Below are 72,089 nucleotides of genomic sequence, written 5' to 3'. Positions count from 1 at the left end.
TGTGTCCGTTTTATAATTTTTTGGCCACCGAAAAAGATATGTCCAATCACAGACACAGTGAATATAACAGGTGGTAGTTTCAAGTGTTGACTTTTGGTCGGGTGTGGTGGCTCACACCTGTAATCCCAGCACTTTGGGAGGCTGAGGTGGGTGGATCACCTGAGGTAGGGAGTTCAAGACCAGCCTGGCCGACATGGTGAAACCTACAAAAATTAGCTGGGCGTGGTGGCGCATTTCTGTATCCCAGCTACTCGGGAGGCTGAGGGAGAAGAATCACTTGAACCCAGGAGGCCCAGGTTGCAGTGAGCCAAGATCACACCACTGCACTCCAGCCTGGGTGACAGAGTGAGACTCCCTCTCAAATAAATAAATAAATAAAATGTTGAATTTTTACAAGTTGTTGTTCCCATTCCAATTTTTGAATGCAACCGCAGCCTCTTACAAAACAGCCTTGTTAAACTAATTTGCTGATATTAAATTCTTAAGTAAAAGGGGAATTCCACAGGAATTTATATTGCTCTTTTATAAATCTCTTGAACCCAGGAGAAGGAGGTTGCAGTGAGCCAAGATCAGGCCATTGCACTCCAGCCTGGGTGACAGAGTGAGACTGTCTCAAACAAAAATAAAAATAAAAAAGAGGAAAAATCAGGCACAAGTATGCAGAGAAAGGTGAAGTGAGTAAAGGGTCTAACCCATAACTCGGAATTCCAAAGTTTGAGCTAATGCTCCAAAACACAGGAAATGGTATTTGCTTGTGAAATTATGCGTGCTTTTCATAAAAAGTAGAAAGTATTTGCACAGCTTTATGCAGTCCTGAGGGGCAGAGATGAATCTGTCATTTGCAGATATGAAGACAGCTCAAGGTAGTGATCCTGGACATTCAGGAGGGGAATTAGACACGAGATCCAGGGCTGGATGCTCACTCAGTTAGCCAGTCCCTGGGTCACTCAGGGGAAACCTATGCTGATTTCTGGAGCTCTTTCTTTGTATAGTTCGTTACTTTAAATTTGAGATGCTCACTTAGCCCTCCTAAAATAATATTTGTCTCTCTTCAATTCAGGGATTTCTCCAAGCTCTGTCTGGGTTCTGCTGCCAATGGTGTTGTCCAGTAAGTATCCCCAGGCAGAAATAAGGGGCTATTGTAGGGCTTACATTGTTTGTTTCTCTTCTCAACTGGAGAAAAACAGTCCTTAGTTGCTGATTGTCTAATGTTTGAAAATGATTGTTTTCTATAGTTTGTCTAATTTTCTAGTTGTTTATAGTGGAATCAGTCATTAGCCCCTGATTAGAGACAGAATCTCTCATCTACTCAACTTTTTACTTTAATTTAAAACTTTTAAAAATGTTATATTTTAATTTTGTTACAGAATATAGTAATACATTATCCTAGTGTAAAATTTAAAAGGTAAGTAATATTTAGTAAAAAAAAAATATTCCTCCCACTTTCACTCCCAGAAGTAACTGATGTTACAAAATCTTTCTGTCTTTTAGAGTTATTATATGTATCTACAAAATAAAACACAGGAAACTAGCCATAATAAAATAATGGGGTCTAAAGGAATTCAATCACATAAAATGTTAGGTCAAATTTATTGTGAGATTAATAAAAATTATACTTTTGTTAAACTATTACTCTCACAAAAAGCACAAAACGATTGTGAAACTTACAGCACACATTACTGACTAGTGAATTGAGTAACCGCCATTGATTGTGAGGCAGTGACTTCTATGTCCCCTTCCCCATCTCATTACTTACAAGTCATGTATAAGAGTCTCCTTTGTTCTGTAACTTCTCTGACAGTTGTGATTGAAATTTTAAATTTTTGTCAAGCTGGCTAATGTAAAACATCATCCTGTCCTATGTTTAATAGCATTTCCCTGATTACCAATATGGAGCATTATATATTGTCGGTTCATGTTTCATATTTTGTATAATGTCTATATCCTTTGTTCATTATTTGTTATTTGTATTATTCTTTATATATTATTCTTTAACACATTGCTGTTTATATGTTGGTTATATTTTACATTTTCTTCTAGTTTATGGGAAGTCTTTTTCTTTTCCTAAGACAATCTATTGATAAATATAAGCTGTGAATATTAAAGTTATAATTAAAGTTATCAAATGTTTTAGATAAGTTTATTCATTAGCTCTTTATGAGTTTTTGGTTTTTTTCAGGTTAAATGAAATAACTTCATTTTTTTGTTTTTTGATGTGAAGAACTTGGTGGAGAAATTAAAATTTCAGATGCAGAAAAAGAAGCAAGAAAATTGCTGGAATGACAGGCATGAGTAGATAACAGGTGTGATGGTTAATACTGAGTGTCACCTTGATTGGATTGAAGGATGCAAAGTATTGTTCCTGGGTGTGTCTGTGAGGGTGTCACCAAAGGAGATTAACAGTTGAGTCAGTGAACTGGGAGATGCAGACCCACCCTCAGTCTGGGTGGTCACCCTCTAATCAGCTGCCAGCACAGCTAGGATAAAAGCAGGCAGAGGAATATGGAAGGGCTCGACTGGCTCCACCTTTCTCCCGTGCTGGTTGCTTCCTGCCCTCAAACATCAAACTCCAAGTTCTTTCAGCTTTTGGACTCTTGGACCTACACCAGGGGTTTGCCAGGGGCTCTCAGGCCTTCGGCCACAGACTGAAGCCTGCACGGTTGGCTTCCCTACTTTTGGGATTTGGGGACTCAGACTGGCTTTCTTCCTCCTCAGCTTGCAGACAGCCTATCATGCAACTTCACCTTGTGATCGTGTGAGTCAATACTCTTTAATAACTCATTTTATATATACATTTATCCTATTAGTCCTGTCCCTCTAGAGAATCCTAATACAAGACACAGCACCTGGTCACAGTAAGAGGGGTGGACATTATTTAGAAGCAAAGACAGTTCACCCATATGAAAAGGAGAGATAACAGAAGGTAGCTATAGATATATAAAGATGAGCAGATGTAGAGACTGGAGATTTTGAAATTCTTGTCAAATGACCACTTTTTTTTACAAGTGAAATAGAAAATAAAGTCATCAGCAAAGAGCGAAGATGGGAAGGAGAGAAAATAAATATGAACTGTTACTCTGGGAAAGGATGAGAGTGAATGGAGCAGGGAATATTTTTTTCTGGGAAGCATAAAGACATGAGCTTTGTGATCATGAATTTCAGTTGAAACAAATCAACCTGATTCCCTCTTACTCTATTTTAAATTTCAGTTTTATTTAAAAATCTGAACATAATATCCATAATTATAGTATTATACAGAAGAGTTTCACTGCCCTAAAATTCCTCTGTACTCCATCTGCTCATCCCTCTGTCCCCCATAACTCCTGGCAACCACTGATTTTTTTTAACTGTCTCCATAGTTTTGCCTTTCCCAGAATGTCATGTAGCTGGAGTCATACAGTATGTGTAGCATTTCCTGATTGGCTTCACTCAGAAACATGTATTTGAGATTCCTTTATGTCTTTTTATGGCTTGATAGGTCATTTCTTTTTAATGCTGAATAATATTTCATGTATACAATACATGTATTACAGTTTATCCATTTACCTAATGAAGGACATCTTGGTTGCTTCCAAGTTTGGCAATTATGAATTAAGCTGCTGTAAACATTATTGTGCAGGTTTTTGTGTGGACAAGTTTTCAGTTTCTTTGGGTAAATACTAAGGAGCATTATTGCTAGATTATATGATAAGAGTTTGCTTAGTTTTGTAAAAAGCTGACCAACTGTCTTCGTAAGTGGTGTAACATTTGCATTCCTACCAGCATCACCAGCATTTGATGCTGTCTGCCTTTCACATTCATCAGGCTTAACCTTCATAATTTTGCTGCACTTACTTTTAAAATGAAAGTCTTCAATTCATCCCGTGCTTTGTTTCTTAAACAATCTTGAATGAGTTCTTTAAAGTCTAAAAATCTCCAGAAAATAAAAGTGTTAACTATATATTGAGAGCTGAAGGTTGCAGAGCAAAGGAGTGACACTAAATTGGTGATGATGTAAAACCTCAGCTGAAAAATTCTAATAGCTACAGAAGAGGTATGATATTTTCATATATAGTTCCTTCTCATTTACATGTGTAAACTTAAGAGAGTCAGGAGTATTGTATTCTTAGGAAAATCAGAGCACTTCAAAAAATTGTTGTTTATAATGTTTAGAAATTTAGACCTAACATTTCCATGGTATACACTAGAGTAGACTTAGCTAAACAGAACCATTTATTAGTCTGTTGTACATATTGTTTTAGACATATTTATTATATTATAAACTACAAAAGGAGAATAAAATAGTGTAAAACTACTTTGAGAAGGGATCTAATAAAAATAACATAATTATGGGATTTCTATTACCCACACTCAATTAAGACTAATATTTTTAATTAAAAAAAAAGTTTTTTAAAGAAGAATTCCTGAATGGTAATTGATAGTACATTAATTTGTTTTTTGATAAAAATCCTCAAAGAATAAAAATAATTTCTTCCTACCTCTATATTACAATCAGCATAATTGAAATAATATGCTTCAGTTGTTAGTAAAGTAACATTTATGTTTTGGGATCAATGAAGCTAAGCCAGCACTAAGAATTTTATTACTATTCCTCCACTACATTTCAGAGAGTTATTTCTTCATCCTTAAACATACCCCAATAATGAGTCTGCTAGGTCCATTTAGATTATCAACCCAACCCTAAAAGAAAGAAGATTTCTATTGGTTACACATTTCAGAAGATTGTTGTATCTTTGGAACATCTGCAGTCTCATCTTAATAAATTTCAAACAAGAGCACTGAGACTCCAGCCAATAGAACTATCTAATTCAGTCTTATTAAGATCCCAAAGATCAATGGCAAAGCATTGGCTATTTTCTGCACTTTGTGCAAGAATTAAAATTTGGCCAGGATTGTTGTTCATAGCAGGAGTCAGGAATGGTTTTGTGGTGTTTTATGACATCTTAAGGGCTACATTGAACCTTGTCCTTATATCATGATCTGCTAAGCAATTCACCAACCATACTTCTCCACCTCAGTCCTGACTTTAGCCTCCTTAGGAGAATATTGGAGACATGATTGGTAGTAATGGCCCATTTCTTGACATTTTTGACCAGCTACAGAGTCCATGCCAGATACACATATATATATGTGTGTGTATATATGTAGTGTGTGTGTGTGTGTGTGTATGTGTGTTGACTTGCTTAAAGACATTACAGGGAAGATTATGTTTAAGACCAGTTAGAGGAAAATGTCTTTTTGAGTTTGTTTCCTAAACCCTAAGCCATTCAGCTGACCTTATTATGTCTGTTTACCTCATAGTGTAAAAGTCAAAATGTGTGTGTATAATGGGAAAGGAGAGAGGCGGGAGGAGAAGATGAAGGGATTAATATCCATGAGCCTTGTAGTAAGGACCTGCCTTTTACTAGAGACTGAGCACTCCTCATACATTGTCTCATTAAACCAGCTCTCCAAAATAGTATCCCTCCTGTTTTATGGAAGGGACAACTCAAAAATTTTGCATTGCCAGTAAGTGGTGGAGCTGGAATTTATCTGCCCCAAAGCTTCACAGACTTGCTTTAAAGAAGATGGTATAATTCTATCTCACACCAGTTAGAATGGCGATCATTAAAAAGTCAGGAAACAACAGGTGCTGGAGAGGATGTGGAGAAATAGGAACGCTTTTACACTGTTGGTAGGAGTGTAAACTAGTTCAATCACTGTAGAAGACAGTGTGGCGATTCCTCAAGGATCTAGAACTAGAAATACCATTTGATCCAGCGATCCCATTAGTGGGTATATACCCAAAGGATTATAAATCATGCTACTATAAAGACACATGCACACGTATGTTTATTGCGGCACTATTCACAATAGCAACGACCTGGAACCAACTCAGATCTCTATCGATGATAGACTGGATTAAGAATATGTGGCACATATACACCATGGAGAACTATGCAGCCATAAAAAAGGATGAATTCATATCCTTTGTAGTGACATGGATGAAACTGGAAACCATCATTCTGAGCAAACTACCACAAGGACAGAAAACCAAATACCGCATGTTCTCACTTATAGTTGGGAATTGAACAATGAGAACACTTGGACACAAGGCAGGGAACATCACACACCAGGGCCTGTCATGGGGTGGGGGGATGGGGGAGGGATAGCATTAGGAGAAATACCTAATGTAAATGACGAGTTAATGGGTGCAGCAAACCAACACGGCACATGTATACATATGTAACAAACCTGCGCGTTGTGCACATGTACCCTAGAACTTAAAGTATAATAAAAAAAAGAAGATAGTATAATTCAAAGTACTTTCAAAAGGACATAGCGCTATACTGAGGTTAGAAAAAACAGTATTCCCAAGCTGAGATCCTTCTGTGCACTTTGTAACCCTTGTTTACCCTGGCAGTTGCAATACTACCAATGTGACCATTAAGAACATTCGGTATGTTTAAACTACAGTGGGAAAGCCAAGATATGAAACCATCACCCATGGGAATTTTGAGGCTAGAGTAATTAGAAGCTGATTTAAGATCTCCATTCAACTCTAGGACAGTCAATGTAACTGCCAGAGAAGCTGCATGCTGGGTAAATCCTGATCCCAAAGTGGAATTTTGCCCTAGTACAATGGGTTCATATATGATTGGCTGCACTTAGCTATAAATCCTGAGGAGGAGGAAGAGGAGGAGGAGGAGAAGGGGAAGGGGAAGAGGAAGAAGAAGAGGAAGAAAGAAGAAGAAGGAAGAGAAGGAGGAGGAGGGGGAGAAATGACATCAGAAAGTAATTGGGCTAGAAGAACTTTAATTTGGAAGCAAAATACAGAATCCAGGTGAGTGGGCTTACTGGGAAAGGGTCGTGCCACGTTGCTCCCACAATGGAGGGCCTTATGATGGCGATGGTTAGGTTTCTGCTCTCCTGCTGCACCACCATTTCTCCCAAGGCCTTGCTGTAGAATTGGGCAGATATCTGATCAGCTTGGGTGTGATCTCGTCAATAACAGCGTCATCTAACCACCTAAAAAGTAGTCAGAGTAAAAAGAATTCTAGCAGCATATGTTAGACAATAGACCAAAGGAAAATGTGACACACAAATAGTCAAAACAAAACTTCCACCTTTTAGCCTTGGTTCTGGAATTCAGAACAGTCACACGATACCAAGTTTGTGTGCGTACCTGTTCAAAGAATGCATGAGCTCTTTGCTCTCCACTGCTAAGCCCAATCTCATCAGCCAAATCCTACGCCCTCCCATCTAGAGAGATAGGTAGGTAGACAGACCAATAGAATCAATAGCAATACCACTTTATTGTTACTACTAGTATAGGGCTATTAGTACTACTTGATTAGTATGACTTTAGCACTACTATTACTTTATCAATATTATTACTTTGTCTGTAGTAGTGCTAATTTGAGGTAATTACATACAACCTCTTTACTTCCTCTCCAAGAAGCTCATAAATAAATTCATTGCATGCATTTTTGAGTCCCAGTCATTCTCTCAGTAGTGTGCTAGATGCTATATGTTCAGGGAATTTGAGGCTCTCATCCAAGGTGTTTCAGTGGCAGCCCCGTTCAGTGTTGTCCCATAGAAACCAGTGCAGTGATCCTGAAGAGTTTAGCTTTACATTTTAAAAATTTCATTCAATGCAAATCAAACCAAAGTGACTATGTTTGGCAGACTGACAATCTCTTTTAGCAAATCTATGTAATGCATTTTGAAGGTCTGTTTAGAGTCTGGGCTAATAACTTGCTAATTATTTCCAGAGATTTCCAGTGAATTCTGAAGTCTGTGAAGTGGGGTAATTATAGTACTCTGAAATTGCTTCAAAATCATGAATATTGAATTCTCCTACTTATAATATGACATGTATCATGAATAACTGAGTTACCATAGCATTTGCCTAATCTTTCTAAAAATATGTCAGAACTGGCCTGGCGGAGTGGCTCACACCTGTAATCCCAGCACTTTGGGAGGCCGAGGCGGGTGGATCTTGAGGTCAGGAAATTGAGACCATCCTGGCCAACATGGTGAAACCCCGTCTCTACTAAAAATACAAAAATTAGCTGGGTGTGGTGGCACATGCCTGTAATCCCAGCTACTTGAGAGGCTGAAGCAGGAGAATCGCTTGAACCCAGGAGTCAGAGGTTGTAATCAGCCAAGATCGCACCACTGCTCACCAGCCTGGTGACACAGAGAGACTCCATCTCAAAGAAAAAAAAAAGAACCATTTGATAAACCCAAAGTGTATCTACACGTCTCTAAGAGAGCAAAAAAATTATTGTCAATTAAATATGTAACATTTATTCTAACTGACAGATCTATGTGGTTAAATTATTGATATAGCGTTTTAAAAATTAAGCTGCCATTCTAGCTGCTGTGCAATGGTATCTCACTGTGGTTTTGATGTGCATTTCTCTGATGGCCAGTGATGGTGAGCATTTTTTCATGTGTCTGTTGGCTGCATAAATGTCTTCTTTTGAGAAGTGTCTGTTCATATCTTTTGCCCACTTTTTGTTGGGGTTGTTTGTTTTTTTCTGGTAAATTTGTTTAAGTTATTTGTAGATTCTGGATATTAGCCTTTTGTCAGATGGGTAGATTGCAAAAATGTTCTCCCATTCTGTAGGTTGCCTGTTCACTCTGACGGTAGTTTCTTTTGCTGTGCAGAAGCTCTTTAGTTTAATTAGATCCCATTTGTCTATTTTGGCTTTTGTTGCCATTGCTTGACATAGGAACGCTTTTACACTGTTGGTGGGAGTGTAAACTAGTTCAACCATTGTGGAAGACAGTGTGGCGATTCCTCAAGGATCTAGAACTAGAAATACCATTTGACGCAGCGATTCCATTACTGGGTATATACCCAAAGGATTATAAATCATGCTACTATAAAGACACATGCACACGTATGTTTATTGCGGCACTATTCACAATAGCAAAAACTTGGAACCAACGCAAATATCTATCAGCCATAGACTGGATTAAGAAAATGTGACACATGAGACCAGCGGCGGCGGCGGCGGCAGCGGTGCTGGGGGCGCAGAGGGCCGCGCAAGCGGAACCGGGCGAGCACGCGAGCTAGCGGAGAGCGGGCGGCCTTGCGGGAGGCGGCGGCGGCACCCCAGGCCAAGCCGGCGCGGGAGGAGTTCCAGGGCGATGGGGCCGCGGCCGGGCCTGATGCTTTGACAGCTGGAAAGAGCGCGGAGCCAGCGCCTGCTCGGGAGGGAGGGGAGCGCTGCTAGGAGAGCGCCAGCCAGCGAGAGAGGGAGGGAGCGCCTGGGAGGGGGCCGGGAGCGAGGGACAGCTCGGGAGAGCCGGAGCGGTGGCGGCTGTGGGGAGGCTGGGCGCCCTCTTCCCTGCAAACCATGTTTGCCAAAGGCAAAGGCTCCTTGGTGCCCTCGGACGGGCAGGCTGGGGAAAAGTTAGCTTTATACGTCTACGAATATTTACTGCAGGTAGGAGCACAGAAATCTGCACAGACCTTCTTATCGGAGATTCGCTGGGAAAAAAACATCACGTTGGGAGAACCGCCTGGGTTTTTGCACTCGTGGTGGTGTGTATTTTGGGACCTTTACTGTGCAGCTCCTAAAAGGAGAGATACTTGTGAACATTCAAGTGAAGCAAAAGCCTTTCCTGATTCTAGTGCAGCAGCTGCCCTGAGCCCCGTGCTTGGCAACATTCCCCCCAACAATAGGATGCGGGGAGGCCGAGTCCCGCCAGGTTTCTTTCAGGGTCCTCCGGGGTCACTGCCCTCGCCGCACGCACAGCCTGCACCTCACAATCCTAGCAGCATGATGGGACCCCACAGTCAGCCTTTCATGTCACCGCGATACGCAGGCGGCCCCAGCCCCCCGATCAGAATGGGAAACCAGCCTCCGGGAGGAGTTCCTGGGACACAGCCATTGCTGCCCAATTCCATGGATCCCGCACGACAACAAGGCCACCGCCACATGGGAGGATCAATGCAGAGAATGAACCCTCCCCGAGGCATGGGGCCCACGGGTCCCAGCCCACAGAATTACGGCAGCGGCATGAGACCACCACGCAATTCCCTCGGCCCCCCACGCCCGGGATTAACATGGGCCCGGGAGCCGGCAGACCCTGGCCCAATCCTAACAGTGCTAACTCAATTCCATACTCCTCCTCATCACCTGGTACCTATGTGGGACCCCCTGGTGGTGGCGGCCCTCCAGGAACACCCACTATGCCCAGTCCCTCAGATTCAACAAATTCCAGCGACATCTACACAATGATTAATCCGGTGCCGCCTGGAGGCAGCCGGTCCAACTTCCCGATGGGTCCCGGCTCGGACGGTCGGATGGGCAGCATGGGCGGCATGGAGCCACACCACATGAACGGATTGTTAGGGTCAGGCGACATAGATGGCTTCCAAAAACTTATCCTAACAACGTAAATAGTATTAGCAATCCTCCAGGCACCCCTCGAGATGACGGAGAGTTAGGAGGGAACTTCCTCCACTCCTTTCAGAATGACAATTATTCTCCAAGCATGACAATGAGTGTGTGATCCCCCCTTCTACAAGACGCTGAGAGAGCTGGCATTGCAGGCGGGAAGATGCCAGAAATCACGCAAGAAGTGAGGTGTCATTATCCAGGAGCTGGTAGGGAGGGCATCTCCTGCTCCCCTCAAACCCTCCCACCCCATTCACTCCCACCTTTCCCAATTTTAGTTTCATGCAATAAAAAGGCTGAACTTTTTATTCCATAAAAGAAAACAAAAAGAAAGAAAGAAAGAAAATGTGGCACATATACACCATGGAATACTATGCAGCCATAAAAAAGGATGAGTTTGTGTCCTTTGCAGGGACATGGATGAAGCTGGAAACCATCATTCTGAGCAAACTATCATAAGGACAGAAAACCAAACACCACATGTTCTCACTCATAGGTGGGAATTGAACAATGAGAACACTTGGTCACAGGGCGGGGAACATCACACACAGGGGCCTGTCCTAGCGTGGAGGCTAGGGGAGGGATAGCATTAGGAGAAATACCTAATGTAAATGACGAGTAAATGGGTGCAGCAAACCAACATGGCACATATATACCTATGTAACAAACCTGCACGTTGTGCACATGTGCCCTAGAACTTAAAGTATAATAAAAAAAATTAAGCTGCCAGAATATGCTAGTGTGATTTTTCTGACCAATGTGGTACATTTATTTCTATTTTATACAACAGAACATAACAATACTATTTTGATTGTAGAAAATCTTCACTGTTACCACCTTGCTGACATGACACATTTTTGAACAACTAAGATGTGCATGAGGTTAAGACTTATTCAGAATCACAACTCTCAGTATTAATGCCTTATTTCATCCTGGGGTAGAACATGGGCATTGACTATAATGTTTCCGTTTTTCTTGCTTTGCTTCTGAGTGCTGAGTGTGTTCTGGATACTCAAATGCCTTTTCATTTAAATTGAATGGAGAAAGATTGAGGGCTTCTAGAATTAAAAGCAACTTAAACTACATAGAAATATCAAGGATACTTTAATTATATGGTCACCTGGAGGCTGGGAAAAAGTGTAGGATGATGCAGACACCTCTCCGTCTTAATAATAATCCTACCTCATTTCATTTGTGGGTCAACAGCGGATTGACTGACCTGAGATCATTTTCCCTCAACTGCAAAAATATACAGTTTATAAAAACCAGGTCTTCAGAAAATAGAGCTTAATATCAATAAGGCTGTAAAGAAAAAATTCCTAGAAAACATCAGAGCCCAACAATGTGCTGGGATTGTATGTCACATGGCTAGTACCAGTTGCGGTCATTAATGTTGGGGTACCTGGAAAGGATAATACTTGGGGGAATGGGGGCCTTATAAAGCTTAGTAGGTTTGCTTGTCTTAGAAAATGTTGTTTTTGGTTGTTGTTGTTTTGGTTTGGTTTGGTTTATTTGGGTTTTTTTTTGTTGTTTTTTTTTTTTTTGAGACAGAATCTCGCTCTCGTCCCCCAGGCTGGAGTGCAATGGTGTGATCTCGGCTCACTGCAACCTCTGCCTCCCAGGTTCAAGCAATTCTCCTGCCTCAGCCTTCTGAGTAGCTGGGATTATAGGTGCCTGCCACCACGCCTGGATAATCTTTGTACTTTTAGTAGACACGGGGTTTCACCATGTTGGCCAGGCTAGTTTCAAACTACTGACCACAGGTGATCCACCCACCTCAGCCTCCCAAAGTGCTGGGATTTCAGGCATGAGAAAATGTTGGTAACATGCATGCAAGAAATTTTAATATTCTATAGATGGCTTGCCTCTGCTGTTCTTACTTACACCTGTATTCCACTGTTTTATCTTCTCATTCCAATTTTACTTGTGAAAATAGCAATAATTATATTCATTCTAAATTCTCAGGCTATTATGAGGGTAAACAAAAATATTCACAACTGCATTTAAGATCTTTGATAAAACAAAATGAGCCAAAAACCTAAGGCATTCCTATTTTGAAACAAAACAACAAGGGAGCATCATACATCTGTGTAGGTAATAGTTGGTTTTAAAATGTCATTTCTGGCCAGGTGTGGTGGCTCAAACCTATAATCCCAGCACTTTGAGAGGCCAAGGAAGGAGGATTGCTTGAGTCCAGGAGTTTGAGACCAGCCTGGGCAACATAATAAGACCCTGTCTCTACAAAAAAAGTTTTCAAAACTTAACTGGGCATGGTGGCATGCACCTGTAGTCCTACTCAGGAGGCTGAGGCAGGAGGATTGCTTGAGCCTTGGAGTTGAAGGCTGCAGTGAGCTGCGATTCTGCCACCCTACTCTAGCCTGGGTGAAAGAGCAAGACCCTGTCTCAAAATAAATGAATGAATGAATGAAGTAATTAATTAATAAAACAAATAAAAATAAATTATTATTTATAATACACCCAAAGAGACCATCTGCTAGCTCATTCAGCCAGTTCCTAGGTTCAGACAGGAGATTAGTGTAAACACGCACATGCATTGATTAGGAAAAGCCCTTCTCAGGACTTTCACTCAATTCAGGGTTGCTGCTGTTGTTTGTCCTCAGTATGTTTTTAAACAGTAAATAAGTTACCATGGATAAAAAACACTATATAAACCAAAATACATGTCTGAAATTAATCCAAATGTTCTTCAGTATACTCAAGAAGATGTTTTGACCCAGGGGTCTCAAATTCTAAACTCGAATTGCTTCAGAAGAAGCATAAAGGCATTGAAAATTTCAGAAAGCAATATGTATATGTCTATGTGTGTACATGCATAGACACATACACAATTTCTTCTAAAGATTACTATCAATTTTGGGGTTTCAAACTTATTGAATCAACATGATGATATCATTAATAGTTTCATTATTTATGTATTTGTGGAATGAAATACTAAGAAGCATATGTATTTCCCCTCCCCTGACCCTCCAATTTTCTTATTCAACAAGTTGGCAAGCCTAGTGGTTTATGAGGAAATCTGTTAGAGAGTAAGTAGTGGACACACTGTCTTATGACAACGTTTGTTATCTCTTTCTCCAGTCTAAATTATATAATTCACTTGATTGTTGTAGTTATCAAGTTGTATTTGTTCATCTATCTGTCTCCCCACTGGACGGTGAGTCCAGGAGAGCAGGGATTATGATTTTTATCTCTGTGTCCAATCACTTTTCTGCCCCGAGGAGCCAGCTGCCTTATTCAGTAAATGGATGCTCTTCCACATGGTAATCTTAATTGGTCAATTTCTGTTCTATATAAGGTTTTGGGAAACAAAGATGGACAATAATGAGACAGAGTGGAAGAAAGGAAGATGAGGTTATAGGGAGAATGTGAGAAAGGAAGGAAGGGGGTATCTTCGCAGAGCAGGAAGCAAAATTGGAAGTCAAAGTGTGCAGTTGCAGTGGTGGAAAGTGTTGACCAACCTCGGTTTGGTGAAGGTGGCGTCAAATCAATTTAAACTTTTCACGGGGAAGCAGGGTATTTCTGAGCCTAATGGTTATGGAGAATTGGCCTCTGTATTTCCCTCCAGACCTTCACGGACTACGCAGCCTAGCGCAAACATGAGCCAGATGCCGAATGGACTGCCAATGTGAAAACTATTCGATTTGATTAAGAAACAATTTAATCTTACTCTGGTTTGTATTTAAAGCCTGCTAATATCAAAGCACACAGAATTTTCATTTTTATATCAGCAACTTAGATGCCATTTAGAAGCTGTGCCATCCTGAAATTAAAAGCACAAGTTGTAGAGTCAGCTTTCCCCATTCCCCTAGAAGAGATCAGCTTTTTTGGTGTTAACAATGTGTTCTATAGCAGGAAGGCAAGACTACTGTCCAATGTCTGACCTCCTTTCATATCTCCTGGAGGACTGTGATGAGGGCCACTGCTGCTGGCTGTGGGGGTCTCCATTCCCCTGCCTGTCACCTCTGCACCCTCAGTGCACATGCAACCTTTCCTTTTTTACATGGCAGACTAGCTGTGTCTTCTGGTGGCCACGTAGCTTCAGAAGTGTGGGTTTTAGTAGGTACGGATCTACTAGGAACTTCCATTCAATTAAAGTTTCTAAGAACTGAAAGACAACAGGAGGTGAGGAAGGCAGGAGAAAGAGGAAGCATGGGGTATTAGAAGATAAGTGATCCTCATTTCAAATGAAGACTGCTTAATGAAAAATCTCTTTAAGGCACTATTTCCCAAACTTGCCTGTTCACCAATGTGAATTACACAAGGCCCCTGGGAAAAATCCAGACTCCTGGGTGCCATTTTAGAACCACTAAATACATCTGCAGAGGTAAGAGCCTGGATAATCTGTATTTTCAATATGCCCTGGAAATTCCAGCAGTCAGGCAACTTAGGGAATCCCTAATTTAAAGAAGTCCACTCCATCAACTTAAGTCATTAAGATTTGAATAGATCAGGATTAGCTCTCAAAAACGCATTGCTTCTTGAAGTAAACATTTCAACAGCATTGAATTTTAACAGAATTAAATCCCCTGAGGGTGGAGCCAAGATGGCCAAATACGAAGAGCTCCGGTCTACAGCTCCCAGCGTGAGCGATGCAGAAGACGGGTGATGTCTGCATTTCCATCTGAGGTACCGGGTTCATCTCACTAGGGAGTGCCAGACAGTGGGTGCAGGACAGTGGGTGCAGCACACTGTGCATGACCCAAAGCAGGGCGAGGGTTTGCCTCACTCAAGAAGTGCAAGGGGTCAGGGAGTTCCCTTTCCTAGTCAAAGAAAGGGGTGACAGATGGCACCTGGAAAATCGGGTCACTCCCACCCTAATACTGCGCTTTTCCAACAGGCTTAAAAAATGGCACACCAGGAGATTATATCCCGCACATGGCTCGGACGGTCCTACGCCCACAGAGTCTGGCTGATTGCTAGCACAGCAGTCTGAGATCAAACTGCAAGGCAGCAGTGAGGCTGGGGGAGAGGCGCCTGCCATTGCCCAGGCTTGATTAGGTAAACAAAGTGGCAGGGAAGCTCGAACTGGGTGGAGCCCACCACAGCTCAAGGAGGCATGCCTGCCTCTGTAGGCTCCACCTCTGGGGGCGGGGTACAGACAAACAAAAAGACAGCAGTAACCTCTGAAGACTTAAATGTCCCTGTCTGACAGCTTTGAAGAGAGTAGTGGTTCTCCCAGCACACAGCTGGAGATCTGAGAACAGGCAGACTGCCTCCTCAAGTGGGTCCTTGACCCCCAAGCAGCCTAACTGGGAGGCACCCCCCAGTAGGGGCAGACTGACACCTCACACGGCCGGGTACTCGTCTGAGATAAAACTTCCAGAGGAACAATCAGGCAGCAGCATTTGCGGTTCACCAAGATCCGCTGTTCTACAGCTACTGCTCTTCTACAGCCACCACTGTTCTGCAGTCACCGCTGCTGTTACCCAGGCAAACAGGGTCTGGAGTGGACTTCTAGCAAACTCCAATAGACCTGCAGCTGAGGGTCCTGTCTGTTAGAAGGAAAACTAACAAACAGAAAGGACATCCACACCAAAAACCCTTCTGTACATCACCATCATCAAGGACCAAAAGTAGATAAAACCACAAAGACAGGGAAAAAACAGCAGAAAAACTGGAAACTCTAAAAAGCAGAACGCCTCTCCTCCTCCAAAGGAATGCAGCTCCTCACCAGCAACGGAACAAAGCTGGATGGAGAATGACTTTGACGAGCTGAGAGAAGAAGGCTTCAGACAATCAAACTACTCCAAGCTACAGGAGGAAATTCAAACCAATGGCAAAGAAGTTAAAAACTGTGAAAAAAAAATTAGACGAATCAATAACTAGAATAACCAATGCAGAGAAGTCCTTAAAGGAGCTGATGGAGCTGAAAGTCAAGGCTCGAGAACTACGTGAAGAATGCAGAAGCCTCAGGAGCTGATGCGATCAACTGGAATAAAGGGTATCAGTGATGGAAGACAAAATGAATGAAATGAAGCGAGAAGGGAAGTTTAGAGAAAAAAGAATAAAAAGAAACAAACAAAGCCTCTAAGAAATACTGGACTATGTGAAAAGACCAAATCTACATCTGATTGGTGTACCTGAAAGTGACGGGGAGAATGGAACCAAGTTGGAAAACACTCTGCAGGATATTATCCAGGAGAACTTCCCCAATCTAGCAAGGCAGGCCAACATTCAGATTCAGGAAATACAGAGAATGCCACAAAGATACTCCTCGAGCAGAGCAACTCCAAGACACATAATTGTCAGATTCACCAAAGTTGAAATGAAGGAAAAAATGTTAAGGGCACCCAGAGAGAAAGGTTGGGTTACCCACAAAGGGAAGCCCATCAGACTAACAGTGGATCTCTTGGCAGAAACTCTACGAGTCAGAAGAGAGTGGGGGCCAATATTCAATATTCTTAAAGAATTTTCAACCCAGAATTTCATATCCAGCCAAACTAAGCTTCATAAGTGAAGGAGAAATAAAATACTTTACAGACAAGCAAATGCTGAGAGATTTTGTCACCACCAGGCCTGCCCTAAAAGAGCTCCTGAAGGAAGCACTAAACATGGAAAGGAAGAACTGGTACCAGCCACTGCAAAAACATTCCAAAATGGAAAGACCATCAAGGCTGGGAAGAAACTGCATCAACTAATGAGCAAAATAACCAGCTAACATCATAATGACAGGACCAAATACACATATAACAATATTAACTTTAAATGTAAATGGGCTAAATGCTCCAATTAAAAGACACAGACTGGCAAATTGGATAAAGAGTCAAGACCCATCAGTGTGCTGTATTCAGGAAACCCATCTCACATGCAGAGACACACATAGGCTCAAAATAAAGGGATGGAGGAAGATCTACCAAGCAAATGGAAAACAAAAATGGGCAGGAGTTGCAATCCTAGTCTTTGATAAAACAGACTTTAAACCAACAAAGATCAAAAGAGACAAAGAAGGCCATTACATAATGGTAAAGGGATCAATTCAACAAGAAGAGCTAACTATCCTAAATATATCTGCACTCAATACAGGAGCACCCAGATTCATAAAGCAAGTCCTTAGTGATCTACAAAGAGACGTAGAATCCCACACAATAATAATGGGAGACTTTAACACCCCACTGTCAACATTAGACAGATCAATGAGACAGAAAGTTAAGAAGGATACCCAGGAATTGAACTCAGCTCTGCACCAAGTGGATCTAATAGACATCTACAGAACTCTACACCCCAAATCAACAGAATATACATTTTTTTCAGCACCACACCACACCTATTCCAAAATTGACCACATAGTTAGAAGTAAAGCGCTCCTCAGCAAATGTAAAAGAACAGAAATTATAACAAACTGTCTCTCAGACCACAGTGCAATCAAACTAGAACTCAGCATTAAGAAACTCACTCAAAACCACTCAACTACATGGAAACTGAACAACCTGCTCCTGAATGACTACTGGGTACATAACGAAATGAAGGCAGAAATAAAGATGTTCTTGAAACCAAGGAGAACAAAGACACAACATACCAGAATCTCTGGGACACATTCAAAGCAGTGTGTAGAGGGAAATTTATAGCACTAAATGCCCACGAGAGAAAGCAGGAAAGATCCAAAATTGACACCCTAAAGTCACAATTAAAAGAACTAGATAAGCAAGAGCAAACACATTCAAAAGCTAGCAGAAGGCAAGAAATAACCAAAATCAGAGCAGAACTGAAGGAAATAGAGACACAAAAAACCCTTCAAAAAATTAATGAATCCAGGAGCTGGTTTTTCTAAAAGATCAACAAAATCGATAGCCCACTAGTAAGACTAATAAAGAAGAAAAGAGACAAGAATCAAATAGACACAATAAAAAATGATAAAGGGGATATCAGCACTGATCCCACAGAAATACAAACTACTATCAGAGAATACTACAAACACCTCTACATAAATAAACTAGAAAATCTAGAAGAAATGGATAAATTCCTCGACACATACACCCTCCCAAGACTAAACCAGGAAGAAGGTGAATCTCTGAAGAGACCAATAACAGGCTCTGAAATTGTGGCAATAATCAATAGCTTACCAACCAAAAAAAGTCTAAGACCAGATGGATTCACAGCCAAATTCTACCAGAGGTACAACGAGGAGCTGGTACCATTCCTTCTGAAACTATTCCAATCAATAGAAAAAGAGGGAATCCTCCCTAACTCATTTTATGAGGCCAGCATCATCCTGATACCAAAGCCTGGCAGAGACACAACCAAAAAAGAGAATTGTAGACCAATATCCTTGATGAACATTGATGCAAAAATCCTCAATAAAATACTGGCAAACCAAATCCAGCAGCACATCAAAAAGCTTATCCACCATGATCAAGTGGGCTTCATCCCTGGGATGCAAGGCTGGTTCAACATATGCAAATCAATAAATGTAATCCAGCATATAAACAGAACCAAAGACAAAAACCACATGATTATCTCAATAGATGCAGAAAAGGCCTTTGACAAAATTCAACAACACTTCATGCTAAAAACTCTTAATAAATTAGGTATTGATGGGACGTATCTCAAAATACTAAGAGCTATATATGACAAACCCACAGCCAATATCATACTGAATGGGCAAAAACTGGAAGCATTCCCTTTGAAAACTGGCACAAGACAGGGATGCCCTCTCTCACCACTCCTATTCAACATAGTGTTGGAAGTTCTGGCCAGGGCAATTAGTCAGGAGAAGGAAATAAAGGGTATTCAATTAGGAAAAGATGAAGTCAAATTGTCCCTGTTTGCAGATGACATGATTGTATATTTAGAAAACCCCATTGTCTCAGCCCAAAATCTCCTTAAGCTGATAAGCAACTTCAGCAAAGTCTCAGGATACAAAATCAATGTACAAAAATCATAATCATTCTTATACACCAATAACAGATAAACAGAGAGCCAAATCATGAGTGAACTGCTATTCACAATTGCTTCAAAGAGAATAACATACCTAGGAATCCAACTTACAAGGAATATGAAGGACCTCTTCAAGGAGAACTACAAACCACTGCCCAATGAAATAAAAGAGGATACAAACAAATGGAAGAACATTCTATGCTCATGGGTAGGAAGAATCAATATCATGAAAATGGCCATACTGCCCAAGGTAATTTATACATTCAATGTCATCCTCATCAAGCTACCAATGACTTTCTTCATAGAATTGGAAAAAACTACTTTAAAGTTCATAATGGAACCAAAAAAGAGCCCTCATCACCAAGTCAATCCTAAGCCAAAAGAATAAAGTCGGAGGCATCATGCTACCTGACTTCAAACTATACTACAGGGCTACAGTAACAAAAACAGCATGGTACTGGTACCAAAACAGAGATATAGATCAATGGAACAGAACAGAGCCCTCAGAAATAATGCCGCATATCTGCAACCATCTGATCTTTGACAAACCTGACAAAAACAAGCAATGGGGAAAGGATTCCCTATTTAATAAATGGTGCTGGGAAAACTGGCTAGCCATATGTAGAAAGCTGAAACTGGATCCCTTCCTTACACCTTATACAAAAATTAATTCAACATGGATTAAAGACTTACATGTTAGACCTAAAACCATAAAAACCCTAGAAGAAAACCTAGGCAATACCATTCAGGACATAGGCATGGGCAAGGTCTTCATGGCTAAAACACCAAAAGCAACGGAAACAAAAGCCAAAATTGACAAATGGGATCTAATTAAACTAAAGAGCTTCTGCACAGCAAAAGAAACTACCATCAGAGTGAACAGGCAACCTACAAAATGGGAGAAAATTTTCGCAACCTACTCATCTGACAAAGGGCTAATATCCAGAATCTACAAAGCACTCAAACAAATTTACAAGAAAAAAACAACCCCATCGAAAAGTGGGCAAAGGATATGAACAGACACTTCTCAAAAGAAGACATTTATGCAGCCAACAAATACATGAAAAAATGCTTATCATCACTGGCCATCAGAGAAATGCAAATCAAAACCACAATGAGATGCCATCTCACACCAGTTAGAATGGCCATCATTAAAAAGTCAGGAAACAACAGGTGCTGGAGAGGATGTGGAGAAATAGGAACACTTTTACACTGTTGGTGGTACTGTAAACTAGTTCAAACATTGTGGAAGTCAGTGTGGCGATTCCTCAGGGATCTAGAACTAGAAATACCATTTGACCCAGCCATCCCACTACTGGGTATATACCCAAAGGATTATAAATCATGCTGCTATAAAGACACGTGCACACATATGTTTATTGCAGCACTATTCACAATAGCAAAGACTTGGAACCAACCCAAATGTCCAACAACGATAGACTGGATTAAGAAAATGTGGTACATATACACCATGGAATACTATGCAGCCATAAAAAATGAAGAGTTCATGTCCTTTGTAGGGACATGGATGAAACTGGAAGCCATCATTCTCAGCAAACTATCGCAAGGATGAAAAACCAAACACTGCATGTTCTCACTCATAGGTGGGAATTGAACAATGACAACACATGGACACAGGAAGGGGAACATCACATTCCGGGGACTGTTGTGGGGTGGGGGAACTGGGAGGGATAGCATTAGGAGATATACCTAATGCTAAATGACGAGTTAATGGGTGCAGCACACCAACATGGCACATGTATACATATGTAACAAACCTGCACATTGTGCACATGTACCCTAAAACTTAAAGTATAATAATAAAAAAAAGAATTAAATCCCCTAATGCTATCCCTTCCCTAGCTCCCCACCGCTCAACCTGCCCCAGTGTGTGATGTTCCCCTCCCTGTATCCATGTGTTTTCATTGTTCAACTCCCACTTATGAGTGAGAACATGCGGTGTTTGGTTTTCTGTTCCTCTGTTTGCTGAAGATGATGGCTTCCAGCTTCATCCATGTCCCTGCAAAGTACATGAACTCATCCTTTTTTATGGCTGCAGAGTATTCCATGGAATATATGTGCCACATTTTTTTATCCAGTCTATCATTGATGGGCATTTGGGTTGGTTTCAAGTCTTTGCTATTGGGAACAGTGCTGCAATAAACATATGTGTGCATGTGTCTTTATAGTAGAATGATTTATAATCTTTGGGTATATACCCAGTAATGGGATTGTGAGGTCAATTGGTATTTCTGGTTCTAGATCCTGGAGGAATAGCCACACTGTCTTCCCCAATGGTTGAACTAATTTACACTCCCACCAACAGTGTAAAAGCGTTCCTATTTTTCTGCATCATTTCCAGCACCTAATGTAGATGAGAGGTTGATGGGTGCGGCAAACTACCATGTCATGTGTATACCTATGTAACAAACCTGCACATTCTCCACATGTATCCCAGAACTTAAAGTATAATAATAATAACAATTAAAAAGATTGAAAATTTAAAATTTTAATTTAAATTAGGCTTTAGTTACTTGCAAAATACATTGTATTTCCAAACAATATGCATTATCAATAAAGTTATATCACTTCTCATAAAAATAAAATTAAAGAAAAATAATTAAATCCATCTTAGGATAATTAAAAAATCTATCTCAATTTTAACATGAAAATTCTCTTACATTTATACATCCCACATTCTAGTAAGGACTAATTGATGCTGAATTATGAGCAGTAAAGAAATACATGTATGTGTGTCAGTATACTTACAGATGTATATCTGTTCCAGTGGAAATATCTATTTGGAGTCAGAAAATCTGTTTGGTCCCAGTTCTCACTAATAATATGATCTCACTAAAACTACTTAAACTCAATAAACTCTACTTTCTCATTTATTTAAAAAAAAAGAATTAAATCCCTGGTACTAGAAATGTAAAACATGGCAAGTATGCATGTTCTAATCTGGAGTTAATTTGGTATGTGTAATTCCATAAGCAAAGCAGTAGCCATGTCCTATTGTTTTTTTGTTTTCTTTCCCAAAACACATGCTAATCCACTGCCTCCCCCAGCCCCTGGCCATATCAATATTACTGAAGCCCACTTTCATCAGTGTCTTTCCATGATAAAAACAAATGAGCAAACAACTAAAAATTACACACAAAACCACATGCACACACATGGCCCTCCTTCAGTGGAGCTCCACTGCCTGGAGAATTAAATCCAATTCCTCTGCATGGTATGCAAAATCTCCACAGTACAGCCCAGCCTGCCTCTCCAGCTTGATCTCTAACTGCTTCCCTACACACATGTGCTGCCAAGAGGGACTTCTGGCTGTGTCCCAAACATGCCTGGGTTTCCCAGCTCCAGTTGCCCTGCCTGGCACGTGCGCACATCTCACCTACCCACACTCTTCCCACTCTTCCAAGTCACCTCATATGCCTCTCTCCACTCCACCAGGCTTAATATGTACTGTTTTCCCACCACCCCACGTGTATAATTCTGCCCTGTTCTATTTGTCTGGGATGTGAGATCCTTGGGAACACAGTCTATATCCTAAGAAAGCACCTTTTAATCTCTAACACTGCTGAGTATGTGAGTAGACTGGAAAGACCATGAGCTTCAGAATCAAGTGGCCATGGATACCTTTCTTGAAAGGTAAAGAAAGTCTTGAGAGACTTTCAAGGAGTTACTTGCCTTCCTGAGCTTTTTGCTCCTTAATTAGCATAGCAGTGATAATAAATCAACCCTATAATATTAAGTTATGGAAATAAATGTCTGTGAAAGTGTCTTGCTCACAGTGATTGCTCAATAATGATTCATCTCCTCCCTTCCTTTCTTAATTCAGATTTATTTACATATGTTCAATAAAGCAATAAGTATTTGTGATTCCATTTTTCTAGTTCCTAATTCTAGTTATTTCAGGTTTTTATACAGGCACAGAAGCCCTTTTCTTCTACACTGGTTCCCTTAAGAGGAGTTACCTTGACCTAAAACATAAGAAAAGCACCAACCATAAAACTCTGCCTTCCTTGGTCAGTTATGTGCATTTTTAAAAATAAACGTTCTACTTAAACTGTTATTCTGGAAAACCAGAATTTCACTGGCAATCCCTGATCCATTTATGCCCATAAATTTCCAAGGTAAATACACTAAATAGGCAGAAGCTGGTAATATGAAGATAGAGATGAGTCAGGATGGGAACTGGTGGCTGGGATGAGGGGCAGAAGACAACTACAGGTATAAGAGCCAGGAAAATTGTTGTTTAACACTGATTAATGGCCATGCTTGTCCTACTCATTAAAAACATTAACTTCTGATTTAAGTTATTTGAAAATATTTTTATGCTAACATGCTAAAGTTTTTGTGCTAACAAAATCAAATTTCATCTTTCTGGAATATTTCAGAGCCAAGGTAATTCTAAAGTTTTTAGATAGGTGCTAAAGAAAGGGAGCTCAGGCCCAACAGTCTCAGGATATAGGCCGGATAGAAAATCAGGGGAGCTGAACGAGGAGAGACGTTAGGCCTGCAAAGGTAGGGACCAGGATGTTAGCATGAGGTTGAAGTTCAGAGTCCCATTCACTTTATTAACAGCACTGAGCAGTATCACTGCTGCCCAAGCCATCAGAAAGGTCCTGGCCAAAAATGAAAATCCTTCTTTATCTTCCAGAACTGGAATTCCCATTCAACAGATTTTCTGGAAAAATAAAGTTTCCTTTTACATTGTCATGGCTATGTTTTTGAGATCACAATGCCCAGAGTACAGCTTCAAGATTATCTTGATGTCTAACTCCTGGTTCCTTAAGAACGGCTGAAATACTAAGAGCAAATGACAGCTGCTAGACCCCTTGAAGTTATTGTTTAAAAAAAAAAAAACTGTTCCCTAGGTATTTCTCTGTTTCACTGCAAGAAAAACAAACTCCCAGGGGAAATAGAAACCTAAAAACCTTTGAAAATAATTCTTTTTTAACACAGGCCAATTACTAAATAGAGAACTCATCAAAGAAAAAGTATTGTCTTAAAACAAAAAACTAAACCTGCATTTAGGTAAATTAATATTTATTCATAATGGTTTTTAATGTTATTTGTTATTCTAAAACTTCCAAAAATTCCGTCTGGTATAGGAGTTATTGAAATAGTCATAGATGATGGTATAGGTGGAGAGGGGTTGCTGGGCTTTATTTAAAGTGCTATTCAAAGCTTCACATATAGGTTTCATTCAAAGTTTAAGAAGAAAAAAATGAACAATCAGAAACGGGTAAGATGTGGGGATATAAATAGATATTTTGTACATAAGACTTCTGCATCCCCAAATATTAGCTTGCTATGGAATTCTGTCATCTATTCTTGTTCCAGTCAAAACAAGCAAACAAAAACAGTCAGAACAGTATGAACAACAATCATCTAGTTCCACCAAAAACTTTTCATTCATTCAGCAAGCATTGAGTCCCTAGCCGAAGATGCAAAGAGGAGCAAGAAATATTCTCTTCCATTGAGACAGTCATTGTCTAATGGAAAATGTAGATAAGCAACCAGACATTCAGAATGACCTGTGTTACAAGCAATAATAAAGCCGAGCACTGGGTACTTTGGGGCACTCGGGAAGGCTGCCTAAGCCAGAGAGCTTCACAGGGAGCCTTGATGTCTGAGTGAGAATCAACCAGGTGAAGCAGAAGGGGAAATAGGCTCTAGGAACAGAGAGCTTTGAGCGCAAAGGCAGGCAGAGTATGAGGAGAGGAGGCCTTACTTCCTTGTGACTGCAGCATGAAGGTAAGGGGAGGGCTGAGAGAAATGAGGCTCCACAGGTGCTCCTGGATGTCCTAATTAATTTTGAATTAACAAATAATAAGTATGACTTTTTCTCTGTTTTTTTTTTTAAAAAAACTTCATTCCTTAACTGCATGCAAAATGTATCTGTTGAGATAAAATAATTTCATTCCTAGTTCCAATTAGTTGCTCAAATAATTGTTATCTTTGGAGAGCAGTAAATGACAGATGAATATTAAAAATTTTGTAAAAATGTCAATTGCAGTTTGTTCATATATCATGTAGCAATTACCATACCAGGCTTGTCTGGCTGACATATACTTGAGGGAGTGTGGAAAGTGCTGAATGCCTGAAGATAAATCAACTCTTCCTCTGGGAGGTGAGTTTATTCTTCTTTGAAACCCATGGGTATTTAGTGTCTGGACATGGTGGTATGGAGTACATAGAGAAGCCCTTCGTTAGGAGTGAACTCTTTCTTCTTTTCTCTGATGAACTCTCAGACTCTTTTGCTGCCTCAAATTGCACTACAACCTGTCAGGTGTTAGAGAGATCAGCAGTGGAGAGAGTCCCAGGAAATGGTCTGGAAACAAAAGGAGTCTGCCCCTCTCCTTGGTGTATCAAATATGGAAGCATCACATTTGCCAAGAGACAACACCATAAGAGGGTAATTGACAGAAGTCAATTCTATCCTGAAAATGCTCTGAGGCTTTAAACATAGTTTATTGCCTTGACGTTGGGCCTCAGGGTACACCTGCCTTTTCTCCCACTATCCTGATAAATTCTGCACTCTAAAACGTTTCTCTGTATCAATGTAGCAAACCTCCATTTATTAGCAACTTTAAGTAACCTCCAGGTCCTTCAGATGACTTTCATTCTTCTTTGTCCTGGACATTTTTATGACAGACAAAAATATCTGTTCTCAGAACTGGAGGAGATAAAAATGTTTTCCCTGAAGGGAATGAACTCTTAATTAAGCTAAAACTTTTTAAAGAGTATATATTAAATGTAAATATAGGATTATAGAAAATCATAATGTAATAAATTTACTGTGAAAGAGTCCATTTTTCTGGTATAATACTTTTTATATAGAGTTTAAAAAAAAAGAAGAAAAAACAAAGTAAACTTAGTGAAATGGAGCAGAATAAAGAAACAGAAAACAAACTTATCCTGAGACCCGAGCTGTGTCTTAGGATGAAGGTGGTTTCTGCTGTTTGGCAAGAAGAGAAAAATCCTACACACTATTTCTCTTGGGTAGGAAAGGGTGTCTCAGCCAAAGAAGTCAAGAGACTGTCACCTTCTGCCAGATCTTGGAGCAATTCTTATTCTTCGTTAGTTCTTGTTTACTAATCATTTGATTAACTGATAATAAACACTCCCTACCACTGCAATAAGTGTTTTATATAACTTTATTCAACCTCACAACAATCAAATGGGCCCATTTTACAAATGACAGACCTGGGGTTCAGAGAGGCCAAGGGACTTTCTCAAAGTCACACAGCTAGTTAGTTGTGGAGCTATGCCAAACTCATGTCCGAATCAAAAATTTTTCTTCTGAACTTTTATACTATACATTCTACTTGCTTAGTGACAATGCTACGTTCATTAAGAGGTGAGAAACCGCTTCTATGTATAATATTCCCAAGTACCTCATGCAATCCTACACAATTCAGCAAAATGTTCCTTTAAGAATTTTCTATCCCCCTTCTCTTTCAGCAGTATATTCCCCACCAGGGGATGAAGGAGCTAGCAGGGACAAGGTAGCTAAGGCTAGCACCGTTTCAAAGCATTTTGCTGCAAAAGTGTTTCTCTTCATCATCTCATTAATAGATAGCTACAAAGAATCAAAGAGAGCAACATTCTACTCACACCTGGATCCCTTTATTTGACGAATTATTCAAGGGAATCACAGATTTTTTTTGGCTCCACAGGGCACGAATAAACAACTTCATCGATGTGCTTCAGGTTACCATTTGAAAAGGCAGTAGAGATATGTAAAAAGGCTTGCAGCTTTGGCATCTCACTAGCCATAAAAGCCGCTGGGTGGCAGTGATGTTAAGTTGCACAGCATGTCTACAGAAGATTAAGCAGAAGGAAATACAGTGAGGTAAGTCAGCATCATGCCTGTCTCTAACTGCACCTACTCCCGTAACCGGCATACCTATCAGATTTTGGTGGCTGCACCAAAACCCCAGGAAGAAAAGGATGGGGCACGGCTGCACAGTTATGTGATACTTGGAATGTCTTATGTATTGATGATGTGTCTGTGTACATAGACCCTATTCACTGATGCACCGTATGCATATTTAGATGTCACTTGGCTCTAATCAACTGGAAAAAGAATCACAATCCTCTGAATTTACAAAGGTGCTTCTATAAGCAGCCATTAAAAGAACAAAAACATATAAATTAAGCAGCTAACTGAAGAAATTGGAAAATATAAATAAACTGGAGGGGAACAACAGTGGATTTTTAAATGAGCAATATAAGTTGTTATCATAAAGGTCCAGGCCAGACATGAAAATTGATGTCAAAATCTGAAATTGCAACTACTGGAATACAAAGCTATATAAACAGTATGTGATAACAATGAAATACTTCATTCCAGGAATACATGGTTTATCGAATACCAGGAAACTTATTAATTTAATTTAACTCAAAAAGAGAAAAACTATATGATAATCTACATGTATTTTGAAAAGTTTAAGACAATGTTTAGTTTTCATTTCCAATTTAATTAAATGAATTCACTAGAATAGGAATAAAATGATTAAACAATATGTATTTAAATTTGCTAGCCAATGTCATTCTTAATGGTGAAAAGCTAGGAATACTGCTTGTAAAGCCAGGGCTAGAAATAATGCCTACAGTCACAACTACTATTTAACATTGTTCTGAGGTCCTAGCCATGTAAGTAATTAGAAAGAAAACTAAAATTAATGAAGAAATATAGATATTAAAAAGACAGTCACAAAAATTACTATAGGATTACATAATTGCATACCTGGAAAACAGAAGCAGCTTTTTTAAAAGCTGAAGTGGACTACAGTTCAGTAAGGTGTCCACTGATAAAAATTATATAAAAAATAATTAGCTTGCCTGTATATAAACAAAAATTAGAGAATACAATGGAAGAAATGTTCGAAATTGAACATTTAAAATATATCAAATTAATCATAAATGAATATATAATAACAAAAAATAGCAAAAACTGAATAAATGGGAAAACATATTGTTCTTAGATAGGAAGAATCAATATTTTAAATATGCTAAATGTTTCTAAAGTATTCTATATATACAAAGTAATTCTAATCAAACTCCCAAGATTTTTAAAAACCTGGCAAGATTATCTTAAATTTAATCAGAAGTTTATGCAATGAGAACAGTCAGGAAAACTCTATAAAATTGAGAGTGTGGCTGGGCACGGTGCCTCACGCCTGCAATCCCAGCATCTCGGGAGGCTGAGGTGGGTGGATTACCTGAGGTCAGGAGTTTGAGAACAGCCTGGCAATGATTGTGAAACCCTATATCTACTAAAAATACAAAAATTAGCCGGGTGTGGTGGCACATACCTATAATTGCAGCTACTCGGGAGGCTGAGGCAGGAGAATCACTTGAACCCGGGAGAAGGAGGTTGCTGTGCGCCAAGATCATGCCATTGCACTCCAGCCTGGGCAACAGAATGAGACTCTGTCTCAAAAAAAAAAAAAAAAGTACAGTGCCATGAGTATACTTGCCCTAATGTAATAAAAAAAAAACAGTAATTAAAATGATACAGTACAGTACTGGAAGTGAAAGTCTGATTTAATGTAACAAAATAGTTTAAAAACTGAAATTTATTTAAGAGCTTTATTTCAGATAAAGAGTAAAAGTAAATTATTTAATAAATATTGTTTAAAAACTAACCATATGGCAGAAAAAAATAAAGCTGGTTTACCTTCACATTTGCATCACTCTTCTTCTTATAGAATTTTCCTGTACTCCTTTCTAGGTAAATACATTATAAATGGATCAAAGATCTAAATGTTAAAATGAAACCTATAAAAATGCTAGAAGAAACTATAAATACTGCACAAATAATAGATTTGAAAGACATTTGATAAATTGTTAAAATATTTTTAGTCTTATAAAAAGATGAAGTTACTATACTGAAGCTTTCAAGAAGTCTTAATAATAAAAAATGCTTCAATAGAAAAATAGGCAAAGAACATGAATAGGCATTTCACAAAGAACAAAATGCCAATTAGCATTTAAAAATCATCAGCTTTTGTAATCATCAAAGAAATCAAAATCAGAACATGCACTACCATTTCCATTAACCTATTGACAACATTTAAAAGAATTAAATAATTATAATACCATTTTGTGACTGTAAAAATGAGCATTCATTTGCACAGAGACAGTGTAAGGGACATCAAATTGTTTTTGGAGAGCAATTAGCATTATGTGCAGAAATGCAAACTGTTCATAACCCAGGGACATTTGATATGTATCTGATAACTGTACTTCTAGGAATTTGTCTCAAGAAGAGCACACAAAGGGCTGAAAAATGTGCATGCACAGAGATGTTCACTGCAGGGTTGTTTATAATAGGGAAAAATTAAAACAATCCAAATGTCTACTGACATAGAACTCGTTGAGTATATTATATATATGTACAATAGAATGTCATGTAATCATTACATATTATAATAAAATATTTATTGACAATGATAGATATCCAAAAATATAATTGAGCAGGTTGCAAAACCTCATTCTCAATAGGATGCTATTTGCTTACAGTAAAATGGAACATACATCTATATAATCATGGATGTATAAAGAAAAATTGAAGCAAATGTTCTCCACAATAATAAATGGTTGTCTCTACATGGTGGGATTTTGGAGGAGTTTTGCATGGAGGAGTTTTACAAGCCATGAGAGGGCTTGTACACATGGGAGTGTGTACATGGGAATGTTCCTCTGAGGGTTGCCAAAGCGTACAGTGGCTGCACGGTGAAAGATAATGTTTGTACAGGAAAGAAGCTCCTGCATGTTCTCTTTGCTGATAGCAAAGTCATTCTGATTGAGATCTGCATAAATAGCTCTGATCTTCTCATGCACATATGGACAAATTTCTTTGACTTTCTCAAATAGCTGAAACATAAATATAGATCAATATACAAAGAATAGCATCATCATTATCACATTGTTCTCCTTTATAACAACCTGTTTAATTACACTCAAAAGCTGGTTTTAGTTGTAATATTACTTAAAGAAGACATCTGGCCGGGCATGGTGGCTCATGCCTATAATGCCAGCACTTTGGGAAGCCAAAGCAGGTGGATCACTTGAGCCCAAGGAGTTCGACACCAGCCTGGGCAACTTGGTGAAACTCTGTCTCTACTAAAAACACAAAAAAATTAACCAGGCATGGTGGTGTGTGTCTGTAGTCCCAGCTAGTTGGGAGGCTGAGATGGGAAGATCCCTTGAGCCAAGGAAGTCGAGGCTGCAATGAGCCTTGACTGCAACACTGCATTCCAGCTTGGGTGACAGAGCAAGGCCCTGTTTGAAAAAAAAAAAATCTACTCAAGAACCATCTGCTTTATTTCATACAATTAAGTCAGTTTAGTGTAATTCCTGCTATGTTTCACTTAAGAAACATTTGAAAAATCAGTTCCAATAATCAGTAAGGTGTGCGTTTTGAACTTTTCCTGCAGGGTGAAAAAGTGAGAGTAAGTCATCCACATCCTGCCTTTATCCTCTTTTCCCCTTTGAGCCACCTTTATATTTACATTATTACAGTGAAACATGTAAAAAATTTTTGTAATCTTATTCTAATATAAATGTCAATTATTGTCTAGTAAGTACATGGGCTCATGTATTTTTATAGGATACTAATTGATTTTTAAAATATTCTAATTTATTCATAAAGGGAAAAAGGAAGAGCACTGACCATTTTAGCTTTTATTACACTTATTCAGATAGAATATATTTGGTACTTTTCCCTCCACACAGATCCACACAGAGATTATTACATTAAATTGGCATTTCTCATATTCTCAAGAAATATAATTTTAATAAAATGATCTTGGTTCCAACTTATTTTGATTAAATGGAATTTTACTTAGTATTGGTGTGGTATATTAACAGTGAGAAAATGAAAAGTACAGCTAAATGTTTAGAAAAGTTAAGAGTAGAGAAAGTTAACCTGTGGTTTTAATCATAATATAGTAAGAGAGACAGTCCTCTTCTCTTCCTTAATCCCAAAACAGTGTTTTTACCTATTCCTTGATCCTTAGTCACAGGATTAACAGAGATCTACTCCAAGCTTTTTAAATTGGTAATAAAAAGTTGATCTCAGGTAGTCAGAGAAACCATGTCTTATTTGTATCAGGCAAGAACATGTTTAGAAACCATTCTGAGGATTTACTGAAAATGACTAGGAAAGGATTGAAATCCACATATTGATCTGGCAAGTTAACATACTTCTGTCTACCATTTTTCTGCACCATTGGGGCAGCCTTTTTAGTGGTGTGTCACTGCATTTCTGAAACTAATTTGGAAGTTAGGTCAATCCTCAGTACTTTTGACATCTGGGATTGATAAGGCTGATAAAGCGTCCTAGACATATTCTCAACAAAGAGGCCATTCTGACTCTTCCAGAAAGATCTTTAACAGGTTTTCTAATATCAATCAATCATAAACATGCTGGATGTTTGCTTCTAGAGTCAGATGTTTTCCCTCTTGATAGTTAATGTTAATTCTACAACAAACATATGTTGAATATTTTTGGATAAGCTTATCTAAAATTTGTACAATTTTCTCTTTTTTGATAATTGAATTTGGAGAAGGCTCTTTTTGAGTCTACATGACACATTTTATTCACTAGAAATTTACTTAGGGTTGTGTGGACTATTTTACTTTGGCCTGTGATAATTTCTGACTACCGGAGAACAAGAAGTAGGAGATGATTTCAGTATCCACCCTTCTCACAGTGGGGTTCCTTACATATGATGTAAGCTGTCATATACAGATTATCTTTTGCCTTTGGTTTTTATGACTTTAAAAGACAGAAGATACTGTCATTCCATATTATTCTTTCAGACAACCTGTGCAATGTTGAATGGCACCAAGATCACATATTTGCATTACTTTTTAGGAGATCATTACAACTTTAGGAAATAATGTTCCAATCTGTGTTCTATCTGTTGACTTGTATTTTCAATCAAGAATGCATATCTGAATGAACATAGTACAATTTTTAAAAAGTCTGAGTTTTCTGATTTAGATAGTAGTTGACACTGTTTCATTGAAATAAATCAATGAATTGGCTGCATCAATTCAAACCACAGTGTAAAAGAGGATTCCATTTTACCATATTAGGCTTTCTTAATAATATGACTTGCCCTGTCAGGAATCTCACCATAGTGCTATAGCTTCTAAAATAATACTCTTTAATGGTGCCGCAATAGAGTGCCAGAGATGGCAGCCAACTGCCATGCAACAGGTCAGTGGTTTTGGTCAGCACTTTTCATAATGCTGTCCACCACGTGAACTGCATTGGAATCACTAGTAGCATAATTAAAATGTACATTCCTGGGTCCTATCCCATACCCACTAAACAAGAAATTACTGGGGCACACCCAGCAATTTGTATTTCATGCCAGGTCCTCCCATTATTTTAATGCATGAAAATGACAAGAATTTCTCCAGTTAGAGTGCTAACACAGACAGATGCAGATGAATAACTGCGTTATGACTAACTTCCTTTTATAACTGCCCAGAGCAATGTTCACATCAGTAGCTTTCAAGCTGTAGGCATGAAAAAAAAGGAACCTGGTTAATAATTATTTCCTTATTCCACCTTCAGAGATCCTGGCTCGGTAGTTTGGTGCGTAACCCAGGAAATTGTATTTCTTAACCACCTCCACAGATGGATCTGATGGTCGAGGTACCATAATTGGAAAACGCTGACTGAAAAAATCATGTCTCTTCTTAAATTCAGGGCTTATATTTCCCATTCTAGTTTGTAAACTCCTTGATTCTTTTTTTTCTTTTGTAGGGAAACTCTACTTCATTTTTTTAAATTTTTGTGGGTACATACTAGGTATATATATTTATAGGATACACGAGATGTTTGATACAGGAATACAATGTGAAATAAACACATCATGGACAGTGGGGTATTCATCCCTTCAAGCACTTATCCTTTGAGTTACAAGCAATCCAATTATATTCTTTAAGTTATTTTAAAATGTACAATTATTGTTGACTATGGTCACCCTATTGTGCTATGAAATTGTAGGTCTTATTCTTTCTTTCTATTTTTTGTACCTCTTAACCATTCCCATCTCTCCCCTCAGCCTGCCACTTGCATTCCCAGCCTCTGATAACCATCCTTCTACTCTTTATGTCCATGAGTTCAATTGTTTTGATTTTCAGATCCCACAAATAAGTGAAAACATGCAATGTTTGTCTTTCCGTGCCTGGTTCATTTCACTTAGCATATGACCTCTAGTTCCATCCATATTGTTGCAAATGACTGAATCTCATTCTTTCTGATGACTATTACTCAACTGTGTATATGTACCACATTTTCTTTATCCATTCATCTGCTGATTGACACTTAGGTTGCTTCCAAATCTTAGCTATTGTAAGCAGTGCTGCAACAAGCATGAGAGTGCTGGTATCTCTTCGATATACTGATTTCCTTTCTATTGGGTATATACCTTGCAGTGGGATTGCTGGATTATATGGTATTTCTATTGTTTTTTGAGAAACATTCAAATGTTCTCCACAGTGGCTGTACTAATTTACATTCCCACCAACAGTGTGTGAGGGTTCTTTTTTCTCCACATCATTGACAGCATCTGCTATTGCCTGTCTTTTGGATATAAGCCATTTTAACTGGGGTGAAGTAATATCTCATTATAGTTTTGATTTGCATGTCTCTGATGATCAATGAAGTTGAGCACCTTTTTATATGCTTGTTGTCATTTGTATGCCTTCTTTGGAGAAATGGCTATTCAAATCTTTTGCCCATTTTTTGATCAGATTATTATATTTTTTACTACACAGTTGTTTGAGCTCCTCATATATTCTGTTATTATTAATCCCTCGTCAGATGGGTAGTTTGCAAATATTTCCCCCATTCTGTGGGTTGTCTCTTCACTTCGTTGACTGTATCCTTTGCTGTGCAGAAGCTTTTTAACTTGATGTGATCCCATTTGTCCATTTTTGCTTTGGTTGTTTGTGCTTGTAGCGTGTTGCTCCATAAATTTTTGCCTAGACCAATGTCATGGAGATTTTCACCAATGTTTTCTTGTTGTAGTTTCATAGTTTGAAGTCTTAGATTTAAGTCTTAAATCCATTTTGATTTGATTTTTGTATATGTAGAGAGATAGGGGTCTAGTTTTATTCTGCTGCATACGGATATCCAGTTTTCCCAGCACCATTTATTGAAGAGACTGTGTTTTCCCCAGTGTACGTTCTTGGCACCTTTGTCAAAAGAGTTCACTGTAGGTATGTGGATTTGTTTCCGGGTTCTCTATTCTGTTCCATTGTCTGTGTGTCTGTTTTTATGCCGGTACCATGCTATTTTGGTTACCATAGCTTTGTAGTATAATTTGAAGTCAAGTAATGTGATTTTGCCAATTTTATTCTTTTTGCTCAGGTTAGCTTTGGCTAGTCTCAGTCTTTTGCAGTTCCATATAAGTTTTAGTATTTTTTTACATTTATGTGAATAATGTCATTGATATTTTGATAAGGATTGCATTGAATCTGTAGATTGCTTTGGGTGGTAGTATCTACATTTTATCAATATTGATTCTTCCAATCCATGAACCTGAAATACTTTTCCAGTTTTTGGTGTCCTATTCAATTTCTTTCATCAGTGTATTATAGTTTTTATTATAGAAATCTTTCACTTCTTTGGTCAAGTTAATTCCTAGGTATTTAACTCTATGTGTGGCTATTTTAAAGGGTGTTACTTTAAAAAAAATTCTTTTTAATGTCCTTGATTCTTGTTCACTGAAAAGACTCAAATTTTGCTTATTGAATTAAAATTAATTCTTGTAAGAACAGTAACAGAACTATTACTACAATAGAATGGAAGCCTGATTCTTGAAGTTTGTATGACTGTGATGAGAGTTCGCAGGTAGCAACTGCTAAATGAGGACACAAAGTGTTCCCTAAATCCTCTGTATTAACTGCAAATGAGAGCTTCATTTCTCCCATTTTTATAGCAGACCCTCTATTTTTATAATAATGACAAGACTGAAGGGACAAGATGAAATGGTGCAAATGGATCCTGGATAAGCGCCAGTTCTTCTAAAAGGTTTTTTATTTTTGCTAATGTGAAAGATTAAATTTAGAAAAATATGAAATCAAAATGAATAAAGAAAAAACATAATTTCAAAAATTTCATTGAAAGCCCATCAATTAAGAACAATATAATTAGTTTAAAATCTAAGAGCTTATCTTGTTTCTTCCCATTGCATAAACTTATTTTCTCTACTTGACGGCATAAGACTGAGAAGGTAAAGAGTTGAATAACTGCTAACCATCATCAAAACTCAAGCAGAGGGATTGTTTTTTAACCATTTTAGGAAACCTTGTTCTTGACACATTTATGTGGTCACTGAAAGATACAGCTGAAAGGTGATCTAAGCATTTCAAACTATAACAAAACTATACATTTCTCTTGGAAACTGACAGTGTTCCATTGATTTTCCATTACACAGGCAAGTATTCTGTGTCTTAATTTTTTTTTAAACATGAGATACTATTCAAATTATATGAAAAGTTACTTGTAGCCCAGAGGCAAGAGACAAACTGCAAACTCTAAGTAAGGAAATTCAGCAGATGAGAAAAACAGAAAGAGAAATTCTTTGGTTTAAATAAACTCCTTGCGGGCCAGGTGTGGTGGCTCACGCCTGTAATCCCAGCACTTTGAGAGGCTGAGGTGGGAGGATCACAAGGTCAGGAGTTTGAGACCAGCTTGGCCAACAAAGTGAAACCCAGTATCTACCAAAAATACAAAAATTAGCCGGGCATGGTGGCACATGCCTGTAATTCCAGCTACTTGGGAGGCTGAGGCAGGAGAATCGCTCAAACCCGGGAGGTGGAGGTTGCAGTGAGCCAAGATTATGCCACTGCACTCCAGCTTGGGCAACAGAGTGAGACTTCATCTCAAAAAAATTAAATAAATAAAATAAAAAATAAAAAAAATGAACTCCTCATGTGTGACTTCTGTAGTCAGACACTAACACTGTATTTTTATTAGAAGCAGGAATTGGGGTGGGGGCATCAAATTTATATGATGCTTTTGAAACAATTCAGAGGCCTTTAATGTGGTCTCTTACAATCAACAAGTTAGCCACATGACCTCATTTTGGAAATATCCACAGGAGATTTGGCCTGTAATTCCTTGGGCTCACTGAAGGTAATCAAATCTTTTCCAGTCATAAGAATCTTTGATCTTTAATTATTTTACTAAGTCTTGCTCTTCAAAAATAACTGTATTATTTAGTCCCATTAACCCACCAAGACCTGCTTTACATATATATATGTAAAAGAAATTATATATATATATGTATATTTGTCAAAGAAAAGAGTAAGGTCCCTTAAACTAAGGGGCAGTCTCTGTGGAATATTTGGTGTCCCAAGGTGAAAGAGACACTGTAACGTTTTATAGAAAATTTGTAGAGTGCTGAGTAAAAGCAAATAAATGAATTCTACAAATTAGCTCTAAGTTGAGAACAATTAAACACAAATAAGTACATTCTAATTTAAGCAAAAACCATTATACCCAATGTACAGATTAACAAAAATTCACAAAATGTTAAAATTTTTGCTAGTTCACTAGTAACTCCCATAAGATGTAAAGATTAGTCTACATGTTTTTAATGCTTTAGCAAAGGATCATTTCTATAACTCCATAAGGCAGCATGGTATAGTAGTATGGCCGTCAAACTTCGGCATACAGCAGGGTTGCCTAGGAAGTTGCTCAAACAAACATACGTCCTGACCCTGGAGATTCTCATTCAGCAGCTATTGGTCAAAGCTTGGGCATTTAGCTTTACTTTGAACACACTCTCTAGTAATTCTGATACACTCTGAAGTTGAGAACCATCGGTGTATTGGAAAGAACTCAGGCCCTTTGGAGTCATGAAAGACTGGATTTGAATTCTGATTCTGCCATTTATTTGCTATGTGACTGGGGCAAGTTATTTACCTCTCTGCACCATCATGTCTAAAATGCCAATCATGTGACTAACTTATCACGTGATCGCAGAGAAGTAGGATTAAGCACATATTATGCTGTTCTTATAGACAATTTTGCATTTAACAAAATTTTACTTCACTTTGCGTAATAATCTATAATAAATGCTAAATGCAGCACAATGTTTGATTCACCATCTTGTTATGCTTTCTTCCCACACCAAAGGTCAATTTCACAGAGTTCTTTAATAATTCTTTCTTGCATCTGGTCAGGAAAGGAACTAGGGTGGCTAGGAAGTTGAACAACCTTAAGATTATTTCTGCTCTCCAACAGATTTGGTGGTGTCTCTACATTATTTATGCTACAGGATGGAAGAAGTGTTCATACTAAGAAGTGACAAGCAATAGTTTCCCCTTCTTCATGATATTGTCATGGAGGAAGAAATTTCCTAGGAGAGGCAATAAACTACAGTAGGGAAAGTATGGGCTTTAGATACTAGAGACCGGCATTCCAATTTTGTATATAACTGGGCATAAATTACATAACCTTGGATAGAGGACAGCTTTCATGAACTAATATCTCATCTGTGATATAGGAATGGGCACACTACAGAGATTTCTGAGGATTAGAGTAATGAAGTCAGATGTTTGTCTTAGTGCCTACCACATTGTAGGTCCCTAATAACAGGAAAATCCCCTTTCTACTTTCACAGCAGTACTCCATTTCCAAAAGCTGCTGATCAGAAAGCTGTGTCGTGTGTGTGTGTGTGTGTGTGTGTGTGTGTGTATTGGGCCATGCCAAGTTTTCCAATTCTATCCTGTGATCCAGAGTGTAGGCCAAAATCATGTTGAACTTCATGGCTTTTGAATAAAATAACTATGGGAAATTTGAAGCTTTTAAGAAAAAGACGGTGTGATTGGAAGAGATTTTTAAGAAAAGGAAAGAAGCTGGACATGTAAAACCATGCTGGTGATTGAATTAATTAGTGAATGATAGTGTGAAAGAAGGTAAGAAAAAAATTGAGAAAATAAATTGCTTCTATTTCTGGAACTGTTAGTGTATCCCCAGGACTGCATTTCCCTCCCTTCCTCCCTCCCTCCCTCCCCCACTTCCTTCCTTCCCCTGTAACTGGCCCACAGGGGAGAGGTTGAACATGCTTCAGCTGATCTGACTTGAGTAACAGGAAAACTGAAAACTAGTTACACTAGAGGCCTCTTGCTTTTTGTGGGATAATTTCTTAGGAAAAATTAAAAAAAAAAAAGTAATGAACACAACTGGCTTTGGAAGTTTCAATGCAAATATTTATAATTTTGGAAGTTTCCAAATGCCTTTCCAAATGTTCCCAATTGCCTTTGCCTTATATAGAGATTTAACAGAATCATTAACGTCAATCAGAAACTCATTTTTGAAAGTTGAGAAAAAGCAGCTTTCATACAGGGAAGCCTGGGGCAAGCATAAACACACTACTTTTCTTTCCTACAAAAGAGTCTAAAAATTATCAAGGAACTCATAAAATAAAATTAGCACTTCTATTGTGTGCTTCTTTAATAATCAACAATGTTGCTCACAGTCCCAGCGCTCCGAACGATGGTGCCTCCCGTTGACAACAACCTGAGCGGACCCGCGCCTAGGCCCTCCGCCAGGCCTGCGCTGCCTCGCCCCGGGAGAGGAAGACTGAGACCGGCTCAGGCGGCTGCGGCGCGAGGGCCCGTTTCCTTCCAGCGATCAGTCCCCTGGCGTCCCAGCAGCGCCTTCCCCGCGATGGCGCGTCCCCAGCGCACGTCGCGACTGCCAGCTGCCCCCGCCCTGACTGCCGGCCCGGACGTGCCAGCGGCCGCCGCTGGCAGCGCCTGTGCCATGGGGCTGCCCACTCTGGAGTTCAGCGATTCCTACTTGGACAGCCGGGATTTCAGGGAGCGCTTGCAGTGTCACGAGACTGAGCTGGAGCAAACCAAGTTCATCAAGGAGCTCATTAAGGAGGGCACTCTGCTCACTGGGGCGTTGAGGACAGGTAATGTTGATTGCCTACCCAGTTCCCTTGCCCTTTCATCCTTTCCAAAGGAACCCTGAGTTCCTTCAGGGACACGCCTCTACCCAAATTGGGGATCTCACTATGGCAGTGCAGAAAATTTCCCAGTCATTACAAGATTTCCAATTTGAATGTATTGATAATGCTGAAACAGATGATGAAATTAGTATTACTCAGTCACTAAAAGAATTTGCAAGGCTACTCATTGCAGTAGAAGAAGAAAGGCAAAGACTGATCCAAAACGCTAATGATGTATTAATTGCACCACTTGAGAAATTTCGAAAAGAACAGATTGGTGCAGCAAAAGGTGGAAAGAAGTTTGACAAAGAGTGAAAAATATTACTCTATCCTTGAAAAGCATTTAAATTTATCTGCAAAGAAAAAGGAGTCTCATTTGCAAGAGGCAGATACACAAATTGATCGAGCACATCAGAACTTCTATGAAGCATCATTAGAATGTCTTTAAATGGCTCACGCCTGTAATCCCAGCACTTTGGGAGGCCGAGGCGGGCGGATCACCTGAGGTTGGGAGTTCGAGACCAGCCTGACCAACATGGAGAAATCCCGTCTCTACTAAAAATACAAAATTAGCCGGGCGTGGTGGCACATGCCTGTAAAGCCAGCTACTCGGGAGGCTGAGGCAGGAGAATCACTTGGACCCAGGAGGCAGAGGTTGCGGTGAGCCAAGGCTATGCCATTGCACTCCAGCCTGGGCAACAAGAGCAAAACTCCATCTCAAAATAAATAAACAAATAAATAAAAATGAATAAAAGAAAAAAGAATATGTCTTTAAAATTCGAGCAGTTCAAGAAAAAAAGAAGTTTGAATTTGCTGAACCGCTTTTGTCATTTCTTCAGGGTTTATTTACTTTTTTACCACGAGGGATATGAACTTGCCCAGGAATTTGCACCGCATAAGCAACAGCTGCAGTTCGACTTGCAGAATACAAGGAATAATTTTGAAAGTACTCGACAAGAGGTAGAGGGGTTGATGCAAAGGATGAAATCTGCCAACCAGGACTACAGACCACCCAGCCAGTGGACGATGGAAGGCTATCCGTGTGTCCAGGAGAAGCGACCGCTTGGTTTTACGTGGATTAAACAGCCTTGTTACTAGCTCACTGGAAATGTTCAAAATCTTGTATCCGACGAAAGACAGATTCAATTGACAAACACTTCTGCTTCGACATACAAGTAGTTGAAAGCCATGGGATCATCACATTACAGGCCTTCTCAGAAGCTAATAGGAAACTCTGGCTTGAAGCCATGGATGGGAAGGAACCAATTTATACTGTGCCTGACATTATAAGCAAGAAAGAAGAAATGTATTTGAATGAAGCAGGGTTCAATTTTGTGAGAAACTGCATTCAACCTGTGGAAACAAGCGGTATCACCCTTTTAGGCCTCTACTGAATAGGAGGAGTGAACCCCAAAGTTCAAAAACTTGTGAATATCATATTTTCTCCTAAATCCCCTCCTGATATTGATATTGAACTGTGGGACAATAAGACAATGAGTGGGCTGAAAAACCACCTCAGGTGCTTTGCAGCACCACTGATGACTTACAAGTTACACAAAGATTTGTATCATTGCTGTTAAATCTGATGACCAAAACTACAGGGTGGAGGCTGTACATGCATTGGTGTGCAAATTGCCAGAGAAAAACAGAGAGATGCAGGACATCTTAATAAAACATCTGGTCAAAGTATCACTGCACAGCCAACAAAATCTCATGACTGTCTCAAATCTTGGTGTCATATTTGGCCCAACTCTAATCAGAGCACAAGAATAAACTGTAGCTGCTATGGTGAATATTAAATTTCAGAATATTGTGTTAGAAATTCTTACAGAGCACGATGAAACGATGTTTCATACTGCTCCAGACCCAAGCACTCCTCTTCCTCAGCCTCAGTCTCGATCTGGATCCCAAAAGACACAAGCAATCTGCCTCTCTACAGGCTCTAGGAAGCCCAGAGGGACGTGTACTCCATGCCTGGCTGAACCTGATAGTGACTCCTATAGAAGCAGCCCAGACAGCACCCCCATGAGGAGCAACAAGTCACTCTCTTCTCTTTCCTCAGAACAAAATAGCACTACAAAGTCAGCTTCCTGCCAGCCCAGGGAGAAATCTGGAGGGATTCCTTGGATTGCAACCCCGTCATCTTCCCATGGACAGAAAAGCCTTGGTCCCTGGACAACCAGTCCTGAATCAATTTCTAGAGAAGATGCAACAAAGACAGATGCAGAATCAGATTGCCAGAGTGTTGCTTCGGTCACTAGCCCAGGGGATGTTTTCCCCACCCATAGACCTAGTCAAGAAAGGGCTTTATGGGCTTTCAGGACTGAAAAGAGCTTCTGCTTCTTCTCTCAGATCCATCTCTGCAGCTGAAGGAAACACCAGCTACAGTGGATCTATTCAAAACTTAACTTCTGTAGGTTCCAAGGAGACACCCAAAGCTTCAAACCCAAACCTGCCTCCAAAAATGTGCAGGAGGTTAAGACTAGACATCGCCTCAAGCAATGGCTATCAGCGTCCTGGCTCAGTAGTGGCAGCAAAAGCTCAACTGTTTGAAAATGTTGGTTCACCTAAGCCAGTTTCTTCTAGGCACCAAGCCAAAGCCATGTACTCCTGTAAAGCAGAGCACAGCATGAGTTTTCCTTCCCACAAGGAGTGATATTTTCCAGCATGGCCCATCAGTGGAACCAGGATGGTTAAAGGCAACTTATGAAGGCAAAACGGGACTAGTTCCAGAAAATTATGTTGTCTTCCTCTACTACTATTTAGTGTATGGCAGTATCTTCATGGTATCCATGGTAACAAATAATAAGTGCTATGATTTTATCTGACACAGATACAAGGGGATGAGCCCACTAAGTGAAAACAGTCAATTTCTATCAGGTTCTTCATCAGCAGACTATGTAGCTCCTTATTAATGGAAAAAAAAGGTTTAAAAGGTTGGCCATTCTTTTTTGGTTGGTTTATTTTAAAATTTCTTCTTTCTGAAAAATTTATTTTTGGATAATACGTAACTCTCCAGAATGTCTCTTCCATAGCAATTGTAGAGTTTCAAATACCGTATTAAGTACTATCTCCCGGAAATTTGGAAACCACAAATCTGCTGTATGGATTTTGAGATGCGTCCTTTACTGCCTGGCATTCTCTGAGGATCTGTGAAACTGTTACTTAAAAATGTTACTGCAAAGCTAGTTACCTGCCCTTTGAGTGCCACAGTCCTGACCTGCTTGTTGTTGACACCTTACATATTACTTCAGAGTTCCCCACTGTGCAGACTCTCAGGTATTAACTGTATAAAACTCTTTACATGCTATTATAATCTGTAATCTCGATCTCTTCTACTATTTCTCTTCTACTATCTTTTCTACTGTTTCTAGAATAGGTTAAATACACATATACACACACAACTATGCCTCAGAAAAGTTATGCTTTTACAAATAAAAAGAATAGATTAGAATTAACAAGTAGGGTGAATAACAGTAGGCAGAGTCAGAATCAGAAATAAATATCAGTGGATCAAAATAAAAGAATGAAAAATATTCTGTAATAAAAATTAGCAATGTAATGTAAAAGTCTGATAAAAGGTTATCTTTTCCTTTTACCTCTTTCTGTTGACCTCTGTACACTGTAACAAGGTGTTGCTGGATGTAACTTCTTGGTCTAGGTCCTTGGTGACCTTAGTAGTAACAACAGCATTGCTGACACCCTGATTACCCTCTGCTGAAACAGAAGGTAGTTTTTCAATGTACCAGTCCCTTAGTCTATACTTGGTTTAAACACACTTGCCATCATCTGGTATCCTGCTAGATTAGAACCTCTTAAAAGCAAATTGGTTTTCTTTCAAAGACCAACTTGACTCCAAAGAGAGATACAGAATCCTACTTCTGCTGCTGCATAAAGAAATCTCAACCTTCATTTTACTTGAACACAGACCAAAGTGTTCCTGCTTCTGAGTTGTCTGTGAGCTAGTTCTATGGATGTTCCATTCAGATTTAAAGCTTTTTTATTGCACAGGACGTGGATATGAAGCCTAACTCTTGTATCTGATGGCAAGGCATATGTTGTAGCCACAGTGCTGGCGATGGTCCCTTTGCTGAAAGAAGCTACAGAAGCACTGATTCAAGCTGTGTTTGTGCTAGGAGTTTTAATCTTGTAGATTTGTGAGGATGGCTCTTTTTCCTTCATAATAGATTACATGTATAAGCAACTCAGGGCCATATACTGGAGACAGGCTAAAGCTGCTTTTCCCTTAAAGTAAGTTTCCTACAGACAAGGTATTTATGAGCATTGAGAAAGTTGGGACACGTACTCTAAATCACACAGAATGTTAATTCCACAGGAAGGCAATGCCAGACATTGGAAGAAGATCACATTCGACTTCTAATAGTAGTTCAATAACAAAACCTTAGCTTTTCAGAAACAATGTTAACATATGTTAGAATTGCCACATCCATACCTTCAAAACATGCAATGTGTGCACCCCAATCACTGCTTACAGTATAATCAGTGTGACGATGAGATTGAGGGGGTCTAAATTTATCATCTCCTGTGTTATGTGAAAATATCCCTCAGTACAAAACATTTGTGTATTTCACAGATGACTCTTGTTTTGCCATAATGCTACAAAGTTTATGGAAACTAGTCAACTGAAGGATTTTTCTGTTGTGTGATATGTAAAGGTCTGAATAGTAAAATCATCTTTGTATTCCTGCAGTGTTAAAAAATAATAATCAACATGTCAGATTGTTGGGTTTTTCTTAGCAGATGTTTTCTAATTCAAAGTTTTTGGTTGTGTTTTTGTTTTTTAGTTCAAAGTTAATTTGTTTGCCTCTTGAAGATTAATTTGTCTAAGCTTTCTAGGAACTGCCAAACAGTGATATTCTCAAAAGGATTCAATAAACTAGTTCAAAAAATATTCCTATCTTCTATTGCCTTAAATCTAATCATGTTCTGTGAACTGCAGTCCTAGTGTGTAACACGGCGTGATTTATCACCCAGAGTTCTCCATTGTATTTCAAAGTTGATTTACCTCAGGAAAACTGAGGGTTTATTGAGTAACTCAAATTTTTCCAGAGAAACTGGTTTGAAGTATCCAGTGCAACCTGCCAAGCTCTGTCTTTGTTTATAAACTCACTTACTGGTGACATCATTCAGGGTAGTCCCTCTCTAAAAACCTTGAATTTTGTCTGTTCTTCTCGGATGAGGAATTCTGAACCTGGTACAATCTCATTCTAACTCTTCTCTTATGTACTAAGTACTTATATTATATACCTTTCTATAACTTAAGAGGAAAAGGCTGACCATTTTTGGTATTCTTTCAGTGACATATTTTTCAGTGTCTAAGCTCACAATCATTCTTAATTAACTACATGATTTTTAATATAATTTCTACTACTTTGGGTTTTATTTCCCAGGTATGGACATTGTCCTTTTAATGTTTTCTTAAGGAATTATTCAGAGTAGATTATTAACAACTTAAGGTCCTAAATAGATATACATGGGACATGGTTGTTGTAAAAAGAAACAAATCTGTAAGACACTAGGAAATTCAAAATGCTTTCAAGCTTTCTTTGAACTTTACTACGAATGATTTATTTGCAACTTGTTATCTGGTATAGTGGGGAAGAGCCACTTATGTCTCTTTAAGCCAAAATATATTTAAGATAACAATAAAGATAAAATATCAATTTCACTATCTAGATTTGATTTTGACACAATGAAAAGCTGATTGGTTCATAATCAAATGAACAAATTTTCCACAAGTAAGAGATGAAACTCCTGGCTTGGAAATCCTGGGGATTGACAGGTTGAATGTCCTTGGTCTGTGGTGAGCATGTTCACGTTTCAACACATGAGATCTGGTGTGCTTTCCGTAGCAGCTCCTCAGATTTTGAGAAAAACTAGAAGATAATTGTTTAAAAAGCAATGTTGAATACTTAGAATTGTATTTCTAATAAAAATAAGTCAAACTATTTAATTTTGATAAAGTTTCAAAACTAAACATGAACTGAACTTATACTTGATGACATAATTTTATAAATTCATGATGAATTTCTTATTCTGATTTATTTACTATTTTAAAAGATAGGTGTTTCTTTTCTTCCACTGTAAAAGTGTAATGTGTTCATTGTATTTGGAAAACGTGGAAAGTAGAAGATGACTATTCTTATTTTTTCACTTTTACAGAGGGTAATTTTTTCCACACCATAGAAGTAGAATAATCATACTTCTAATTTGAAAATTTGAAAATGTAAAAAAAAAAATTAATCCAAGATCATATCAACATTTAGGGCTAAGAGTTGAGATTATACTGAATATGGTTTTGTATTGAATATATTACAAGCCTTTTTGTGTCATTTACTATTTGATAAAACATGATTTTTAATGCCTGAATACTTTTCTAACACTTGTATGTACTGTTGTTTATTTAATCATTCCTCTATTGTGGAACATTCAAATTGGATCCAAGTTTACCATAAGTAATACTACAATAAAAATATCTATACATTATTTGTGATGTCTCTGGTTGTTTTCTTAGAGTGCCACCTTAATTATCTTTGTGAGAAAGTCCTCAAGAATCCTGCCATTAATTCAGATACTTTCCCCGCTATTGATATGTCTCTTTAAGAGTTCTGAAAATACTTAAGAAACTTAGTAAGAAGAAAGAAAATTAATCCTCTCTTCTGATTCTTCAGTTCCAATTCTCTGTGGCCACTGTATTTTTAAAAATCCTGTTGTCCAAAGCATCTCCCATTTAATTGTTTCTCTCTGACAGCAGGGAAACTGGAAGTTAGAGGTGATACCATAAATGAATGAAGCAGATGTATGAATTTTGATACATATAACAGATGTCTTTTGATCACACTTCCTGGGCAATATAGTAGTAATCAAAGGAAAACTGGTAACATTTTTCATTACTATGCTTTAAAGAAAAATTTCTAAGCCTCACAGAGCTGACATGGTTTATTACCTTCAGGAACACGGTAGTACTTAGCGTAAGTTAGAATCCATTCATTATTATGTGTGACTGGAGAGGTATATTGCTTAAAAACTATACCAGGCCCTACTTAGGAACAAGTTACAACTGCATTTAAATCACTCTGTTTATGTCAAAATACTTAAAGTTAAATAGCAGAATCTAGAGGGGTCCTTGATTAACATGAGACAATAAATATTTGCAGAATCTGATGCCTACCAGAGGAAACACTAACCCAGACAGGAAAGTTCTTCAGAGTAAAAATCAAGAAGGGTGAGAGTATCTATGCAATAGAAGTAAGTCTTGGCCTGGACCCAGACAAGATCATTGCACAAGAGATTGGTTTTGGAAGTAGATTTGGCTGAGATTAAAGTCTCGAGTGACATGAAGACAATGTTAAAGATAAATCCAAACTCTTCTTTATTGCTTGACACTTCTCCAATCAGCATCAACTTCATTCCTGGTAAGTTGGTGTAGCATGGTGAGTTCTGCCTTATTTCATACTTTATTTGGTTAGAATCTGGGGGAGGGGGTAAAGGTGCAGGTTGGTTATTTCAAATGTGCAGACGACCTCCACCAATTTTGCAGTATAGTGCTATTACTTCAGGGAATACATCCATAAAACTTTCATTTCCTAGTAATTCTGCTTTTGTGCATTCTTAATTTGAGACTCAGTGAGGGTGCAAGAGCTGTAGATTTGGCAAACACTGCACTATTTTCTCACATTTTTTCGATTTGCTAAAACCAGTAACAAATGTATTACCCCTTTTTTTCCTTTAATTTTTAAATCCACGGCCTTTTCACTGCCTTTACTTTCCATGTGTTGCCACTGTATCCTCCACTGAATCCCCCACATTGGGCCCAGCACTTGACACTTAGTAGGCACTCAACCAATACTTGTTGAATGAATGAGTTTAATGCACTGCAGTTTTTTTATTTTTAGATGATGTTGTACCTAATGCACACGCCTTCCTTCTTTCACTCCTTCATTAATCCTTTTGTTCATGTCTTTTACTTATGCCAAGCTGTCACACTGTGTGCATGAACTGACAGATTTATTTTTTCTTCCACAGCCCCAGAGCCAGCAAATGACTGACCTTAAACCTAAAACTGTAGGAGTTTGGTCAGTGTGGTGGGAAAAGTTGTAAGAAAAGGTTATAGGGAAAGACACAAACCTTCTTGGAAGAACGGGAGGTTTTGCAAAAGCTTCAAAAGAGAATTTAGCTGAAGGCAGTTAAATTCTCTTAAGAGCAAGGGTTAGATAACAAGAGAATGTAAAGAAACTTATCTAGATAAATTGTTCTACTCATATCTCTGGAAACCAACCTTTGATCATTCATGTGCAGGACTGCTCTCTACTTGGGGGGTTGACAATGTTAATTACCCACAAATTGTGTTTGCTCCAAGCCCTTGTCATTAAATCTGTACTAAATAAATGCAAGTGGGGCCAGCTTAGGGAAGCTGCACTCCTTTCGGCTGCTGCACTCTCTCATCGGCAGCACTGAGTGGTGCAGTCCCCTAGCCACATTGTCAGGAAAAATACCTGTGTCAGCAAACTCCTTTCATTCGTCACTTGGCCAGTCTGCGGGACAGATCGGCATAAAACACCCATGGGTTTTCGCCTTTACTCTTGCAGAATGAGTTATAAAGCCAAAGACCTCAAGAAAAGCACACTCCTTAACAGCCAGTTCAGGGGTGACAGCCAGGGAATAAGAAAAAAGAACCTTCCAGAGGATGGAGCCACCACCAAAAATGATGGAAAAGAGGGTTCCTCCCAAAGAGCAGATTCAGAGGCTATCTAAGGAATTTCCCCATGCCCTGTGTAGGGAGCTTCTCACTACTTGCTACTCACGATTTCCTTATGGTTATACTCTAGGGACTGCTGCTTGCCTGTCTTCTCTTTCTTGCATAGCAGGTTTGTTTAATTTTATTTTTTTCTTCAATTATGGTGGTGTTTTCACTGTTCTACCATGACAACAGGTAGAACAGAGATATTTTTTACCTCTACATGGGAGGCAGAAAATTGGCCTTTTTATTCAAGAATGCCAAACCAGAAGCTGACATATCACAATCTGATACAGAGGATAGTCTACTCCCCTTTGGACTTTGGACTTTGAACTGGATGCAATAATGGTATGAGACCCTTGGGTAGGAATGAGTGTCTTGTATGTGTGGGAAAGACAGGAAGGCAGGTATTTGGTGACCTAAAAAGAAGGCCATGGCAGAACCTCATTAGTTATGCAATAATCCTATTTTCCTTTCCTCCTGGGCACACAGCTATGTATCTTCCAGCCATCCTCATACTTAGATGTAGCCCAGTAACACTTCTGAGAATGGAATATGGACAGATGTGATGGGCACTGCTGGACCTGGACCATAAAATCCTTCCACATGATGTCAGTGCCCCTTTTACCCCATTGGCAGCTGGATATTGTCATCCAGAGAGATGGATGACTTAGAAGCCATGTGCAGAAGATGGCAACCTTCCATCAGCATGGATCCTTGAGTGACTGTGGAGTGCAACGCCTTCTACCAGTTAGAACTACTGTGATTGACAATCACATTTCATTTGTATTAAGCTACTGATTTGGGGGGTTTATCTCCTTCAACTCCCACATTAGTACAACTCATGCAGAATGGAGAGTGACTGTGAACACATGTGGCACAGGCTGGTGAAACCTAGGACTTTATAGATGAATTCCTGATTATACTCTCCTTTCTTGCAAAAAGCTTTTTTCAAATTAAATGTTATAATACAAATGTGAATACTTAAATGTCTTTCTAATGAAATGATGACTAACTGTAGGAAAGAAAATGTAGGAATGTATACATCCTTGATAAGAGTGTGAAACTGATACAGGCAATGTAGAGAGTCTTGCTTAGGGATAATGAACAAAAGAACATACCTGGGTAAAAGAAATGAGAGGTTACTCATAACAAAACTAATATTTATATTGCACAATATAAAACATTATTTTATACTTAGGATTACATTTGATTTTTGCAAATCCCTGTGAAATAGCTATTATTATCAGATCCACTTTATGCATAACAAAAACAAGACTCGTATGGGTTAGCTAACTAGGCTATGGTCTCTCCACCAAGCTCTACTTCTCTGATTGAGGAGATAGTAGTATCTAGAGCTTCAGTGTTCTTTCTACTGCCCTATGCTACCGCCCAGTGCAGACGTAAGAACAAAACCTACTAGTAACCTGCTATTGACTGTTTAGACCTTTAGCAACTTTAATCATCCAAAACATAGCTGTGAGACCAAAAAGAGGAAAACAGTTTGCAAAAGTCCACATTTATTACACCATGAAAGAGCCAGGTCTGTGAAATGTTGCCTAGAATTTGTGTACTAAACTCAGCAAAATGAATTAACAAACTCAGTGACCTCATTTTCTCCTAAATTACAGTAAATGGAAGATTTAAAAGATGAGAAAAATAAACACAGAAAACTTCAGTTAACAGGGTAGAGGATGACGCATTGAAAGATTGGGTGTCCATGTGTGGTAGGTAAAGGCAGGTCCTATGAGTGTTAGGCAGGCCTAGGCACGTGTTCTCTCTTTTTGTTGTTTGATTCTCAATTTATGACAAATGAAGAACGAGGCCTTTACCTGGTCTGGATCGACTTGTTATGGAGCCCATGTGAAATGAAAATGATTCATAAACAAAACTGATCCATCCCCAGCAACAGCAGAGATGACCATGAACAATTAGCCACCTGAGAATCCTCAACAATTCTTGGGGAATTCATTAATTACATTTTATTAAAGGGCAGGGATATCCAAGGTGACATATGGGTTACAAAGGCAAAGTATAATTTCTTTATGGGTTTTGTTAATGTGAAATATAAATTAATAAGCTTTTTGATTTTACTAATACAAACATACCCATCAATTGGTCATCTTCAATTCAGAAATAACTAGAGTTTGAGGGTATCTTAAATCCAAAAAATAAAAACAAAAACCTAACCAGCAGCCATTTGCTGAATTCCTGAGTGCTTGGGACTCTCCATTTCTAGTCTAGCAAACATCTTCCAGTTGCAATCTTAAACCTTTTTTCCCAGATCTTTCAAGAAACCTCTAATAGTATCAAGTTCAGCACACAAAGCTAGCTTTCTGTAAGCAATCAGTCTCATCTACCCACCTTTACTTTAGACAGGCTCCTAAAGTCAACCTGAGGATAAAAAGGACTTTTCTTTTGTTATTAAAAGTCTGTTCTCTAGCCAGGTGTGGTGGCTCATACCTGTAATCCCAGCACTTTGTGAGGCTGAGACCAGAAAATTGCTTAAAACCAGGAGTTCGAGACTAGCCAATTGCTTAAAACCAGGAGTTCGAGACTAGCCTCTACAATGTAGTGAGACCACCATGTCTACAAAAAAAAAAAAAAAATTAGCCAGGCATGGTGTCACACACCTGTGGTCCCAGCTACTTGGGAGGCTGAGGTGGGAGGATCACATGAGCCCAGGAGGTTGAGGCTGCAGTGAACCATGGTCATGCACTGCCCTCCAGCCATGGTGATAACAGCAAGACAGATGTTTCAATAATTTTTTAAAAAGTCTGTCCTCTGCCTCAAATGGACTTTGCTGTTATATTAAAACTATTGAAATATGTATAAACCAGGTGTGGTGGCTCACACTTGTAATCCTAGCACTTTTAAGAGGCTGAGGCAGGAGGATTGCTTGAGACCACAAGTTCGAGACCAGCATAAGCAAGATAGTGATACCCCATCTCTACAAAAAATATGAAAACTAGCCAGCTGTGGCTGTGTGTGCCTATATTCCCAGCAACTCAGGAGGCTGAGACAAGAGAATCCCTTGAACCCAAGAATTTGAGGTTACAGTGAGCTGATTGCAAACTGTACTCCAATCTGGGAACCAGAGTGAGAACCTGTCTCAAAAAAAAAAAAAAAAAAAGGAAAGAAAAGAAGAAGAAAATATGTATAAATGAATGTTTTAAATTGGAACAATTACTATAGCATGAAAATGCCCATTTGATGAGACGTGAAAATTTCTTCTAAAGTATTTATCCATTTCTGGTTTTGTAGCAAAGGCATTATTATACTTCTATAACCTGTCTTACAGAGTCAGATAGAATCAAGCAAAGTTGGCAGAGCCTAGGCATCTACCTAAAAGAAATGCTCTCTCCCATTTCCATGAATACTTTAACTCCTGAGTTCCAGTGGCACTATTTCTGGAGTCCTTTTCAAGGCACATAATCCTAAAGCAGGTGTCACTTGTTACTCTCTTTCAAAGCGTCTTGCTCTTTTTCTTCACAGTACTTTTCAAAATATTTAATATACATTTATTTCCTGTAAAAGTTGCCTACCTCACTGGACTTTAAGATCTATGAGGTTATCCCATGTCTGTTTTATTTTCTACCTTATTGCCCCTGCTCCCCAGGCACAGAGCAATATGTACCTGATGTATATTTTTGCTCTCAATACACATTTGTCATATTTGTATGTGTGCTTGTTCAACTTCTCTCGCTCTGTGTGCAGGTGTGTACTTTCTTGTCATTTCAGGACACTTAGGAATTTCCTTATTTTGCCGCAAGTTCAGCTGCGCATTAAAACTGTTTCACAAAAACATTTTTTTTTTCCAGAAAGAGTTTCACTCTGTTGCCCAGTCTGGAGTGCAGTGGTGTGATCTCGGCTCACTGCAGCCTCTGCCTCCTGGATTCAAACCATTCTCCTGCCTCAGCCTCCCAAGTAGCTGGGATTACAGGCAACTGCCACCATGCTCAGCTAATTTTTGTATTTTTAGTATAGACAGGGTTTCACCATGTTGTCCAGACTGATATGGAACTATTTGGGAGGCTGAGGTGGGAGGATTCAGCTACCTTGGCCTCCCAAAGTGCTGGGATTACAGGGGTGAGCCACTGCACCAGGCTTAACATGTTTAGGTGTTTTATATCAGAAGACATTTTTCTGGTCCTCTATTTCAGGAGTTGGCAAACTTCTGTAAAGGGCCAGATAATATTCTCAGCTTTGCGGGCCATGTGATTTATGTCCCAACTACTCAAATAATTCACATTTCCTATCCTCATCAGCATCACTTGAGTTCTAATTTTTTATTATTATTTAAGTAGTAGGAAATCTTCCAGCTGTCAGGATACAAAAGACCTTCAATGGGAGTGTCAGACTCTAAAAGATAAAGTTCAAACTCCCTCCCATATTTGAGTATGAATTTAAAGCTAATATTTGCTGAGTGCTTACTGTGGTTCAGGCACTATTCTAAGTGCCTTTCCTGTGTTAACCCCTTTACATCTCACAACGGTATGAAAGACAATGACCATTATAATCTCCACTTGGAAACTGAGGCTCAGTTACATAAAGTTACACCACCCACTGGTGGATAAAGGACACCAACTCAGGTCTGACTCCAGAAACCATGCTCCACTCAGAATGCTAACCCCCTAACACCCAGTCTTCTATCTCTTGATGAGTTCTGAATTATCACGCAGGTATTCGCCCTTCTCCAGTAGCGACCTTGCCTCAGAAACACATAATCTCACCCCAGCTTCAGAGAAAAGCTGATTGATCTCCATGCACTCTTACACTCTAGACAGTGATTGGCTTATGTCTGAGGTTTCTCAACAAACTAGTACATGGCATAATCTCAGGCCACAGGGGCTGGCCAGAAATGGACAGGTAACCTTAACTAGGCTGATGCGATGGGAGGGAAATTTGCTGAGGGTTTTTAGAAAACAAGTTTCATCAATCTTGGGAGAAAATCGTGGAGAGGGCCAGCCTCTCTTCATCCAATCATTGCCATGTATGTGTGTAAAGCTTGAAGCTACAGCAAACATCTTATTCATCATGAAGATAAAACCAGAACAAAGTGGCAGAGTTGAGAGACTCACAAAGACCAAGGCAGCCAGAGCTCTAGTTGAATCACAGCTGCTCACCACTCTAGTGCTGGATTTTTTCCATTGTACATCAATACACCACCTTTGTGTTTTAAACCAGTTTCAACTGGGTTTTCATTCAATGGAGTGTAACCTGACTGCAGTTATTTGAAATCTTTCAAGATCTGGCCTCAGCATACCTTTCTAGTCCTTATTTTTACTTGTCTAGGGCTAAATAAATTACCCAGAGTTTCCCAAACACACCCACACCGTTCATGGATTTGCAAGTGTGATTCTTTCTGCCTTCATTGTCCTTTGCTCTCCTCTCCCTGGAGAATTCATGTTGGGTTGCAATTATGTTTTAAATGTCTGTCTCCACCACTTCATTTGGCTACATCATTTTTGTCTTTACACTCTTTGCACTTCTCATGCACTTAAGACATAATAAGCACTCCAATAAGTGTCTATAAGATTAATAAATAAGATGGGCAACATGGAAATCTGAATCATAATATAAACTTTCTCTACAAGACACTTGCCCTGGCGCACTGGCTCATGCCTGTAATCCCAGCACTTTGGGAGGCCAAGGCTGGTTGATCATGAGGTCAGGAGTTCAAGACCAGCCTGGCCAAGATGGTGAAACCCTGTCTCTACTAAAAATAAAAAAATTAGCGAGATGTGGTGGTGGGCACCTATAATCCCAGCTACTTGGAAGGCTGAGGCAGAAAATTGCTTGAACCTTGGAGACAGAGGTTGCAATGAGCTGAGATTGCACCACTGCACTCCAGTTAAAAAAAAAAAACCATTTAGATCAATGCTGTCTGGTTAAATATTCTGTGATAATGGAAATGTTCTATACCTGCCCTGTCCAATAAAGTAGCCACTAGGCAAATGTGTCTATTGAGCATTTGAAATGTAGCTAGTATGATGCAAGAAATGAATTTTAAATTTCATTTAATTATAACTGACTAAAAGTTAAGTAGCTAGCAGCTACTATACTGAATACCACAGATGTAGACAACAAATTTTAATAATTTTCCACACATGGGAATGAGTCACCTAAAATGATTTTAGATACCAAGCTAAATAAAAACATCTGGAGATGGTACTATTTTGACTCTATTAATTTTTTTGTTGAAAACAGTATCTACATATTATATATACACACATATATATACACACATATACATATAAATATATACACATACATATACATATAATCTAGAAATTTCTTTCCTTTCAAAAATACTTCATACCTATAACTTAAAAAATATAATTTTATCTTTGTCTTTATTTTGAATTTTCAGTCATTTCAAAGTTAATATGAGCAATAATATCATTAAAAAGTGGGCAAAGGATATGAACAGACACTTCTCAGAAGAAGTTGGCCAACATACATATGAAAGAAAGCTCAACATTACTGATCATCAGATAAATGCAAATCAAAACCACAATGAGAGACCATCTCATGCCAGTCAGAATGGTGATTATTTAAAAGAGTCAGGATACAATAGATGCTGGCGAGGCTGTGGAGAAATAGGAATGCTTTTACACTGCTGGTGAGGATATACATTAGTTTAATCATTGTGGTAGACAGCATGGTGATTCCCCAAGTATCTAAAACCAGAAATACCATTTGACCCTGCAATCCCATTACTCGGTATATACCCAAAGGAATATAAATCATTCTACTTATTGCAGCAAAATTTACAATAGCAAAGACTGGAACCAACCCAAGTGCCCATCAATGATAGACTGGATAAAGAAAATGTGTTACATATACAGCATGGAATGCTATGCAGCCATGAAAAATGAATGACAGCATGTCCTTTGCAGGGGCATGGATGAAACTGGAAGCCATCATCCTCAGCAAACTAACACAAGAACAGAAAACCAGACACTGCATGTTCTCATTCAGGGGGTGTTGAACATTGAGAACACATGGACACAGAGAGGGGAACAACATACACCACGGTCTGTTGGGGGATGGGGTGAGGGGAGGGAACTTAGAGGACGGGTCAATAGGTGCAGCAAACCACCATGGCACACGTATACCTATGCAACAAACCTGCACATTCTGTACATGTATCCTCTTTTTAGAAGCAGCAATAAAGAAAAATAAATGACCGCTTCGTTTCAGGAGGTAGAGTTTTCCTCATAAAGTTTTTCAGATTTTTATCTCAAGGCTTTGGCTTTTTATGCATCTCACTACGTGTAATTTGCAGTTAATACATCAATGCCTTCTGCTCTTCTTCTCTCCTTAAAACATTACATCTTTTTGCTTAACTAAAGTGGTGACTCTCTCTTTTTTTTTTTTTTTTTGTCAGTTCCTATTGCATTTTTCTGCATTTCGCACTCAGGTATTATAACCTGACACTGAGAATGTTAGTCTCAAAAAAAACTGGAAAAACAATGTTTTTCCAGTATAGATTAATTCTGTACTCTTGGCTTTTCCTGATGTATCAAAATTGTTCTATGTAACCAGGAAACTTCACATGCTCTTACTTTTTCTAAAAGCCATCCATTCCCCCTGGTGGAGGTACTACTTGTGTGTGTGTGTGTGTGTGTGTGTGTGTGTGTATTATTATTCTATAATATGGTTTACTTATAACCTTAGACACACACTCTTCGGGCATCTAATTGAATTAAAGTAGTTTTTCATGGGGTTTAATTTCCAGCTTACTCAAAAGGGCATATACCAAGAGAAATGGTCATACTACAAAAGGTTTTTTCTCTTTCTCTAAGTATTCTACCTAACAAGCAGATATTTTATGTTTTAAGATAGCTTCTTGTGGTTTGGGCTGTCTTCATTCGGGTTTTGACCACCTGAAAAAACTAAGTCATCTCTAATACAGGTCTAAGTATTTTTTTTCTCTTGACTATGTAACTTTTGAATTTGTTTTTGAAGTCTTTCCATTATTACTCTGGTTAAATAAGTGACCATTATCTCTCAAGGATATGTAATTCTACTTTAATTAAATATTTTTAGGCTTTTTGCATCCAAACAAATGACAAACTTCCCCAGAATCAAATTCAAGTTTAAGTCTTTTTCACCTAAAATTGACTAAGGGATTTTCTAGTTGGGCTCCTGGGAAGTCTCAAAAGATTTGTCTCCCATTAGGCTTGTTTGACCAGCTCCCAAAATCTTCTCTAGTGTCCGTGAGCTTTCTTTCAAAACAATATGTAGCATTTCCCTTGCTAGTAAACCCCCAATCTTCTCTTTGTCCTTCACACATATAGAAGACCACCGTGGTTTTCAGTTTTGTTCAGAACTACAATTCTGTGATTCCCAAATAAATTGTATACTTTAGAGATCCATCTTTATTTTGACTTCAATAGTGGTGATAAATTGATACAATATTCAAGAATCTGTTTTATAACAATACTGTCAATTTAGAAATGCATTTTACTGTGATATAAAATCCTTAACTATTCTACTCCACTGACATTTTGTATGATTTTCTTATTAATTTACAAGCCCTTAAAAATTCCTTATTTACATAAGGTTTATATTAGATATAATTTTGTGAGGAAAATAAAAGGTCGGTTTTCTATTTGCATTGTGCTAATTCAGACGGCACTTGGTTCTTCATGCACACTGGTATAAGCTAAAGTTTAGACAAATTACTGTAAAAACTGATACACATATAGACCATTATAGTGTTATTTTTAAAAGTACAAGAAACTACTTTAAAAGATCACAAGGAGATTACAGCAAATGAATCTTTATATTCATTACCTCAATGAAATATAATTTAACACTAGTTTCAATGTCTTTTTTTCCAAAAGACTAATTTTCAAGTGAAAGCTTTAGATCTTTGAAAGTAATAAAATTAAAGATAGAAAAGATACATAATTCATTTCAGCAGTTTTCTGAGAAATACCACATTTTCCAAAATATATGTGTTCTTATAAGAAATGGACTCTCTTTAGGCGATTAGAATATCAGTCTTCTACAACAGGCCAATTTTCAAAGCACTAGGCCTAAGTTCACTCAACCAGTCTCATGAAGCAAAAACTGAATTAAGATATTCCATTTATTTTAGTCCACATATTTATCAAGCAAAGAAACTATGGAACAAAGACTCTTTCTTGCTGAAGTTGTTGGGATTTCCATGGTGCTTAATGCGTGTTTTTTTAAATTGTGAGATCAAAGTTTGAACACAAATCTTGAGCCATTGTATATGTTACCTGGGTAAAAACATTAAACTTGATCTTTTCAAATATCTAATGGAATCCCAGGCACAGTGATTAAAATATGAAGTTAAATATTTAAGAGAAAATTAAACACTAATAATGAAATGAGTTGATTTTCTAAGAAAAGCAAGTATGTAATTAAGCAGACACTCTCAAAACCATTACAACATTCAAAAGCAATCAACATTACAAGTCTTAGGGTGTGTTTTAAATTCCTCATAACCTAAACATATACATTCATTAATTATTCACTTGCCATGATCAACAATGAAAGATGAGTTAGAAAAACCGGAGGCTTTAATTCAAAAATTACAATCTTTGGTATTGCAGCAAGGAAATAACTTGCTGGTGAAATTAATGACTCCACCTGGCTTTATCTTGGCAATGTTCTGAAATACATGCAATGAACAACTTGACATTGTTTGATGTTCTTAATTCTTTACAGCCATCTCTATGGGTGGTCATAATAGATAAGATCAATCAGAAATGATCATATTATGAAACGTAAATCACTTCACATGACTTATCTGGAAAATGTGCTGGTACTTACTTGCACCATCATCTCAAGTTCCAAGAGCCAAAAACATATACATGCTCATGGAGGAGAATTTCCTTTCTGATTTTAGAACAGTCTGAAAGGGGGTGAAAAAATGAAAAAGGGGGAGCTTACAAATAACAAAAATTATATCCCAAATGAAAATTAGAATGTCTATGGAACTAGTATCAGTAACAACAGTAGACAAAAGATAGGATGTAGATGTTAAGATGTCTACAAGGGAAGCACAAGACTCCAAATGCTCTTGCTACTAAAACGCAGATTCAAGGTTTACCATCTGTAATATTCTGCTGCCAAGTACATCTATGGCTACTGCTACTGTCTAAAATGAGGATATCTATTAAGAAATCATCAAAAAGGACTGCATAGCAGAAACTTTTCTGATATCAAGGGATCAACTTAACTACAATTATATACAGGTGCCAATTTCCTCTGGAGTAAACTACCACACGGGGCCTCATGTACCAGTTAGATAATCCAAGTCAGCCTTTATTGCATAACCTATCTAAAAGATTGGACTCTACATTCTGGCTCTGCAGAACTGAGAGAAGAAATGTATAAAAAGGATAGTGATATTGCCTTTGTCTATGGGAATTCTTGAGTCTAATAAAAAAATCTGGGAAAAATCTGACTTCATGATTACACTTGGGCACATAGGTGATTAATACGAGTGAAGTAACAACCATAAATACAATCGTAACCACAAGAACAACAGTAATTCAATTTTTCTCACTTCATAGGTGTTCTTATGGTATCTTGTAGGTGCTCTCCCCAAGCCTCAGGTGTTCTTCCATAATCTCAGTTGATGGAAACGCAAACACCACACTCTCCTCTGTTCAATGTCTGCCATCCCTGTCTTTTTGGCCTCTGACTCTTCCCTATACTACTGTCTATGCACTTGAGATCTTCACTGACATAGCTGGGCTCTGTATTTATTGATAAGAGTATCTCTTTTCTCTTAGACTAGGCATGAGCAAAAGGTTAATCTGGGTTCAAAGATTAATGACAATGACCACTCAGTTTTTATTCAAGATCAATTTTATTTGTTGTAAAAACAAACAAGCGTTATGTTCCAGACAGATATAAGTGAGTAGACTTATGCCCTGGTGCTTCCTTGGCTCTTCACAGGATACAAAAACAAATCCTGCCAGCAGGAGGTGGCAGGTTGCAGAGATGGCTGGTTGCTCTTTGAGCCATCTTGGCCTTGCCTGGCATGCACAGGCCCCAGCACAGCAAAACATTCAGGGAGTAAGAGTGTTGCACAAAGGATTTTACCAACCTCGTCACATTAAGCAGCATTCAAGGATTTGCTGACCACCACTTAAGCAAATTTTGTGTTATGCTATAGCAATGAACTTACTTGTTCTATTTCTAAACAAAATATTGGGTTCACACACAGGCCTGGACAAAGCTTCCCACTTCTGAACTATTTACTGATCTTCTTATTCTCAAAGAATGCAAGATGAATGATGTGCAATACCATGGCTATGGCATGTGACTTTTCTAGACCTGGATGGTTAGTGTCCCAATATTTAACTGATTTTTGTGGGGGTGAAAATATGCCATCAGTTCTTCCTTCTATCATCCCCATCACTACCATACATGTAATGGCATAATCATGTCACAGTGTGTCCTCAGAATCACTATTCCTAGCTGAGTATACTAAGGCTTTCTATCTAGGTCAGTTCATTGTGTCTGTGTCTCCTCTAAACCCTCCTTCATCATGCCTACCTTGAGGAATTCAGCAAGTGATCATTCACGCAAGCTAAAGGATTTTAGCTTTCTCTGCCATAAAGATTATTGCTAAAATACATACCATACAACAAACCAACCCATTTCCCACAAATCTTACTGTCTGACTTCTCACAGAATACATAATGACTTTTATTGTGTCTCTTCCTTCTGTGTTTCTCTTTCCTAACTGAACTTTGTTCTTTATCCATGCCTTCTTCCAATCCTGACATATTTTAAAACCTTTAGCATTTCTGCCTATAATATTTGGGTTTTCTTCTTTTCCTATCTTTATTTGATAAGTCCCGTACAAATATTTTCCCCATAATCACTATGTTTTCTTTTCACTTTGCTCAAGAACTGAGTTATGAGCTCCAAATTTGGACAAACTCTACATTGGCTGAGTTTTAGTCATTTGCACTGCTAAGAAAGATGACAATTCAGCATGCTGAATATGATATCCTCCCTTATAAAGGGGCTAACACAGAGGGCAATACTGTTCGTGCTTCTGATTCTTGATCACAAGAATTGCTTTAGGCAATTACAATCATGTCTCCTCTGACATATCATATTAGTCAAGTGAGACAGAGAAAGAATATGTCCTATGTCACATAGCTGGGTGGTGACAGCTGCTTTAGCATCAGCACACTGCGTTCCCTCTGATTTCTTCATTCATCTCTAAGTAGCAGTAAAGCCGGTCCTGAATACTGACTTTGACACTCAGCTTTCTCCACATCCTTCCTGTCACTGCCTTTGAGACTACTTCAGATTCTTCCCTTAACTTCTATTTCTCCATTTGTAAAATTGGGTTGATGAGGTTATCTTCCTTCGGTAGCTGTGACAATAAAAATGGGATCATCATGCATCCTCCTTAGCCCCACGAGTAAGCTCCCAGTAAGTGAGGTTGTCATCATTACTGGATATTTAAGATTCTCTACCTATTTGAAAAACCCTAGCGACAGAGTCTCAGTTGCTTTTCTTTTTGAGTGAATGATCACTTGCTGAATTCATCAAGCAGGCGCTTTAACATTTACCTTCCTTTATTATGCTGGAGCATTTTTAATGTAGGAGGCTTCTGTGGCTTCTCACTATGACTGCTTTGTTTGTTCAAAACTTATACAGGTTGAGTATCCTTTATCTGAAATGCTTGGGTCAGAAGTGTGTTGGGTTTCAACTGTTTTCAGATTTTGGAATATTTGCTTCAATGCAATGAGGTATCTTGGGAATGGGAGCCATGTCTAAACACAAAATTCACTTATGCTTCATACACACTTAGCCACATACACATAACCTGAAGGTAATCTTATACAATATTTTAAATAATTTTATGCATGAAACAAAGTTTTGAATGTGTTTTGACTGTGACCCATCACATGAGGTAAGATGTGCGGAATTTTCCACTTGTGGCATGATGTCAGCACTCAAAACTTTTGGATTTTGGAGAATTCTAGATTTTGGATTTTCAGAGTAGGTGTGTTCAATCTGTATATATGGGTCAGATTCAGTTGTCTCCTTTAATCTTTGGCTGAAGGAAGCCCTAAAGACTTTGGGGCCTCAATCTCCCATATGCAGTGACATTGTCAAAGCCATTGACTCAGCTTCTCACCTGGGTTTCCTTCCAGTGAGCCACAGATAGAAGTCACAGATGATGGCAGGGGCCTGCTGGCTGATGGCATTCCAGTACTGGGTTCTGAAGTTGCTGGTGGTGAAATCAGCATATGGCCTCGTCAAAGCTCTCACAAATGGAATTGGAATTTCAAAGGTTGCCAAGACCTGGAATCCTGGGGAAAAAAAAGAGAGTAAGTGCTAGAGGAGAATAGGAGAATATAAGCCCATCATAGTGGAAGGTATTTATAATGGGTCATAACAATAAAGACAAAGGATTTGCTGTGTAGAGTCAAGAATCAATTTCTGAGAACAACGTAAAGATTTTTATGCTAGGCAAGTGGTTATCTGCAAAATGAGACAATGTGAATGGGTTAAGAATTGTACCCTTTATTTGAAACACCTACTATAAAGCAAATTCTTGGGGAAACATGTAGTCAATAAAAGGGGGTACTGTTCAGAAAAACATAAATCCACATTTAATTCTAAGGTTATCTAGTCTATTCTGAAAGCCCCAAGAAAGAGGCTAGAAACTTTATTTCCCTGGCTGGACCATTACTGTCAGAACCATTTAGAAAGTTTCTTAATATTTTATTTGAATCTTTATTAAAAGTTTAACTTAAAAATTCTAAAGGCAAGATTTTCTTGTGTTAGTTTACTTTAAATATTTCTCTGGGAATATGTAAGACTCAACTGTCCACTCTGGTATCCAGGGTTTTATCCATAGTAGTGTTTTTATATTAATACTTAGATTAAGCTGAACTAAGAACTGTTTACATACATTTGTGAATTCAGCAGTTCTTTCAAAAAGATACTCATTTGAATTCAATTTTATTTAAGGTATGTAGGTTTCATATGCCTAAGCTCATTATTCAATTATGATGTCAGTTATTATAGTACTACGATTATTGCCCTACTTAAAAAAATTGGCATTTTTTTAAAATCTAAAAATCTATCTGAAAAATATAACTCCTCTTCAGAGAAGATTCTCAAGAATCATCTGGTCCATAGGGATTTATACTTTAAAAAGATGGTGGTAAATAAGAAAGTTATGTACAGGTTGATAGCCTAAGAGATTCTGATCTCAACACTGATGTTCTGATCTATATATCCATATACTTATTCAACATTTCCACCTGGAGGTGTAAGAGACATTCACATTTAACAGCTCTAAAATGGGCCTCCTGATACACCCACTGCTAACCACCCCCCTCCCAATACATACACAAACTTGCAATTTCACCAGTCTTCTACCTCTAACCAAATGCTAATTCAATTTGTTTAGTAGTTCAGCCAAAAACTTTGGGGTTATCCTTGATTCTTCTCTTTCTTTAACAACCCACACACAATTGAACAAAATCTATCAGCTCTGTTTGAAAAATACCCAGAATCATAATTTCCACCTGCTATCTCTCTGATCCAAACCACTACTGTAGCCTGGAATGTTGCAATACTGTCCTAAGTGGTCTCTGCCACTACCCCTGTAACCCTAGTCGGACCTCCATGTAGCAGCCAGAGGGATTCTTGTAAAATGTAACTCAGAGTGTATTACAGGAACTTTCCCATTCAGAGCCCTTCAATGGAATCTCTTCTCATTTAGAGGCAAAGCCATGGTCTGCAAGGGCTTGCACTCTCTGCATCCTCACTCTCTCTGCCCACCACTCTGACTTCACCTCTTACCGCTCTCCCTCTCAGTACTTCTGCTGCAGCCATACTGGCCTCCTTGCTGTCCTTGAATATGATTAAAGAACTTCAGCACTTACTGTTTCTTCAACTTGGAATATTTCATCCACAAGTCCCTCTGATTTGCCCTCTCACTTCTTTCAGGTCTCTACTAAGATGACACCTTATCAGAGAGACTTTCTTTGGCCATCACATATCAAATAGCAGCCTTCCCACAATACTGTTTACTTCTTTAATCTGTTTTATTTTTCTGCAATCACTCAACCATATCTGATGTATATTTCTCCTTTCTAAGATTTAAGTACCATAACAAAATTTTGTCTGTTTTGTTTGAACCTATACAGTACCTTGAAAAGTGGCTGACAGGTAATCAGTGCCTGATAAACATTTTTTGACTAAACGAATCAATAGATATCTCAGCAACATACACTTACTTTCCTTTTCCTAAATCTGTATCAATCCTTCCTTTAGTCATTTCAAATATATTTATTTAGCATTTAACACTTGCCAGGCACTGTGGTAGATGCTGAGGTAAAAAAAATTACATATGATATATTCTCTGTCTTTAAAGAACTGGCAGTCTGGTGGGACATGTGGACAATTCATGATTACAATCTTTTGCCTGAGTATTCTGCTAGAGGCCAGTACAATATGCTCTGGAGGAACACAAAAGAAGCATCTAGCTCTGTCTGGGTGCCAGGAAGGGGAGGGGTGGGGCTAGGTTTGGAAAGGCTTTCTAAGAAAGCTGTCCATATGGTAATAGCAAGCATTTACTAAAATGTTCACTGTTCTAACCACTGTACTAAGCACTTTATCTCACTACGTTCTCCCAAGAGCTCCCTAGAATAGAATAATTATTATTTTCACTGATAGATAAAAAAAATTGATCTACAGGGAGAAACTGAGAGACTTTTTCCAACTGATACAACTCATAAGAGTGGAGTCTACTAAATGGTGGGACGCATATCAGCATATAACATCTATGTGAGCATGGATTTCTGTTTAGTGATATATCCCTCGGCACCAAGAATAATGTCTATTTAATAAATACAGGAGTGAGTGAATGAGCTATGATTTGAATCCAAGTCTATTAGATCTCAAAGCCCAAGACTTTTAACCATTAAGCTACTGTCTGTCTGATGTGAGGGACAAGGAGAAACTCATGCACATGTAGAAAATGTAATTTGGCAATTGGAAACTGCACTCTACATCCTCATAGGTCAAAGAAGAAATTCAAATGAAAAATGTTGAAGGATTAGAGAGTAATGATAACATAAACATTATACAACAAAATGTGTGGGATACAGCCAAAGTGGCACTTGAGGGAAATATAAAGCCATAAATGATGTATTAGACAAGCCAAATATTCATGGGCTATATTTCTAAGTTAAAGAGAAGAAAAACATAATCAAAGAAAGCAGGAGGAAGGGGAAAAAAAAGATAAGGCAATACATCTATGCAATAGAAAACAAAGCAGCATGATAAAGAGTCAATAGGCTGGGCGCGGTGGCTCATGCCTATAATCCCAGCACTTTTGGAGGCCAAGGTGGGTGGATCACCTGAGGTCGGGAGTTCAAGACCAGCCTGACCAACATGGAGAAACCCTGTCTCTACTAAAAATACAAAATTAGCCAGGTGTGGTGGCGCATGTCTGTAATCCCAGCTACTCTACTCAGGAGGCTGAGGCAGGAGAACTGCTTCAACCCGGGAGGCCGAGGTCGCGGTGAGCCAAGAAAATGCCATTGTACTCCAGCCTAGGCAACAAGAGCGAGACTCCATCTCAAAAAAAAAAAAAGAAAGAAAGAAAGAAAGAACAAAGAAAAAAGTCAATAAAGCCTGAAGAAGTTGGTTCTTTGAAAAAAAGAAATAAAATAAACCCTTTGGAGACTAGCTGAGAAGAAAAGAGAAGACACACAAATATTATGAATTAAAAAAGAAGCATAATTACAGATACAGTTTAGGACAAAAATATTAATACAAAAAAGAATGTAAATACATTTTAGAACAAACAAAATCTTAGAAAAAGAGACAAATATAATTTACTAAAACTGATTCCAACAGAAAATGAAGCCTGCAAAATTCTTTAACTATTAAAGACACTGAAGCAATAAAAAATCTTCTCACAAAAAATTATAAATCAAGATAATTTAAAGGTGCTTTTCCCAAGTTTTCGAGGAATAGATTACTCCACTATTACAAAAGCACTTTCAGATAATAGAAAAACAAGGGCACTATATGATTAGCAAACTGAATTAAACAAAATATAAAAAAAGATAACATGGTATGACCAAGTTGGGTTTATCCTAAAAATGGCAGGTGAGTTTAATATTTGAAGTCTTCCGCTTAAAATGAGCAGCAAGACAATAATACCTACTATTGCCATTTTTATTCACCATTATAGTAGAAGTTCAACAAGAAGGCTGGGCGCAGTGGCTCACGCCTGTAATCCCAGCACTTTGAGAGGCGAAGGCAAGCGGATCATGAGATCAGGAGATCGAGACCATCCTGGCTAACATGGTGAAACCCTGTCTCTACTAAAAATACAAAATTTAGCCAGGCGTGGTGGTGAGTGCCTGTAGTCCCAGCTACTCAGGAGGCTGAGGCAGGAGAATGGCGTGAACCCAGGAGACAGAGCTTGCAGTGAGCTGAGATGGTGCTATCAACAAGAAAAATAAAGACCTAAAGCTTGAAAAAATGGGGATAATACTTGTATTTTTGCAGATTATGATTATATTAGGAAATTATGAGGAAATTTTATACAATTGCTAGCAATAATAAGTTTAGCAAGATAGCTGAATATAAGGTCAATATACAAAAATCAATTGCATTTGACATCATGCACAAACAATTAGAAAATGTATTTTTACAAAAGACATTTAAATTAGTTTAAAAAAAAAGCATCAATTACCTAGGCCCTAGGTATAAATCTGATAAAAGATGCTTAAGATCTATATGCAGGAGATTAAAAATTCTTCTTAAGGGACACTAAAGGAGACAATTCCATGGAGAGATAGCCCATGTTCACCCACCCAGCTGTCTATCACTCCTTGTAATATCACCTGAGACTATATATGCTCAACCTCCTGTTAACATGGCTACTGCTCCTAGTAGGCAGCATTTTTATCCCTCTTAAGAGTCCCCAATAGGAAACACAAATGAGTTTAATTTGAATGCAACATCAAATTAATAGTAATAGCTTCCAGAAATGCTGTGTTAGAAGGGAATCTAGAACAGAGCCTTGGCACAGGGATAACCAATGTCGTATCAGCCCGCAGTGTTTGCTATAGGTGTGAGAGAGGTAGAGGAAACATGCAGGCCAGGTATTTTTCATTTCTGGAAAAGCATTTTTCAATTCAAAGCCACAATATATAAATGAGCCACAGTGTCCAGCTGCCCTGCAATAGAACTCTCAGTGTGGTACCATGGCTTACCATTGGAATACGAAGAGCTAGTGGTACCTATGTAACAGGGATAGAAGGGGTGCATTAGTTAGTAGGTACTAAGAAATTCTACAGAATAGCAAAACTCCTTACTTTTATCTTCTACCATCATTAGATGTTTAAGTTGTACTCAAATTGATTTCCATGGTTTTTGTACATGGATCAGATTAAATCCCTTACATTCAGACAAATTAATCATTTGTATAGCACAGGGTTTCTCAAAGAGCATTTCCACAAGCATCAAGAATCATCTAGATGCTTATTAAAAATATAGTTTTCTCAGCATCACCCAAGACCTTGGTCACAGGGTCCAAGAAATCTGGGTGTTGTTTTTATTCTCCCATAGTGATTCCTATTCACTTTTACAAATCACTAGTAGAGTAGTTAATGCACACCCAAGAGAAACAAGTTGCATAAATTAGTGATCACTATTACACACTCAATAAGGAAGGAATAACATCACCCGACTTTTCTAAATCTCATTGGTCATTGATCACGTCGCATTCTCAGTGACATATCAAGAAGGGAAGGGGTGTGTATAGGACCCACTGCCCCAGCAGGGAGGAGTATTTCAGTATTTTATCACTGAGATTCTTTATAACTGCCAACTTTTGCTTTATTTCATCGTTTTTTAAAATCTCTATAGCCAATGGACCCCCTACTGCTTACAATCATGTATGTGTTCCCAATGACTCCTTTCCTTGGTAACCACAGTACATTCTAATTAACTACCACACATTTACAATTTCTCATTATTTTGTCTCTTTGCTTACTTTTTGTCCTCCTCCCCATGTAGGCTCTAAGCTCCATGACGCACTGTCTATTTTTTCTCTGTGTCAGACACTAGTAATTATGCAGTTACATGGCTAAAGTACTTACCCATTTTGCCCCGGTTGCAGGGATTGAGGTTACCAGATGTACAGTGGTAGACTAACACTGACTTAGGTCTGGAAAATGAAATAAAAATTAAATAAATACAACTGAATGGAAAACTAATGAAAGAAAAATAAGGGAAAATAATATTTAGACAGAGTGGTTTCAATAATTCATCTGATTAAAGCAACCTATGCAAGAAGGCTTCTGTATTTTTTTCTTTCTTTGGGTTAATAAGCAAAATGGAAGAAGACTAGCAAAAGGGTGTGTGCGGAGGTGGGGGGATGTGTGTGTGTGAAAGAGATGTTAAATAGGAGTGACATATTATGAAGCACATATGTATGAGTTCACATAAAAAAATTTAATTCTGTTTACCACTTACTAACACAGCCAAGTGTATGAACAACCTGTTTTTTTTTCCTTTGTACCAGGAAACTTCCCCACACATAGTGATTGAACACTTTTGGCATGAACCAGAGTTCAATTAAAGAAAATTCTCTCATTTCATCCACTTCTATCTCCTTTGCCCTAAAAAAGAAAGCTGAATGTTAAACTACTGAGTAGAAAGAAAAGCCTTTTGGTTATCAAGAATTGTATGGTTAAGTGATTTAAATGTTTTATTACTTTGTGAGTAGCCAAGTACTAAACTGTATTTTGAAAACAACTGAATGTATATAAGATGGCATATTAGGAACTCTATAAAACACTGAAACAAACACCTTCTCACATTTGGGGTCTTGTACAATGAAATGCCTATATTTGGAAAATGTGCCTAATACAATAACCCTCCCTCTCATGACATCTTTGAAAGCCCACTTGAGCATCCACACCTGTGAACTGCAGCACACCATCCTACAGCTAGTGGGAGATTGACGGCTGTATCACCTGGAATTGGAATTAAGTCTCCCACAGCCATTGGAGTAGCTTTTATGGACAGAAGAAACCCTTTCCCAGCCTGCACAGGAAAAAGAACATAAAATGTGAAACCAGGTCTTAAGTAACAGCTGGGGCTGAAGTATGTATCATCAAACTGATTATACTAGTGCAATAAGTGAAAACAGCTAACATCGATCCACTGCTTACCAGGTTCCCACACTAAGTCTGACTTCGTCAGCCTATCCTAGCTTCCCAGCCAAGCGCATCTTCAGCATTTTCTTGAACTACTCCTGTTCCTCACGTTCCTTTAGGGAATAAAATTCCTCATATTTGTGAGAGATTAATAAACTTAGTTAACTACCAAACACCAAGAATAAACCTTCACATTTTAAAAATTAACTCATAAGACACGTTAAGAATTAAGGTTACACAAATTTTCCATTAATGTTTGTTTTCCATTTCATTAATGATTTTGTTTTCTGCTAGGGTTTATTAACCTACAAGCAATAGTAGGCACTAAAAGTTTAAGAAACTTTTATTTGAAAAAAATTGATTGGTGAAATTCCACAATTAATGACAAAAACTTTTTTGGCTTAGAAAAATGGCCTTATTATTTACTTTTTCTTCAGAATCTCATTTCACCTCACAGATCACTGATGTTATATAGATACAAGAGTTTGGACTTATTTATGTTAATAATTTGTTGAGTTTATGAAATTCATTCTTTCTGCTTTGCATGTTTCCCACTTTAATTTGAAATGATTAGCACTTTCTTATGTTACTCAATTCTCTTTTCTTATAACTAGCTCCCCTTCTTTTGGACATAAGAAACCAATTTAGAACATTTTTAAAAATGTGAATAAATATATAGCTTTGCATATAATGAAAACCGCTTTGGGATCCCGTTAAAATAATGATGTTCTAAGTCACCAAACGTTCACCCCAACTGAACTTTTTTAGGAGAAAGAGTTGAAGGCAGGTGGGAAGCAGAAAGAAAGGGGCTGCTAGAAAAATCCAAAATTCGAAAGAAGGTCTTTGTCACTGCCATAATTCATTGTCTCATATTTCTATTTGAATTCATGTTGAACCCAGCTCTGGGAGGAATAGAGACAGAGTCTGAAGGGAAGTCTGAATCCCTAATAAGATTTAAACCATTTAGATCACTGATTTCCCATTCATTGTACAAAAGAGTAAAGTGGGGTTTAGGCCCTAAATGCCTCAGTGTGAGCTGCGAACCCCACAGCTCTGCCAGATCAATGTGGACTTCAGGGAGATGCGCACTGAGGGCTGCTCACCTAGAGGAGCCACGTTTCTCCTTGTAAGACATTATTGAAAAGGCGTTGCCGGCACATGTCGACCTATGTAACAAACCTGCACGTTGTGCACATGTACCCTAAAACTTAAAATAGAATAATAAAAAAGAAAAGGCCTTGCCTATATTCACTGATGTTTGTATTTGAAAAATTTGCTCCAATATTGGTAGCTCTGTTTCTTGTATTCATTAAGAATTATTGATGTATACCTGCTTTCCATACACACATATAAACTCTTGTATCTGTTTTATAATAACGAATTTAATAATCTTTGAAGATATTTTTACTGCATCCTCAATTCACTGCACTAATTCATGCAATTATAAACTGCAGAAAGGACGAAATACCCCCATCTTGCGATAAAGCAAAATCCTTGGCAGAACCATGCCCGCCTGTCTGCGCCCCGACCAGCCCTCCCGGGCAGCCACTCACCGGTGTCCGTCTTCCCAGCTCCCCGCCATGTCGCCAAGTGAATCCATCCTGCCGTCCGTCTCCACTTTCGCCAGCCCGTACCGCAAGCGCCGCCTGCACGAGCGCTGACCCCGCGCCCAGCCCGAGGCCAGGGGAACCCACGACTACCTCAACAGCGTGCGGGACTCCATTCGGTCCACAGGGCTGGATGGCCTGGGGCCGAGGCCACCCCGAAGCCCCCGGCGACCCCGCCGTCTGCGTCCTATTACCCGAACACTGCACGCCGCTGCCCTAAGGCGCCCCGGAGCTGGACCCGCTGCCAGATGGCACGCACTGCTCAGCCGGTTTCTTTTTTTTTGAGATGGAGTCTCCCTGTGTCGCCCAGGCTGGAGTGCAGTGGCGCGATCGCCGCTCACTGCAAGCTCCATCTCCTGGGTTCACGCCATTCTCCTGCCTCAGCCTCCGGAGTAGCTGGGACTACAGGCGCCCGCCACCGCGCCCAGCTGATTGTTTTTTTGTATTTTTAGTAGAGACGGGGTTTCACCTGTTAGCCAGGATGTTCTCCATCTCCTGACCTCGTGATCCGCCCGCCTCAGCCTTCCAACGTGCTGGGACTACAGGCGCCCGCCACCACGCCCTGCTATTTTTTTTTTTTCTTTTTGTATGTTTAGTAGAGACGGGGTTTCACCGTGTTAGCCAGGATGGTCTCCCATCTCCTGACCCCGTGATCGGCCCGCCTTGGTCTCCCAAAGTGCTGGGATTACAGGCGTGAGCCACCGCACCAGGCCTGCTCAACCGCTTTCTACTGGCGCTGCCCAGCCGCCTGGTCAAAGCCCAGCCCCCTGAAGCGAATGGCGGTGACTATGGCTGCATACGCAGGTTCAGGCATGGACCGCGCGTCCTCAAACACTAGGGCGCCCCGGGCCTGCAGTTTCATGCATGCGAGGTCCCGGGTGCCCCCCACGCCGCCCCCAACACCCGCCCCTCAGCCCCTACGGCCCGCACGCCTCCTTCCCGCAGCCCTTCCGTGGCCCTGGTTTGGGACACCCAGCCCCGCCTTTATGAGGCGCCCCCCACCCAGCTCCGCCCCTCCACGCCCGTCTTTAGTCTCTTAGGCGGTGGCCGCCGCCGCCACAGCCCTGGGCCTGGCAACCCCAGTCGCCCGCGTTATCCTTGTGGTGGCGCCGGCGTCCCCGCTGGAGCTGCTAGAGGCCAAGCCCAAGCTGGCAGCTGCTCCTGGCCTGGGAACCGCAACACCGGGCATACCTATGCGGCTACGGCAAGACCTCCAGCAAGAATTCTCCCCTGCAGGCACATCTGCGCAGTACACAAGTGACAAGCCCGACCACTGCCACTGGGATGGATGCAGCTGGAAGCGTGCTCACTCAGACAAGCTAACTCTCCACCACCACAAGCACAGGGGCCACTGGCCATTTCAGGGCCATTGGTACGACCGCGCCTTCTCGCGCTCTGCCCACCTTGCCCTGCACAGGAAGTGGCACATGCAGCCCAGAGGCCTCCGCCCACCTGCGCACGGCCCCCTCCCAAACTGTGACTGGTATTTATTGCACCCAGAGAACCCGGCAGGGCAGTGTGGCTACAGAGGGTCTACCTTGACGACAAAGACGACGCCACCGCCCCAGCCCCCACCTGTGACTGAAGACCAGGTGGGAAAAAACCACTATCCGCCTTGACGAATTCTGTTTTTCAAAATGGCGCAATAATTAAGTGGCATCTTCCCTCCCACCAGGTCATAAGGCTTGATGTCCTTTGAGAAACAGGGCCTTAATTTGTACTGTATGCGAAATTTTTTATAATATTGTACATAATAACTGTGACAAATATTGTTATTACTGTACATACAGTGGCAGGGCTACTTGCTTCATTTTCCTAAGACTTTTGCTTGTTTTATTTTTAATTTTTAAAAAACTTTTTTTAAAATAAAAGAAAAATCCTTAATTATTAAAGACTTTTCAAAATAGAACTCTTAAATAGTAATTGATAGCACTTTACCTGTTTTCCTGATAAAAAATTCTAAAAGAATAAAAATAATTTCATCCTGCCTCCATATTATAACCAGAATAATTGAAATAATATGCTTCAATTGATAGTAAAGTAGCATTTATGTTTTTGGATCAATGAAGCTAAGCCAGCACTAAGAATTTTGTTACTGTTCCTCCACTACATTACAGTTACTTCCTCATCCCTATACATACCGCAATAATGAGTCGGCTACATCCATTTAGATTATCAACCCAACCCTAAAAGAAAGAAAA

General features: G+C 39.0%; 1 protein-coding gene and 2 pseudogenes across 10 annotated transcripts; 2 read left to right on the top strand and 1 right to left on the bottom strand.

Moving 5' to 3' along the window:
- Window positions 1-9,109: 9,109 nt before the first annotated feature.
- Window positions 9,110-10,608, top strand: LOC117979373 (single-stranded DNA-binding protein 3-like; annotated as a pseudogene).
- Window positions 10,609-39,114: 28,506 nt separating this feature from the next.
- LOC100981377 (rho GTPase-activating protein 42-like) lies at window positions 39,115-42,186 on the top strand (annotated as a pseudogene).
- A 1,365-nt stretch (window positions 42,187-43,551) lies between these two features.
- LOC117979307 (putative inactive fatty acyl-CoA reductase 2-like protein) lies at window positions 43,552-71,536 on the bottom strand. 10 transcript variants are annotated; one of them, XM_055109414.2, is made up of 6 exons: window positions 69,835-71,490; window positions 68,297-68,394; window positions 68,044-68,168; window positions 67,220-67,287; window positions 61,219-61,393; window positions 43,552-45,201 (listed from the first exon to the last, which is right to left on the bottom strand). In XM_055109414.2, exons 3-6 carry the CDS (start codon window positions 68,127-68,129, stop codon window positions 44,994-44,996), a joined length of 537 nt encoding a protein of 178 aa, XP_054965389.1. In that variant the 5' UTR covers window positions 68,130-68,168; window positions 68,297-68,394; window positions 69,835-71,490; the 3' UTR covers window positions 43,552-44,993. The 10 variants fall into 10 exon arrangements, 5 of the variants coding, with proteins under 5 accessions (XP_054965389.1, XP_063451444.1, XP_054965391.1 ...); XR_010109457.1 differs by lacking the exon at window positions 43,552-45,201 and adding an exon at window positions 67,589-67,741 and having other exon boundaries at window positions 59,716-61,393; window positions 69,835-71,507; XR_010109456.1 differs by lacking the exon at window positions 43,552-45,201 and adding an exon at window positions 67,596-67,741 and having other exon boundaries at window positions 59,716-61,393; window positions 69,835-71,506.
- Between the last annotated feature and the right edge of the window lie 553 nt (window positions 71,537-72,089).

The sequence above is a fragment of the Pan paniscus genome, chromosome 13 (assembly GCF_029289425.2).
Source record: "Pan paniscus chromosome 13, NHGRI_mPanPan1-v2.0_pri, whole genome shotgun sequence".
NCBI lineage: Eukaryota > Metazoa > Chordata > Mammalia > Primates > Hominidae > Pan > Pan paniscus.
Note: the sequence above shows the minus strand (reverse complement) of the source record. Positions and strands in the feature narration are given on the sequence as shown.

Coding starts and splice junctions, on each gene's coding strand:
- LOC117979307 (XM_063595374.1), bottom strand. CDS start 68,129: ATGGCTGTGGGAGACTTAATTCCAATTCCAGGTGATACAGCCGTCAAT. Junction 67,288..68,043: donor TGGTGTGCTGCAGTTCACAG/GTGTGGATGCTC, acceptor TTCATTTTCCAG/ACCTAAGTCAGTGTTAGTCT. Junction 45,202..61,218: donor CTCACTGGAAGGAAACCCAG/GTGAGAAGCTGA, acceptor ATTATCTTCTAG/TTTTTCTCAAAATCTGAGGA.